Here is a 66,899-nt window from a genome sequence, read left to right as displayed (position 1 = left end):
GTGTGGCCTATTGAGCTGCGTGGCGTCCCGCTTCTCTGACGGAGATGAGGGCCAGTCGGGGGCGGGGCTTCCAGCAGGGGGCGTGGCCAGCTGTGACGGGTTCGAGTGCAGCCAGCAGGGGGCGGTGTGTGACGTGTGGGAGGGCCAGCCAGTGTGCAAGTGCCAGGACCGCTGCGAGAGCGAACCCGGCTTCACCTGCGCCTCGGACGGCCTCACGTACTTCAACCGCTGCTACATGGACGCGGAGGCCTGCGCTCAGGGCGTCGCTCTCGCCGAGGTCACCTGCCGTTTCCACCTGAACGCTAACCCTCTCACCACGGCTCAACCCACACCCACCGCCCTCGACTCCGAGCCGCTCCCGCCCACTCTCTACTCCAGCCCGCAGCAGCAGGTCGTTTACCAGGGCGGCACGGCTAGCTTCCACTGCGACGTGATCGGCCACCCGAAGCCACACGTCACCTGGGAGAAGCAGACCGAAGCGCACGAGCGGATCGTGATGCGCCCGGACCAGATGTACGGGAACGTCGTTATAACCAACATCGCTCAGCTAGTGGTGTACAACGCACAGATGTGGGACACGGGGATCTACACCTGTATCGCGCGGAGCTCCTCAGGAGCGCTACGAGCCGATTACCCGCTCTCCGTCGTTAGGCGTGACACTGAGGAGTTCTTTGACGATGCTGAGGCGGGTTTGCCGTTGGGACGCCCATTCTCGCCGGCTGACTGCGTGGCGGATGTGGAGCGGGGCGAGTGCGGAGAGAAGCGGGTCGACTGGTTCTACGACGCGGCCCGCGGAGAGTGTCATGCGTTTGCGCACGGAGGCTGCGAGGGCGGCCGGAACCGCTTCGAGACGTTCGAGGAGTGCCGCACGTCGTGCCAGCGCTCAGGGCTAGCCATGTGCTCGCTCCCTGCTGTCCAGGGCCCCTGTAAACACTGGGAGGCTCGCTGGGCCTACAACCGCCTCGTGAAGCAGTGCACGCCGTTCGTCTACGGTGGCTGCCGCGGAAACAAGAACAACTTCCGCACGCGTGACGAATGCGACGCCGAGTGTCCGCAGCCGAAGCGGCGTCCGTGTAAATCCTGCCGCCTGAGAGGAAAGATATTTGCGAGTCTTTGCCGCAGTGACTTCGCCATCGTGGGACGGCTCACCGAGCTAATCGAGGAGCTGGACTCGGGGATTGCGCGGTTCCATCTGCAGCAGGTCCTGCGTGACGAGAAGATGGGCCTGGAGATCTTCAGAACGCAACACCTGGAGGTTCTGCTCACCCGCATGGACTGGAGCTGCCCCTGCCCCAACATCACACAGCACCACCAGCGCCCCCTGCTGGTCATGGGAGAGGTGCGGGATGGCACAGCACTGGTTCTGCCGCACAGCTACGTCAGACCCGTGTCCCATCGACGCCTGAAGAAGATCCGCGAGCTTCTGGCCAGTAAGACTTGTGAGATGCTGCTGAGATCACAGGACTAGTCTTACAAGTCAGTCATCCAGACTGTTCATATCTTTTTCAGGTCAGTTACATAAAAAACGTAGATTGATCTAATTTGATTCCGAAAGTCAAGTCAAGTCACATTTGTATAGCGCTTTTTACAACACAGAATGTATAAAAGCAGCTTTACAGAGATAACAGGAAAATAATGCAACAAAGTTTGTTTCCAGAAGAAACTAGCGTCACAGTCCAGCTTAAGTAAGTTCAATGATGGTTCATTTTGTTGTAAAAAAGTTATTCATTTAGTTCATTTAAGTAAGGGATAATGTAGAGCGAAGCGGTTGTTATAGCGAATACACCCCCGACCGGCTGATCGGGACCCTGACGCGAAGCGGAGCTTAAATCCTGAAGGGGGTGTATTCGCTATAACAACCACCTCGCTCTACATTACCCTGCTTATTACATGGCTACCAACCAAATAATTTGACACAAAATATTGATTTAAAAAGGAGTTTATTGATTTCAAAACGATTGTATTGCTTCCGCTAAAGAAAATAGTCCGTTCCGTCTCTACGGCTAGAATCCTGCGTCCATAGCAACGCTCTGTTTCTCATGGCAACGGTGTGTTATACTTAGTAGCGGTTATCAAGAAATAACACACCGCATTCTACATTAGAGTTCAACCAAGCCATGTAATATATATATATAGCCGCTCTGGAGAAAACCGTGATGTCATCGTCCAGCTCAGTTCAGTTCTCATATAATGGTGTCAATGTAGGAGATCAATAATATTGTTGAATATTAAACGAAATGTCCCCAAAGAAAAGTAAGACCCCTAACTAACTGCTAGCTGTTCGTCAGCTAGTTCTTCACACACAGTCTTACCATAATGGCTATGTTTATGCAACCGGGCCCTGGAGGTGTAGCATGGTCTAGATTCAGCTGGAAGACATACACACATACACACACTATACATGCATTTATGTGCTACACTGTGATCTTTAAGTTCTGGACTGCACTAGTTCTCACATAATGTTCCTCAAATCTTCCACAAACTAAGTGTGCAAGAGTTCCCTTTCAGTCGCTCACGTTCGACGTAACGTCGACGTGACGACGTAATTGGGATCACTTCAGGGAGCCCTATCAACTTCGAGTGTCTACAGAACGAGCCAATGAAAGTTGGCGTGCGTGAATCGCGTCACGCGCCCCCGCCCCGCCGCGCGGGTATAAACAGGAAGCGGGCGCACGCACACATTGTCTTTCACTTCGGAGCCGAGTTTCTGTGAGACTTTTTTGTCTATGAGAATCAGCCTTGAAGACTTCAAAGAGGATCGTCTCTCTCTGTTCCTGTGTTGGTGTGACGGCGCGATCAGCGGTGGCCGCGAGCATTGCAGCTCTCAACTGCTGTTTTCACAGCACTGTGTTTGTGTCTGTGTGTGTGTGTGTCGGTTCGGTGGGCGTTTCCCCTGTGTGTGCATTCACACTGCGGCTACCCCTGGGTGCCTCAACACAAAAAGAGAGTTCTAAATCCTTTTTTATTTTTTACTAAAAGAGCAACACAAGCGTGACCCTGCGTCTTTTTCAAGATGTCATTCCGCTTGTGTGTTTCTGGATGCCGTCGTTCCCTGGCGCCAGCAGATGGCCACAGCAGTTGCCTCTCGTGTTTGGGCATTCAACACGCTGAGGCAGCTTTTGTGGATAGTTCATGTTCCCATTGCGGGAATATGACTATCGCAGCGCTGAGATCGAGACTCGCTTACCTCAAGGGAGGTGCAGTCCCCTCGCCTATGCCCCGATCTAGTGTCTATTCTGCCCCGCAGAATAGACCTACTTTGGCGCATGACCAGGGTGATCTGAGGATTACCGTGAGGGCTTCCCCGTCGAGTCATCCTCCGCGGGCCCCTCACGCCTCACAAGCGCTGTCGCCACTGGGGCCCCTTAGTGGACGCCTTGGTCCTTCTCCGGAACGACCAACCGTTTCCTTTGGGGCTCCGGCTGATGACCAGATGTCGATCGCAGCATCGGAGGGGGAGCTGTCCTCTGGAAATGACGACTCGGCTGCGTTGCCCCCCTCGGGGTGTGTAGCGTCGTCCGAGCCAGATCCAGAATGGACCGCTATGCTTTCCCGGGCCGCCGAGAAGGTCGGGCTTGCGTGGAATCCTCCACCACGTCCCGAACCTTCTCGGTTGGACGATTGGTTTCTTGGGGCGGGCCGTGCTGGTTCTCAGTGCGCCGCCCCGGTACCTTTCTTTCCGGAAGTGCATGAGGAGCTCTCTAGGACGTGGAAGGCACCGTATAGTGCCCGAAGCCGTTCTAGTGGCTCCTCACCCCTCGCCACCCTCGACGGCGGGGCAGCTAAGGGGTATGTGGATATCCCCCCAGTGGAGCGGGCCGTCGCGATGCAGCTGTGTCCGGCGTCCGCTTCCTCTTGGCGGGGTAATCCACGCCTCCCGTCCAAGGCCTGTAAGTTTTTGTCCGGCTTAACGGCGAAGGCTTATAAGGCCTGTGGACAGGCTGCTTCTGCCCTCCATGCCATGGCGCTCTTGCAGGTCCACCAGGCCCAGGCGCTCATGGACATGAACGAGGGTGGTTCTGACCCAGAGCTCCTCCGGGAGCTCCGTGTGGCAACCGACCTCGCCCTCCGGGCGACGAAGGAAACCGCACGTTCGGTTGGTCAGGCGATGTCCACTCTGGTGGTCCAGGAACGCCACCTTTGGCTCAACCTGGCGGATATGAGGGACACCGATAAATATCGGTTCCTGGATGCCCCTCTTTCCCAGGTTGGGTTGTTCGGCGACGCGGTCGAGAGCTTTGCCCAACAGTTCTCGGCCGCACAGAAGCAGACGGAGGCCATCCGGCACATCCTGCCCCGGCGGACCCCTGCTGCTCCCACCCGTCCGCCGGCCGCAGACCCTCCGTCTACTCGTCGCCGTGGTCGGCCTTCTGCGGCGTCCTCCGCTCCCGCTAAGCCCCAGCAGCAGCAGCCATCATCCAGGCCTCAGCGTGGAGCAAGCCGCAGGAAGCCGACCCCGCCCGTCCAGGCCGCTGCCAAACCAGGAGGCAAGCGACGGTGCAAACGACCCTGAGACGGGCAGCCCAGAGGTGGATCAAGTTGCTCTTCAGGAGATGGCGAAGGCGCCACTCCTTCCCCCGGTGGAGGGCCGGGCGGAGAATCTTTTGTTTCCTTTTCTTTTTGTTCCGCCACTGACCCACGCTCCAACACTGGCTCCACGATCGAGTCCCGAGATGGGCGTGGCACAGCGGCTCGTGCCGGGTCCAAGTGACTCCGCACTGTCGCCAAACTCTCAGCTTGTGGTCGGACCCTTCGTTCCTGCGGGCAGGTGTTCCCCTGGAACAAGTGTCCAGGCACTCTGTGGTCTCCACGGATGCCTCTGCCACCGGCTGGGGGGCCACGTACAACGGGCATGCAGCTTCAGGTCCGTGGACGGGGCCTCAACTGCATTGGCACATCAACTGCCTCGAGTTGTTAGCAGTACGTCTTGCACTGAGCCGCTTCAAAACGCTGCTACTAGGCAAGCACGTATTGGTCCGTACGGACAGCACAGCGACCGTTGCGTACATCAACCGCCAAGGTGGTCTACGCTCCCGCCGCATGTCACAACTCGCCCGCCATCTCCTCCTCTGGAGTCAGAAGCATCTGAGGTCGCTTCGTGCCGTTTTCATTCCGGGCCTGCTCAACCGTGCAGCCGACGAGCTCTCACGGCAGCAGGTGCTACCGGGAGAATGGCGTCTCCATCCCCAGGTGGTCCAGCTGATTTTCAGGCGCTTCGGGACCGCTCAGGTAGATCTGTTTGCCGCCCCGGACACGTCTCACTGCCAGTTGTTCTATTCCCTGACCGAGGGGACCCTCGGCACGGATGCTCTGGCACACAGCTGGCCCCGGGGCCTTCGCAAGTATGCATTTCCCCCAGTGAGCCTTCTTGCACAGACCTTGTGCAAAGTCAGGGAGGACGAGGAGCAGGTCTTGTTAGTTGCGCCGTATTGGCCCAACCGGACCTGGTTCCCGGAACTAGTGCTCCTCGCGACAGCCCCTCCCTGGCCCATCCCTCTGAGAGAGGACCTGCTCTCTCAGAGACGGGGCACCCTATGGCACCCGCGTCCAGACCTCTGGAAACTCCATGTCTGGTCCCTGGACAGGACGCGGAGGTTCTAAGTGACCTACCCCCTGCGGTAGTTGACACCATCACTTCCGCTAGAGCCCCCTCTACGAGGCACCTCTATGCATTGAAGTGGAACCTGTTCGTTGACTGGTGCTCCTCTCATGAGGAGAACCCCCGATCTTGCTCGATCAGAGCCGTGCTTTCCTTCCTGCAAGAAGGGCTGGAGCGAAGGCTGTCTCCCTCCACCCTTAAAGTGTATGTTGCCGCTATTGCCGCACATCACGATGCTGTTGATGGTAAGTCTTTGGGAAAGCATGACCTGATCGTCAGGTTCCTGAGGGGAGCGAGGAGACTGAATCCTCCTCGCCCACTCTCTATACCCTCTTGGGACTTGTCTCTGGTCCTTTCGGCACTTCAGAGACCACCCTTTGAGCCTCTGCAATCAGCTGAGTTAAAAATTCTGTCCTGTAAGACAGTACTCCTGGTTGCATTGGCCTCTATCAAGAGGGTAGGGGACCTGCATGCATTTTCGGTCGACGAATCGTGCCTAGAATTCGGCCCGGATAACTCTCACGTCATCCTGAGACCCCGGCCCGGATACGTGCCCAGGGTTCCTACCACTCCCTTCCGGGACCAGGTAGTGAACCTGCAAGCGCTGCCTTCGGAGGAGCAGACCCAGCCCTGGCTTTTCTCTGTCCCGTTCGCGCTTTGCGTCTGTACGTGGACAGAACGCAAAGCCTCAGGACCTCAGATCAGCTCTTCGTCTGTTACGGAGGCCAGCAGAAAGGGAAGGCTGTCTCCAAGCAGAGGATGGCCCACTGGATAGTGGATGCCATCGCCTTGGCTTACGAAGCCCAAGGCGTGCCCTGCCCGCCTGGGTTGAAAGCCCACTCCACTAGGAGTGTCGCTTCTTCCTGGGCGCTGGCTCACGGCGCCTCGCTGACAGACATCTGTAGAGCTGCGGGCTGGGCGACACCTAACACGTTCGCTAGGTTTTATAGCTTACGTGTTGAGCCGGTTTCTTCCTGTGTGCTCGCTTCTACTAGCCGGTAACACCGAAGTTCCCGCTCTAGTGTCGGCTTGCTGCGCCACTCCCTTCCTAGGAACGGATACGTGCGCTTTTTACTCCAGTCAAGTTCCCCATTGGCGAACCCTGTGAGTTCCTCCGCACCCCTTCGGCAGTCGGACGTTGCGGAGCGTCCGACGCCAGGCCTAGTGCTCGTATGCTTGTGTAACTTGTGCTAGGCTGGGTTCCATATGTGGTGATCCCTGCGGCGATCCCATATGTGTATTCTTCCACGACCAGCTCCCTGCGGTGAGCCCGTGTCTTCCCTTGGCAGAGTCTGCTCTGCCGTCACTGTCCGGTGTGTCTCCCCCTTTTGGTGGAGCCACCCCAGTGACATTCCATATGTCGCACTGCCCCTTCGGCCAGTCCATATGTGTATTCTCCACATGTTACCTCCCTTCGGGCAGGATGTGGCTCCGCAGCGTTCTTTCCCCTGGAGAGGTACGCTTTCCCAGTGTTATCCAAGAGTTCCGCTGTGTGGGGTATAATGGAACAGCAGTTGAACTCCCTCTACGCAGGTCTTCCGCTCCAGCAGTTGGGGGTCTGAGAGTCTTGCGTAGGGCGCTGGATGTGGCAGCAACCGTGGCGTTTTCCATGGGATCCCAATTACGTCGTCACGTCGACGTTACGTCGAACGTGAGCGACTGAAAGGGAACGTCTCGGTTACTGATGTAACCCTCGTTCCCTGAAGGAGGGAACGGGAGACGTAACGTCCCGTCGCCACCGTTGCTGACCATCGCTGCATGGCCGTCACAAATCTCGGCTCCTCAGCGAAAAACAATGTGTGCGTGCGCCCGCTTCCTGTTTATACCCGCGCGGCGGGGCGGGGGCGCGTGACGCGATTCACGCACGCCAACTTTCATTGGCTCGTTCTGTAGACACTCGAAGTTGATAGGGCTCCCTGAAGTGATCCCAATTACGTCGTCACGTCGACGTTACGTCTCCCGTTCCCTCCTTCAGGGAACGAGGGTTACATCAGTAACCGAGACGTTTTCTCTCTTTATCTGTTGCTCTGGAAGTGTAGCATGGTCTGGATTTAGTTGGAGGACACACACACACACACACACTATACATTAAAAGTTTCTGTTTTCTGTTAGAGCGGTGTGTGTTAGCGGCCGCTAAGTTAATAATAATGATCTTTGCGATGGAAGTGAATCAATCAAAACTAACTTTATCTGGACAATAACTTTATTCTAGATCTGCTGTAAAGCCTGAACACTCTCTGTTACTGTAATCTCCTATTATCACTGTAAAGCTGCTTTGAACAACGATTTTCAGTGTGAATAGCTGTCTGTTCCTTACACAAAGCATCATACGAAGACTGCAGACTTTAAAACAGCACTCGAGTCATAAGGGCCGCTGTTATGACAGTATTAATGTGCTTATAAAGGCTTATAGGAGATGATGCTCACAGAGATCATTCTCATCAGTCTTACATGTGAGGAAGAAAGTCTTACGGGTGAGTCAATGATGACTGAACTTTCATCTTTTGAGTCACAGTTCCTTAAATATTGCTTTTTTATTTATAGTTTTTTTCCCCTGTTGCATATTTCTTATAATTAGTTTACTCGATTCTATAATTAATAATTGTTTAAAGCAATGAAAATGTTATTCTACAGGAAAAGTGACAGCCGAAAGAAAGAAAAGTTAATTTTTTTCACTACACTTTTTTCAATAAAAATGTTTAATGTAACTTCACGGTTGATATAGTGGCTCGTTTGTTACAATGTTTGTGTGTTTCTTCATTTTTGTGTGGCTTTATACAAAAGTATCTGCTAGTTACTGTACATGATGTACATGGTTTTATTTTGGGAAATTCGGTGGCAACAGCAGCATCATAAAACTGACCGGATAGTAATGTTCAGAGTACTGGAGACACACACGTTATTGGCTAAAGCGTCTGCTAAATGATTACATGTAAGTTGGATGTTCGCAAACGTTTTTTAAATGTTCCAGAACATTCAGAGAACATTCAAAAGTAACATTCCCATAATGATTGAAGAAAGTGTTCCCTTAATGTTTGCTTAACCAAGCAAAGAAGTTTTCAGGGAACATTCAGAAAAAAATGTTCATTAGCAAAATGTTCTTAAAACATGTTTTTGTAGTTGTTACCTTTACTTGACCCCCACCCCCCCACCCCCCCCCCCCCCCCCCACACACACACACACACACACATTTCTGTGTATGTGTGTATTAAGGTTTGTGTGGATCTTAGTTGCACAACATACATGTTTGAGAACTTGCTAAATAACATCCGAGTGTGTGTGTGTGTGTGTGTGTGTGTGTGTGTGTGTGTGTGTGAGAAAGAGAGAGAGAGGGAGTGTGTGTGTGTTAACTACACCCTTCCTGTGATATGCACTTGTTCTACATGATCTTCAGTTCAGATGTGTGTTTCTCAGTGATGAGTACGATTGCAAACATCAAGACTTCATCTAAAGTGTTGCTGTTCGACCTGTGAGAATCACACACACACACACACACACACACACACACACACACACACACACACGCCCTGCGAGGGTGAGAAACACTGAGTTAATGAGGAAATGAGTTTGTCATGAAGAAATGAACAGGAAGATGTGTGTCAGACGAGCAGCGATGAAGACGCTCAGCTGGATTCTGCTCATGTGGGGTAAGAGTCTTTGACATTCAGAGACTGCATTATCATTTAGTAAATACTGAGAAAAAGGGACATATATTACCCATATATTAAATATATAATTTGTTCAGTTTACAAGTTTTTGCATTTGCATTAGTCTGTAATCCTTATAATGAACTTTATAAACAACACAAGGCTGATGTGTTCATTTAGATCAGAGAGTATGAGTGTGTGTGAGAGACGTGTGTTTGTGGAATGCCTTCTTTAAATTTACATTCACTTTTACATTAAGTAGAGGTGATGTGTGTGTGTGTGTGTGTGTGTGTGTGTGTGTGTGTGTGTTGGGAACAGGGTGTGGTGGTTTTGTGGTGTGGCTATATATATGTTGCCAGGAACTCACACACACACACACACACACACACACACACACACACACACACACACACACACACACACACACACACACACACACAAAAACACACACACTGCTCTTTTCTCCTGATGTTGCTGCACATTGATGGTAGTGATTGTGTCTTTAATTAATGTCAGCCTCAGATGAATGATGCTTATATGTCTGTCTGTCTGTGTGTGTGCGTGTGTGTGTGTGTGTGTGTGTACACACGCTTCTGTCCGTTAGACAGACAGTCTGATCGTTCAGAGCTACAGTGAGTTTCTATGGCTCTGGTTAGTGCTGGTGAAGCTGGTCATTCAGTTGTTGGTTCTAGTTTTGGCTGTTTCAGCGTCTTATGAAACACCATCAAACAGGAAGAGAAACTCAGTGAATCTTTTAGAAACAGTCTCACAAGCGTCTCCTGATGTCTCAACAGTCTCTCTCGCTTCTCCAGCGTCTCTTTCAGAGGCCTTCAATATCGACACTGAACATCCCCTGAGATTTAACGGCACGGCAGAAGATTTCTTTGGTTACAGCGTTTATCAGTCAGAGTTTGAAAACAGGAAACAGTGAGTGAAACAAACACACACACACACACACACACACACACACACACACACACACACACACACACACACACACACACACACACACACACACACACACACACACACACACACACACACACTAACCACACACACACAAACCACACACAAACCACACACACACACACACACACACACACACACACACACACACACACACACACTAACCACACACACACTAACCACACACAAACCACACACACACACACACTGGTTGCTAGGATGTTCTACATGTGTTTTCTGAGGGTCTGATTGATTGTGAGGGTGTTTTTGGCAGGATCATCGTTGGAGCCCCATTAAAAGGAAACTCAACGGGTGAAATGTACAGTTGCACAGTAGATCTGCAGTCCTGCACACCACTGCTCTGGACAGGTATCACTGTCACACACACTATCTGTCATGATCACCGTCACACACACTATCTGTCATGATCACCACCGTCACACACACTATCTGTCGTGATCACCATCTCTCTCTCCCCCCCATGACTGACAGGCCCAGAGAGAGTTCAGTTCTTCGGCATGTCTTCTGCTGTGTCATCTGATGCTGTCGGACGCTTGACTGTAAGTTCAACTGCTTCCTTCATTAGTCACTTCAGTGTTTGACTTCTCATCACAGTCTCTTCTGTACTTGTGTCCATTGAACGGCAGGAATCTTCTCTGCTTTTACTGACTGTCATACTGATTGTAGGAGAGAAATTGACAACTCTCTAAAACTTCTTAAACAGTCCCTGAAATTCTTTCTGTCATCACTTACTCTCCCTCGTGTCCTTCCAAATCCACATTACTTTCTTTCTTTAATGAAACACACAAAGGGTGAATGTGAAAATGTGGTATTCTAGGCATTTCCAATGAACTGAGACTGAAGCTAATATACTGAATAAACACTTCAACTTCAGTCTGCTCCTCACACAAACACCACATGACTTAAAATTGTACTTTTATGGTGCTTTTTCTTTTGTTTTTGATGTTTGAAATTCATCCAATTTCAAACAATTTGAAGGTGTCATGGTCATGTTTAGTTTCTCTGTCTTGTTTGGTTTCTGTTCATAGGTTTCGTTCTCGAATTTTTCGAGCTATTCATTAGTTGTCATGGTTTGTAATTAGTTCTACCAGAAAGACTCGGGAGGCAAAATAACGTAACAAGTATACAATTATTAACAGCCCAGCAAGCATTATGATATAAAGTTCTTTGGCGTAGGCCCCGTCCGTAACTCGAAATCCGAGGGTACGGAATCTGCATTTCCTGCCCGAAGACGAAGGCAGGGGCGCGGCCGACCCCCGGGAGGTATGGACAGGGACCATACTGGTGGTGGTAGTGAAGATGGAGGGGAAGGGACCATCCTGGTGGTGGTAGAGAAGATGGAGGGGAAGGGACCATCCTGGTGGTGGTATTGAAGATGGAGGGGAAGGGACCATTCTGGTGGTGGTAGTGAAGATGGAGGGGAAGGGACCATCCTGGTGGTGGTAGTGAAGATGGAGGGGAAGGGACCATCCTGGTGGTGGTAGTGAAGATGGAGGGGAAGGGACCATCCTGGTGGTGGTATTGAAGATGGAGGGGAAGGGACCATTCTGGTGGTGGTATTGAAGATGGAGAGGAAGGGACCATACTGGTGGTGGTGGGGAGGATGGAGGGGAAGGGACCATACTGGTAATGGTGGGGAGGATGGAGGGAAAGGGACCATACTGGTGGTTGTAGTGAAGATGGAGGGGAAGGGACCATCCTGGTGGTGGTATTGAAGATGGAGGGGAAGGGACCATTCTGGTGGTGGTAGTGAAGATGGAGGGGAAGGGACCATCCTGGTGGTGGTAGTGAAGATGGAGGGGAAGGGACCATCCTGGTGGTGGTAGTGAAGATGGAGGGGAAGGGACCATCCTGGTGGTGGTAGTGAAGATGGAGGGGAAGGGACCATCCTGGTGGTGGTATTGAAGATGGAGGGGAAGGGACCATTCTGGTGGTGGTATTGAAGATGGAGAGGAAGGGACCATACTGGTGGTGGTGGGGAGGATGGAGGGGAAGGGACCATACTGGTAATGGTGGGGAGGATGGAGGGAAAGGGACCATACTGGTGGTTGTAGTGAAGATGGAGGGGAAGGGACCATACTAGTGGTGGTGGGGAGGATGGAGGGGAAGGGACCATACTGGTGGTTGTAGTGAAGATGGAGGGGAAGGGACCATACTGGTGGTGGTGGGGAGGATGGAGGGGAAGGGACCATACTGGTGGTGGTGGTGGGGAGGATGGAGGGGAAGGGACCATACTGGTGGTGGTAGTGAAGATGGAGGGGAAGGGACCATTCTGGTGGTGGTGGTGAGGATGGAGGGGAAGGGACCATACTGGTGGTGGTAGTGAAGATGGAGGGGAAGTGACCATACTGGTGGTGGTAGTGAAGATGGAGGGGAAGGGACCATACTGGTGGTGGTGGGGAGGATGGAGGGGAAGGGACCATACTGGTGGTTGTAGTGAAGATGGAGGGGAAGGGACCATACTGGTGGTGGTGGGGAGGATGGAGGGGAAGGGACCATACTGGTGGTGGTGGTGGGGAGGATGGAGGGGAAGGGACCATACTGGTGATGGTAGTGAAGATGGAGGGGAAGGGACCATTCTGGTGGTGGTGGTGAGGATGGAGGGGAAGGGACCATACTGGTGGTGGTAGTGAAGATGGAGGGGAAGTGACCATACTGGTGGTGGTAGTGAAGATGGAGGGGAAGGGACCATACTGGTGGTGGTGGGGAGGATGGAGGGGAAGGGACCATACTGGTAATGGTGGGGAGGATGGAGGGGAAGGGACCATACTGGTGGTGGTAGTGAAGATGGAGGGGAAGGGACCATACTGGTGGTGGTAGTGAAGATGGAGGGGAAGGGACCATACTGGTGGTGGTGGGGAGGATGGAGGGGAAGGGACCATATTGGTGGTGGTAGTGAAGAAGGAGGGGAAGGGACCATACTGGTGGTGGTGGGGAGGATGGAGGGGAAGGGACCATACTGGTGGTGGAGGGGAAGAGACCATACTGGTGGTGGTAGTGAAGATGGAGGGGAAGAGACCATACTGGTGGTGGTAGAGAAGATGGAGGGGAATGAAAGCGTCAGAATCTGCGAACTCAGACGTGTGTAAGTACCGATCTTTTGTACTGCAAGTATTAGAACATGATTGGATAGATGAGAAGGTAATAAGTGACGTAACAATTGAGTCTTCCAGGCAGAACTTACGCTAAAACTTTTTTTTTCTCACCTGTTCCCTTTTCTTTGATTATTAGCCTTCATTTATACATGCCAGTGGCCAGCGGGGTTAGTAAATTACCATGGAGAAAATAAAATACTATGGAAAGGGTTAGGGTTAGGTTAGGGATTCATCGCTAGTTAAGCCCAGCTCCAAGTAGTCTCAGGGTGTATTCACACCATGGAAAGTCCACTAGTTCACTTGCTTTGGTCCGGACCAAATACAGCGTTGATTTTTTTTTGTTTGGTGTGGTTCGCTTTCACACTGCCCTTTTTGCAATTGAACCAAAATTTGAAAACCAAACCACACGTGTGCTAAGGTCATCCATTCATTGGACAGAAATTCTCAAGCAGGGAAAAGCAGGAAGTGCAAAAACAGGAAATTTATGGAGATCTTTTGTAGTGCAATTTTTATTCGTTTACTGATTTGCTGTTATCAGCTACTAATGCAATATGAAGAAACTAATGAGCATCAAATGATACAATGTTATCTATACGATGTTGTAATTAGGATTTTGCGAAGACGAAGATGTGCTGCAAGATGGTTCTGGCGGAGAGAGAGCATGCTGATAAAGTTCAAACATTATTAAAAATAAATGAACAGTCAGTAATAAAATAAGAACAAATACACAAATTACAAGCAGAGATTAATGTAACCCGTCTTGTCTGTCTGCGTTGGGTTCTGCATTGTTTTCAAGTAGACACAGGGGCACGGGCTGTCACAATGCAGTTTATTCTCTGCGGTCATAAACAATATGGCAGTGAGTGTTACGTGGCATCAGGTTAGCATCTCAGTCAAATCCTGCATTGCTCTGACTATACTCATATTAATCATATTTAACCTCTTTCCATAAGGAAAAACTACAAACAATTGTAATCAAAACAAATACCAAAAAAATATCACAGATATTCCCAATAGGAAAACACATTGTAAATTTCCCCTCAGTTATGCATTAATTCCAACATGCATATAAAAACACAGAATTAACTTCCCCTCAGTTATGCATGTAAAACCATTGTGTAAACTACACATATATTCATTCATCTCGAACAAATATGCACATAAAAAAAACATACCTGCGGTCATAAACAATATGGCAGCATCAGGTTAGCATCTAAAAAAAAGATAGCATCTCGTCAATGCAATGTTAATGGCCTGCCAGACAGCTAGCTTAACACGTGCTGCAGCAGCTACCGGACTGCAATTAACATATAAAAAACACAATATCGCGGCTCGTAGTTCATTAAAACTACTACAAGACTCACTCGTCATCATAGGCACTCTTACACGGTGATAAGTCAACAAATAAATGATAACAGCAACTTATATATCCGTTTTATTATCGGAGAGACCTGACGTGAACTCACCTCAGTCAAATCCTGCATTGCTCTGACTGAGGTCAGCCCTGCGCTGCACAAATCCCCGTCCGCTGACGTCACACGCACACACACACTGCTCTAACCCGACACGCAGGCAGGATGAATCCAAGACAAAACTCCCAGTAATACAAAAAGGAATATTCTTGGTGGAATTCATAAGTATACAGATAAACCTGCTACATTAATACTAAATAACAAAGTCACAAAGTCTGACAGTAGTATTCAGGTAGGCTACAGAAATTATTAAGCCTGAAGAAATTAAATATAGTTTCATCTTTCTTAAAGTTTTGTTATTTTAGTAATATTAATAATGACACAGACATCAGTAAGAATATTGGGTGTCTGCTGTCACTTTAAGACCGAATGCATGGACCGAAAAAAATTACAAACATCAACTATGACATATTACCGAGAAAATACTTGCCGAGACGGGTATTTAGACGAGTTTTTAACATAATTTTGTGTGCATGTGTGTCCATTCAAGGGCAAGGAAACAATTCAATTTGGTGTTCGAGCACTGTCTGAAAAGTAACTATTCATTCATTCTGCATCACGCATCTCATTCGTTGGATTATCACACAGCAACCCCGGACATAGTGAGAGTAAATGATGACAGAATTATCATTTTTGGACAATTCTTTTAATTGTTAATGTTAATATTAAAATTTGGCATTAAGTAAATAAAAGATGGGAACTGGATTTTTAAAACAGTTTATAGAAACGTCTAGATCATCTTTTGTGTGATTTGATCCTCCTGTTGTCTCAGATATTGTGTCTCTTTCTCAGAGCTGCAGTCCGTATCTTCCTCATGAGTGTGACGGAAACTCGTATCTGAACGGCGTCTGCATCCAGTTCAACAGCCGTTTACAGGCCGTCTCAAACTTTACCGCCGCTTACCAAGGTCTGACGAGTCTGACACAGAAACCAGCGGATAACGACACTTTTAGCACTGAATGCAGTTTAACTATTTCAGTCTTTAATACTGTAAACCATGTGTTGGGTTGGTAACATTCCAGTTGGTGTTTATTGACAACTGAATTAAAGACCAAAGACATGATTAAAGACATTATGTTAAATACTTGATAAAAATATGGATTTATTGGCCATCTTGTCAATAATTTATGGTTTGATTGCTAAAAGAAGTTGGCGTAACAGATGTGTTTCCATATCTTGTGGTATTTCTGCAGAATGCACGAAGAGAGAAGTCAATCTGGTGTTTCTCTTTGACGGATCTAAAAGTTTGAAATCAGAAGAGTTTGAAATGAACAAAAAATTCATTTTAGATGTTATGAGAAAACTTTCAAACTCATCCATAAAGGTAAATCAACCCAGCACTATTAATGTGGAAATATGGACATGTAATGGTCTATGGTTTGCTAATGATGTTAACGGCACGTGTGCTTGTTGTTTGTCCTTCTGTGTGTCAGTTTGCTGCTGTCCAGTTTGCAACTACATTCAGGACTGTGTTTGACTTCAACGCGTATAAGGACGGCTCCGCTAAAGACAAACTCATGAAAGAGACACACATGAACCGTCTCACAAACACACACGGAGCAATCGACTATGTCTTGTGAGTGAAACCTTCATTTGCTTATGAATGTTCACTGAATTTACACTTCAAGAGAAACAGTCTTGAAATGCACATAAATGACAATTAAAGATGGCTCTTTCTGTAGATTTGCTCTTTTGTTCAGGTCTGTTAAACACACTGGAGTTGGACATTTGTCGTTCTATAAATTAGAAGTTAAAAATACATTGGTGTAGAAACAAATGTTTGTGTCATTATTTATGATTTATCACATCACCAGAAAGAATCTCCTGAATAGCGTGTCGTCTGGAGCCGATCTCAGCGCTCAGAAAGCCCTGGTGATCATCACAGATGGAGAACCCACTGATTTTGATGATGAAAAGGCCCTCAGCAGAAGCAATGAGCAAAATATCCTCCGCTACGTCATTGGGGTGAGTTTCCTTAAAGCTCAAGCTTGTCATTTATAGTTTGTGGTGTGTCAGTTTCATGTTCAGAGTCACTGTAATCAGTCACTGGTACATTCCTAAGGGTTGAAACACTGTGACTCTGTGGTTTGTTTGAGCTGCCTGACATGTGAACTTGTCAAACAAACACGTGAGGTTTGGGTGGGAATATCTGATTGACTGACCAATTGCAAACTAGGAGAGTGTTCAAGAAACCATTCCGTTCATTATTTGTGTAATTTGGTGTCTCTAGTTGTGCAGAAATGACACACTTCAGCTTTAAATGACAGGTGCTACAAGCACTAATTTATATCACATTTATCAGTTTGTTTCCATTTTTCAAGAACAAACATAAATAAATTATGTTTTACATATTGGTCTGTTTCAATTCATATGTTATCAAAAGTGTTTTTGCACAGACAGACTTAATGACAGTTGTGTTTGTCAGGTGGGAAAAGTTAGCTTAGCCAACCTCTATGAACTGGCTTCAGAACCAAAAATAAACAACACCTTCTACATTCAAGACTACAATGGACTCCAAGGACTTCTGGACGACCTGCAAAAAAAGATCTACAACATTGAAGGTAAAATGCAAGCGTAAAGTAAATAGACATACTGTATAACGTTTAATAAAAGCAGCTAATGAAGAATCCACTGATGATTTAAGAGTTCTTCTTCTGTGGTTTCAGGGTCAAAGGACACACACAGCAGAGACAGACAGAAAGAGTTATCGCAGAGTGGATTCAGTGTCCTCTACCACAAGGTCAGAAATATCATATATAAGTTAAAAAAAGACAATTTCTTATAAGGAATAGTTCATGTTATTGTATAAAAGTAGTTTATAGAATCTTATAAAATGCTGCTGATTGGTGCAGTGTGGGAATGTGTAGGTCATGAATGCATCAAGTGCCCTGGAACAATTCTCTGTGACGGCCGTAGAAATGGGTGATACACTATAGCAAGCTGATTGAGAAATGTACAATACAATAATCAATACTGGGTTGCCACTTGATGTAAAACCTGGGTCCTAAAGTACAACCAGAGCACCACTGATCTGCTCTGGACATCTGGACTGATCAAACTCTGGACATCTTTCAAAGACTCAATGCCACTAACCACGTCACAAATATAAACCTGCGCACACAAACTCCTGGAAAATGCGAGACTCCTAAGCACAATACAAACTTTTTAAATGAGTTTGCAGACTTCTTGGGGGAATTTATACCCAAATATGATAAACTGTTCATTCTTGGTGACTTTAACATTCATGTGTGTTGCACAACAGACTCATTAACTAAAGAATTTACTACTTTGTTAAATGCATTTGATATTGAACAACATGTGAATGTCCCGACTCATCAGCTGGGACATACACTTGACCTTGTGCTATCATATGGCTTTTCTATTTATGATCTTGAGGTAGCTGATAATGGGTTTTCTGACCATAAATCTGTTATGTTTTCTGTTCCCTGGGTACCAAATTACTCTAAAGCCACTAAATATGTCCATAAATCTCGATTAATTACCTCATCTACTAGCAAATCCTTTTCATTAGCTTTTTGTGATGCTATTCAATCAATGGATGTCAGTCAGTATGATCTGAGTGCAGAGGAGCTCCTATTTAGACTCAACTCCACATTTGTCTTGTCTTGGATTCAGTGGCTCCTGTAAAAACCTCAAAACTCAAATCTAGATCTGAGCCCAGATTTCTTTTGAACTATAAAGAGATTCATTATCCAAATTCCAGAAGGCAGTGAAAGTAGTAAAATCCAGGTATTTCGCGGATCTTATTAATAATAATTATCATAGACCCAAAACTCCTTTTACCGTTTTTAACACCGTTGTTAATCCAACTGTCTCCGAGTACCCTGTTGTGTCAAAAACAATGTGTGAGGATTTTCTTAGATTTTTTGTTAATAAGATGAATGATTGTCAGATTGGGGATATCTCCCCCTGCTTCTGATCCGTCCATCCCCTCTGTTTGTTTTGCAGAGTTCAGTCAGTTTGAACCTATTTCTTTTATACAACTTCAAGAAATAGTGTGTCAGTTAAAGCCGTCAGGCTCTTCCATTGATGTCATGCCTCCATATTCCCTGAAACAAGTTTTTGATGCAGTGGGTCCATACTTTGTGACTATGATAAACCGATGTTTTGAAACTAGTACTGAACCAGATGCTAAAGTTTATCCTTAGCTTAAGAGACCAAATCTAGACCCTACTGTTTTAGATAAATTATAGGCCAATTTCTAAATTGTCTTTTATTACAAAGATCCTAGAGAAAATAGTTCTTCTTGCTCGCTTGGAGAACTGTGTTGGCATAAAAGGAAGTGCTCTTGAATGGTTTAAATCTTATCTTTCTAATAGAAGTTTTAAAGTTAACATGGGTGAACATTCATCTGAGGCAGCTCCTCTATCATGTGGTGTTCCTCAGGGCTCCATCTTAGCTCCTATTCTTTTTTATTTATATATGCTCCCATTGGGTTCTATTTTTAGGAAGCATGGTCTGTCCTTCCATTGCTATGCAGATGATACTCAAATATATCTGCCATTAAAACAGAGTTTGGATGGTCTGGAGGCACTTATGACCTGTTTGTCTGATGTGAAGGCCTGGCTGTTTTAAAATGTTCTTAATTTTAATGAGAGTAAAACTGAAATAATAGTGTTTGGTCCTTCAGATTCTGTTAGTACACCAAAAATACATTTTGGTCAGTTATCCTCATCTGTGAAGCCTTGGGTTAAAAATCTAGGGGTTGTCTTTGATAATGGGCTGAAATTTGACAAAACACATAAATTCAGTGGTCAAATCATGCTTCTTTCATCTTGGACTACTAGCAGAAGTAAAACCCATTCTGTTGAGAAACAATTTAGAAAAATTAATTCATGCTTTTATTACTTATAGATTGGATTACTGTAACTCACTTTATTTTGGGATTAGCCAATCAGCTTTATCCCCGTTTTTTAAAAAGACTTTTAACCAGTACTAAAAACGGGACCACATTACACTGGTTTTACGTTCTCTGCACTGGTTGCCCGTGCGTTATCGAGTGAATTTTAAAATTCTTCTTTTGGTTTTTAAATCATTAAAAGGTCTGGCCCCTCCTTACCTCTCAAATTTTATTAACTGAATATTGTCCAGTTCTGTATCTCCGGTCGTCCTATCAGAGATTGTTATGCAGTCCGAAGTCAAAGCTGAGATACAGGGGTGACCATGCCTTTTCACTCAGTGACCACCCATCACTGGCTGTTTTTAAATCTAAGCTAAAAACTCATTTCTTTGCGAATTGGCATATTTTCAATGAGGAAGTTGTATTGTATTGTTTTTCATTTTTTATTAATTATATTGTATTTTCTTGTTATGTTTTCATTGTGCAGCACATTGGACAACCTAGGTTGTGGTTAATGGTGCTATATAAATAAAATTGATATTGACATTGACTGCTGCGTTTGTTTCAGGACTCTGTGATTGTGGGTTCGGTTGGATCTAATGACTGGAGTGGATCTCTGTATGAAGTGACAGGATCAGGATCTGGATTTAACGATACCGAGATTAAGGATCCATCTGTCAGTAAAGACTCGTACATGGGTGTGTTGAAGCTGTTGGTCCTTCCTTGTCTGATGTGAAGTGTCTGTGCATGTTTTAATGATGCTGATGATGTTCAGGTTACTCTGCTGTTCTGGGAATGAGAGGCGGCGTCTCTCTTCTGTTCTCTGGGGCGCCGCGGGCCGAACACAAGGGTCTGGTGACCCTCTTCAGCAAGAATGAAAGCACATGGACAGTGACGAAGAACATCACCGGAGAACAAGTTAGTGAAGAAGAACCCTCTGACACGATATTAACACTCTCCATCAGCAAGAGCAGGGCTTCCCAAACCCTACGGAAGAAGCAACCACTTAGAAACACTCTTGCAAAACCATTGAAACCATCTCGAAAACCTCACTGGCCACCTACCAACCACTCAGTACCTGCCTTGCAACACCCTAGTAACTGCCAAAAAACCACTTAGAAACATCCTTACAAAGCTCTAGGAACTCCCTAGAAACCACTTATAAACACCCTACAAGTTACCCAGAACATCAATCACCTAGCAACACTCTAGCAGCTAGTTAGCAACCACTTAGCAATGCCCAAGCTACCACTTACCACTTGTAGCAGCTGTAATGTTTTAATAATAGTACAGTCAACAGAATTAAAGTATTACATCTAGGCTATTTAAAAAAATTAACAAATAACTTATTCTGAATATAATAAATTCAACTGACCTCACATGATTTTTAGCATTTCTTAAGTTTTAATTATCAGTAATAAAAAGGTGATAAAAAGCAGTTCACTTAGGCTACATTAATGGCTCTACATTGGCATGTAAAACAAGGAAAAGAGTCAAATCATTTCTGCATAGACCGCTTCAGTTTCTGGTGTTCAACATGAAGGCAGTAAGTGTTGTGGGACTGTGTTTGTGAAGTGTTAGTGGAACATGTTGTTTTCATATTTCTTCTGTGAACATCATGCTATAAAGATCATATGCTAGAATGCAATTACATTAATTTTGATTAATTTTTGGCATCAGATTGGCTCGTCTTTTGGTGCGTCTCTGAGTCTGTTGGATGTGGACTCGGATGGAGAGTCAGATTTCCTTCTGGTCGGAGCTCCGTTATTTCACCAGTCTTGGCCGAGGGCAGAAGGGAGGCTGTACGTCTACGCTTTATCAGAGGAGGTATGGACAGATTCACAACATTCTCCATTAGTAAGTACAGTGTGGTTAATGTTCAGCACCTGTGACTGGAAGGTTGCTAGTCATCACCATTAAGTTTCTCCAGTGCAGCGATGGACAACTTCAGTCCTGGAGGGAAACTGTCCTGCAGAGTTCAGCTCCAACCCTGATAAAACACTCTCCTGCCTGGAGCTGTCTAGTTATCCTGAAGACACTGATTAGCTGGTTCAGGTGTGTTTGATTAGGGTTGGAGTTGTGGATAATGGCCCTCCAGGAATGAAGTTGTCCAACCCTGCTCCGAGAGGATTGCCATTGTAATAGGTTCCTGGTGATGGACTATCGCATTAAAGTCATGGAAATACATTGCACTGGCTCTGGTCCTCTGCAGACGAATAAAGACTCTGTTCTCTTTCTCTCTCTGTAGTATTTTCAGAAGACACTGAACGAGTCAAACACCGGCAGATTTGCTGCATCTCTGGCTTCTCTAAAGGACCTGAATGGGGACGGCCTGTCAGATGTGGCAGTCGGGGCGCCGCTTGAGAACGAAGGGGAGGGAGTCGTCTACATCTACCTGGGCGACAGGACACATGGAATAAACACCGAACACGCTCCTCAGGTGAGAGTCTGCTTTAGTTCCCTCAATCCCAAACACTGTGTTTGTGCCCAGTTTAACCCAGAATCCCAGATGAGCCCAATGTTCTCAGATAAACAGACAGACATGGCAGGATAAATGTGTACAATGATGAACCGCTTTAGCACAGTAGATCTGTGTGTGTGTGTGTGTGTGTGTGTGTGTGTGTTTAGCGGATCCCAGCACGCTCGGTTCTGCCCGGTCTGCAGCAGTTTGGAGTGTCTCTGTCCGGTCAGATGGACATGAGCGATGATAATCTGACAGATGTCGTGATCGGAGCTAAAGGGGGGATCGTGCTGCTCAAGTAGGACATTTCACAACACATTCACAAAATAATGGACAGATTCTCTGACAGTCTAAACACAAGGTCTCAGTTATGAACTCTGGCTCTGTTTGAGTACAGTCACTTCAGTGGCCAGTTTGTAAGTGAACCTTTAGTTTGGAGAATTAATGCAATGATTTGAAGAAACTAACTATCAGTTTGAGTTGGTCAAGTTGTTCTAGGCCCAGTTAGTCTCACTGTATCATTAGCTATTTACTCTTTTCTCTCTCTTCTCAGGGCTCGGCCTGTGATGTCTGTATCTGCGCAGCTCAGTTTCAGTCCCAATGAAATGAGTCTGAACGACTTTGAATGCCCGAGTGACAAAACGTTTCATGCGTTTAATCTCACTTCGTGTTTCACCGTGAACGAGCAGACCAGTAGCATTGGTAACGTCAAAGACATCTCAGAGTCTCTGTCACATGAAGAGCATGGCCTCCGTATGTCTTACCCTCTCATCTCTCTCAGGATCTCTCGAGAAGAACCTGAATGTTTCTCTGAACCTGAATGTGGATGTGATGAGAACAATCAATCGAGGATTCTTCGATCAGAGTGATACGTCGTCCAGGACTCTGCAGAAGTTCGTCCTGCTGGATTCTGGGAGCTCCTGTTTCGGATTCCCCATCTTCATGCCGGTACGCTTCATCTATCACAGCTTCAGCCAATCCCAGCAGCTTCGGTTTAACAGCAAATGTTGTGTTTGTTTTAGAGCTGCATTAGAGACACCGTGTCTCCGCTAAAGATACGAATGAATTTCTCACAAACCGAGATGCTTTCTGAAAACTCCACGGCTATCCTTGACATCCACAGCAGGACAGAGGAGTATGTCGAGGTGAGCTGAACTTCTGACATCACAATTTATACACTCTAGGCTTGTTAAATTCATGTCTTTCTCTGTCTAGAAATATCAGGTCCTTCAGCTTTTCTGTATGAAGTTTCTGCAACATTCAAAAGCTCTATGAAAGTTTCTGTTTTGTATGTGACTAGGTGCCGTTTCAAAGGAACTGTGATTCAAACAACAGCTGTGTGGCCAATCTGAAGCTGAACTTCAGTTTTACGTGAGTAACAACCGATAAATAAATCAGACATGATACTAATGTTAAACATCTGTAAATGCTTCTTATATTTCCATTCTTCTTGATTTGAAATAAACATGAGAATGTGATGAAGGTTCTGCGTTTGGTTTGTTCTTCAGGAACGACACGTTAGTGGTGGTGAATCAAGCTCATCTCACTGTCCTCGTATCGCTGGACAACCCAGGCGACGACTCCTTCAACACCAGCATAGTGCTGCACTACCCAGAAGGCCTCTCGCTCTCAAAATTTGACACCGTTAAGGTACCGCTCTCAACAGACAACACAACTGGGGATATTCTGGGGATATCTAATTTGATTTTATCAATAAATTCCACTAGAAACAAACCTTGTTGTATTATTTTAATTTAATACTGTGAAGCTGCTTTGATACAATCTGTATTGTGAAAAGCGCTATACAAATATACTTAAATATACTTGACAACTGATCAGATTTCATTCTGCTACTCAAATAAGTCTTGTCACTTTTAAGTATGATGTGCATATAGCTTACTGCAATTTTTAAAAAATATATTTCTGTCATGACAACTCTCGGGAGATTGGTATGGTAATAGAGATTGCAATGGTAACGGTAATGGATATGGCAATGTTGATGCAATTGGTCTTGGTGGAATAGATCTGCTATACTGCTGTAGAGCAAGTACCGAGCTACTGCGAATACATTCACAGACATTGTCTTACATGCTCAATGGGTTAGGGTTAGTAAACTAAACTGAAAACTCCCCCCCCCCAGTTAAAGGAGTAGTTCACTTTCAAATAAAAAATTCCTGATAATTCACTCACCCTCATGTCATCCAAGATGTCCATGTCTTTCTTTCTTCAGTCGAAAAGAAATTAAAGTTTTTGAGGAAGACATTTCAGGATTTTTCTCCATATAATGGACTTCAATGGCAACCAACGGTTTGAAGGTTCAAATGTCCGTCTCAATGCAGCTTCAAAGTCTCGGCACAATCCCAGCCGAGGAATAGGGTCTTATCTAGCAATTTTTTATTTTTTTTAATAAATAAAAAATATATACTTTATCTTTAACACACTTTAATGTTAACACACACACACGCTCACACTCACACATACACATATTACTCTCTCTTTTGTGTTTCGCCTTCCTCCGCTAACAAGTTCGTATGCTACGAATGATGTCAGAGAAACGTCAGAACTATAATCGATTATGGTTTATTACTGCATCGACGCAGAATCATCCACACATGCAGTCTGCGCATAGTTGTCTGCAACATTGAAAGCTCCGTCTCGGTGTTTAGCGCGAAAGCTCACGTGATTGCCGCCGGCTCGGGCTAAAATTTGTGCAGGACAGTTGTGCCGTGTAGCAGCTGCTTTGACGCGATTATCAGTTTAACTGACTCGTAACGTGTGCAATATCTCACAACCTCCCAAGTGTCCGAACTCGCACTGTGTACGCCCGCCTTTAGACAGCATATCCTCATAGCAATGACAACAGTCCGCTCGCTGCGGCATAAACACAGCTGAGTAAATGCTGCAGCTTATATGCTTAGTAAATCACTCCACAAGATTGTTAACGAAACGCTGAGATTACACTCTTATGATGCTCATTTGGGAATTAATAAGCAAACCACACAATATGTACAGAGATGAGGAGTAAAAGAGTGTGCACTTATCTCAGATGTTGATTTCAGATGCGTTCAGAAAGCGCGCTGCAGACTGCTAACTGCTAAGTGCTAACAGCTAACAGCAACACTACAGTTGTTTGTTTGCTGAGCCTCATTGGCCACCATGGCAACAGCAACCAATCAGCTGCACTATACAGATGATGATGCGATCGCTACTAAATAAGTTAAAGACCTGTTAGTCTGCTCCATCTAGAGTTTAGTGACAGATCAAATTTAAATTCCAATTTTGAAACTGAAACGGTGCCAATTCTACAATCTGAAGTATTCAGTTTAAATTTACAATAAAGATATCGGTCAAAGAATCAAAGATATAAAATAAGTTTCTAAATATCTAAATAATTGATGTTGTGCTGTTTTAAGTCTAATGCAGACTGCATCGACAAACATCGACCAACAGCTACAGACACTGTCGAGTTCTGTTGAATCAGTGTGTTATATGTTGCCAGATGTTTTTTGGGTCGTGGAATGTCTGAAAAGTGTCGTACTGTAATCTGGTGGTGATTGTCTGTGCTGTGTCTGTCGGTGCAGTGTGAATTGGCCTTTAAGGATTATGTCAATTGTGTGTGTGTGTTCAGCCCAGCCGGACTCGAAGCAGCTGTGGTGATCGTGACAGCGGTGCTATGAACAGAACCACCTGCAGTATCAATCTACCAGTGTACCGCAGCGGCACCACGGTAAAACACTCACACACACTGACAGACTGTAGTATCTTTCCTCATGTAAGGACAGATGAACGTGCAGAGGCACTTAGTTTCACATCTCTGTCAGCATGAGGAGATGAATGAACACATACAGTCACAAGACAGTGGCAGAACTGAAAAATATATCCTTATTTTACTTCAAAGGGCAGTTATTAACATTTATAAGGGGAGAGTTGTTTAACTTTATTAAAGCTATGTTTCATATTTTATGTATGATTCTTAAATGTAATCAATTACTTAAATTAAAATGCTGTTATAAAATGAAATTGGTATCAACATAATCCATGTTTGCGCTGTACAAGTGGCTCAGAAGTGGCATTTATATGTATTTACCCAGACTGTTTAATTCTGTTACGAAGTGGAGGACGCAGTAAGATCCATTTGCAGCTTTTATTAGAGTGGTCAGACAGGCAGGGTTAAACAACAGCAGACAGAACAACAGAGAGAGAACACAGAGCAGATCGGGGTCACAGGCAGAAGTCAGGGCAGGCAGCAAAAGGCAAAGTCCAATTAACAATCCGGGTAAAGGCAGGCAGAGAACAATCAGGAGTCGAGATACACAGTCCAAGGTCAGTAAATGAGAACAGCAAACACAGGAATAAACGCTCGGAATTGAAAGCCAGGGCAATGCAATACTTCGCAGAGAAGTGGAGTGTGGAAGTGGCTTTTATGTGTGTGAATGAGGTGCAGGTGTGTGTAATCAGTGCAGTGCAGGTGTATGAAGTAATCAGTCCAGGTAGATGCAGGATGGGAATTGTAGTCTGTGAGTAAATATGATAGTCCGGTGTGGAGTGCCCTCTGGTGGCTCTCAAGGGCACTCCAGCTGGTGACCGTTACATAGCCCCTCCCCAAAGAGCGGCTTCCAGACGCTCAAAAACTGTCCAGGTGGGAGGTGGCCCGGAGGCGGATCCGGGGGCGGGATGGAGGGCCAGGTCCGTGGAGCGGAAGAGGACCTTGAGACTGCGGTAATACAGAAGGCCAGAGCGGAGCAGGCTGTGCAGGCGACCAGGGCGGAGCAGGCTGTGCCGGCGACCAGGGCGGAGCAGGCTGTGCAGGCGACCAGGGCGGAGCAGGCTGTGCAGGCGACCAGGGCGGAGCAGGCTGTGCAGGCGACCAGGGCGGAGCAGGCTGTGCAGGCGACCAGGGCGAAGACCCTTCGGGCAGCCACGGCGGTGAAGACCCCTCGGGCGGCCAGGGTGGAGACGACCACTTGGGAGGCGACGACCCTTCAGGAGGCCAGGGAGGTGACCATGGCACAGGAACAGACCTTGGTTCAGGAACAGGAACAGACACCGGCTCAGGGACAGACACCGGCTCAGCGGCGGCCATCTTGTCCGAAGACACTGGCTCGTTGGAGACCATCTTGTCCTGAGACACTGGCTCGGTGGAGACCATCTTGTCCTGAGACACTGGCTCGGTGGAGACCATCTTGTCCTGAGACACTGGCTCGGTGGAGACCATCTTGTCCTGAGACACTGGCTCGGTGGAGACCATTTTGTCCTGAGACACAGGCGTGGAGTCGGCCATCTTGTCCGAAGACACAGGCGTGGAGTCGGCCATCTTGTCCGAAGACACAGGCGTGGAGTCGGCCATCTTGTCCGAAGACACAGGCGTGGAGTCGGCCATCTTGTCCGAAGACACAGGCGTGGAGTCGGCCATCTTGTCCGAAGACACAGGCGTGGAGTCGGCCATCTTGTCCGAAGACACAGGCGTGGAAAGAGGAAGAGGAACAGATTCAGGCTCAGGAACAGATTCAGTCTCGGCGGGACGAGACTCTGGACGGGCGGACGTGACGTGAAGCTCTGGCTCTGGCTCGGCAGGACTGACGAGAAGCTCGGGTTCGGCAGGACTGACGTGAAGCTCTGGCTCTGGCTCGGCAGGACTGACGTGAAGCTCTGGCTCGGCAGGACTGACGTGAAGCTCTGGCTGTGGATCAGGATCAGTGCGCTCTGAGCTTGACGGGACCAGCGGCAGCGAGGGCTTTGAACTGGGTAGGACCAGCGGCGAAGAGGACTTTGAACTGGACAGGACCAGCGGCGAAGAGGGCTCTGAGCTGGGCAGGACCAGCGGCGAAGAGGGCTCTGAGCTGGGCAGGACCAGCGGTGAAGGCTTTGTGCTGGGCAGGACCAGCGGTGAAGGCTTTGTGCTGGGCAGGACCAGCGGTGAAGGCTTTGTGCTGGGCAGGACCTGCGGTGAACACAGCTCTGGACTGGCGTGAAGTGCAGGCTCGACTGGACTGGCGTGAAGTGCAGGCTCGACTGGACTGGCGTGAAGTGCAGGCTCGACTGGACTGGCGTGAAGTGCAGGCTCGACTGGACTGGCGTGAAGTGCAGGCTCCACTGGACTGGCGTGAAGTGCAGGCTCCACTGGACTGGCGTGAAGTGCAGGCTCCACTGGACTGGCGTGAAGTGCAGGCTCCACTGGACTGGCGTGAAGTGCAGGCTCCACTGGACTGGCGTGAAGTGCAGGCTCCACTGGACTGGCGTGAAGTGCAGGCTCCACTGGACTGGCGTGAAGTGCAGGCTCCACTGGACTGGCGTGAAGTGCAGGCTCCACTGGACTGGCGTGAAGTGCAGGCTCGGCAGGAAGATACTCAGGCAGGAAGGTCTCGGTGAAACATGATTTATGCAGGATAGTCTCAGCGGGACGAGACTCCTGCACGATGGCCCTTATGGCAACACGTACTGACCTCAGCGGGGAATCGGCTACACTGGATACCAGTCCTGGACGATAATAGACCGATCCGGTGACTAGCTTGATGGCTGGCGTGACGGGAACAGTCTCTGGAAACGCCCCCTCAACAGTAGAGGGCTCGGGGAACTCTGCTAAGATGTAACGAGGCTCTGGGCGGTCTGCTGAGACGTGACGGGGCTCTGGACGATCTGCTGAGACGTAACGGGGCTCTGGAAAATCTGCTGAGAAGTGACGGGGCTCTGGAAGATCTGCTGAGAAGTGACGGGGCTCTGGAAGATCTGCTGAGAAGTGACGGGGCTCTGGAAGATCTGCTGAGAAGCGACAGGGCTCTGGAAGATCTGCTGAGAAGCGACAGGGCTCTAGAAGATCTGCTGAGAAGTGACAGGGCTCTGGAAGATCTGCTGAGAAGCGACAGGGCTCTGGAACTTCTGCTAAGACATAACGAGAGTACGGGGAGGTATAGCAGAATTCTGGTTCAACGGGTGTGGTAAGTTCATGGGAACCCTCATCCACAGGGCCCACAGAAGAGGATGAGCCGCTTATCCTCAGGGCGAATTCAATATATTGACCTAAAGTCCATTGAGGGGTGTTGTCAGGCATGAGATAATTTAACATGTCCTCAAGCCCATATCGGAAACTATCCTTTAAGACTGCATCGTCCAAGTCTACCCCATGGCAGAGCTCACAAAATTCGTCAACATATTCCTCAATGGATCGGTTACCTTGGCTGAGGCGGAAGAGGCTGATTAGTGGGTCCATGGTGGGTCTCGGTTCTTTCTCGGCTGCTGGATCTGAGGTGGCGAAGTATTCTGTTACGAAGTGGAGGACGCAGTAAGATCCATTTGCAGCTTTTATTAGAGTGGTCAGACAGGCAGGGTTAAACAACAGCAGACAGAACAACAGAGAGAACACAGAGCAGATCGGGGTCACAGGCAGAAGTCAGGGCAGGCAGCAAAAGGCAAAGTCCAATTAACAATCCGGGTAAAGGCAGGCAGAGAACAATCAGGAGTCGAGATACACAGTCCAAGGTCAGTAAATGAGAACAGCAAACACAGGAATAAACGCTCGGAATTGAAAGCCAGGGCAATGCAATACTTCGCAGAGAAGTGGAGTGTGGAAGTGGCTTTTATGTGTGTGTGAATGAGGTGCAGGTGTGTGTAATCAGTGCAGTGCAGGTGTATGAAGTAATCAGTCCAGGTAGATGCAGGATGGGAATTGTAGTCTGTGAGTAAATATGATAGTCCGGTGTGGAGTGCCCTCTGGTGGCTCTCAAGGGCACTCCAGCTGGTGACCGTTACAAATGCAGCTCAAAGGTGGCATATGCAGTTACAATGGCATAATTAAAATGATGAATTTATGTTTGAAAAATAACATTTTCAATATAGTACTTTGAAATGGAACAAAAACTTACATTATACTCTTTCGATCTAAAACTAAATCCGCCATTAGGTGGCGTCAAGTCGCTGTCTTAATGAGTGATTCATTTAATCTTTGATTCGTTCAAAACCGCGATTCATTCGAACCCAGCTGTGTTGCTAGGAGACCTGCAACGGTTCTGTGACTTTGTTTTGAACGACATTCGTTTGTGAAATAGATCAACATTAAATAATATTGTCAATATTGTGTTTAAAATATAATACATCTTTTTTGGAACTCTCATGTTATATTGCTTAAATAGATGTGTGTGCGTGTGTGTGTGTGTGTGTGTGTGTGTGTGTGTGTGAAGAGAACTAATACAGGGGCATTTTTCACCTAATATTTTGAATTTTGGAGCATTTGTGTTGATTTTGGTGGTATTTGTGAACGTTAATTTCCGCTCCTGTCACAGAGTCAGTGCTACTGGGTCTCGGTCACATTTAATGCCATATATTATGTCTTTCTCAGGTATTTTAGTCTGTAAAAAAATAAACATATATATATGTAAATCAAAGGAATATATGTGTAAATTACCTGTGAAACTAGTAACGATCCTGCGGAGATTCTCAGGGGAATAACGGCTGTTTTTGTTTCACGTGAACGCGCTTGCTCTCTGGTCCGCTCGCTTCTCTTAAAGGGACAGTTCACCCCGAAAAGGACCATTCTCTCTTTACCTGCTAGAGGTCAAAAATATGTGAGAGATGATAACGATGTTAATGTTTTTCAACCGTTGTCTTGGCAATGCTACCAACACCTGTGATTTCTACTGTCTTCTAGACTCAGTTTCTGGCAACCTTTCGTATGGTGAAATGGGATTACGACTGGTCCGACAGGATGGAGATGATGATCACCGCTAACAGGTGAATGAGGCTGAATTTGACAGATTTGTTTGTTTTCAGGGCTGTTTCATATCAGTAATGTTCAGCAGAGATGTGCGCTCACGATACAGGTTATGAAGAATGACTTAATGTTCAATCATGAGTAAATTCTGTATGTTTGTTCACAGTGATAATAATGGAAACACCAGCGGTGCGGAGGTGAGGAGGAGCGTCCCGGTTCAGTTCGCTGTTGATCTGGCGATCAGTCTGTGAGTGGCATTTATTTAACATTTCTCTTCTTCTGTTTCAGTTTGATCTGCTCTTCATCTCTGAATGATTGAAAACTTCTGTTCGGATCATTTTCTGTTCTGTTTTATTATTAGCAGTTAATACACTGAGACAGTAACATTATATTAAAATGACAGAAAACCATATGATTGACTGAGAAGTTATTGAGTTATTGTGTGTTTGTCAGAGTGGCTGAAGACTCTGTGACGTATCTGAACTTCTCTCTGGAGGACAGAGGTCCAAAACCTCTCAACATCGTCTACAAGGTCAGAGAGTCAAACACACATCTACAGCTTCATCGTGTTGTTTCTGGGCTTCTCGTGATCAGATTGCTGTGTGTGTGTGTGTTTGTGTCCACAGGTGGAGAATCTGGGTCTTAAAGGTCTGCCGGTGTCGCTCAAGCTCACCCTGCCCTGTCAAACTACACATGTGATTTTAACTCCTCAGATCTTCAGAATGCAGGAGGTGCGTCACTCGTTCATCAGCTCATACCATCAGACCAGCATGTGTTCTGCTGAATAAACATCTTCTGTTCTTCTCTACAGAACTCAGTGCCGTGTGGATTCATCAAACCGCAGGTAAGAGATCATAGACCCTTTTACAGCTGCTGTTGAAGTGATCGTTCACCCAAAACATGACCATTCTGTCATTTACTCACTCTCATGTCAAGTCAAGATACCTTTATTTATATATAAGAGCTCGCTTAAGTACAGCGGATCTAAAACATTTAGTGCTTTGTAATTAGCAAGATTTTACAATGTATGCAATGTTTAATAGTAGAGATGCATCGATTGATCGGCTGGTGACCGGAATTGGCCGATTTTCACGTGATCGGTCATGACCGGCGACTGGCCGGTCAGTCTGACATATGCCGATTTTATCCCGGTCAAATGCACTTGGGCGCCGCATGATTTAAATAGAGCAACATCAGCATCACACGTGCACACGAATTACAGCCATTTCACACTGCAAGCGTGAACGGTGCATATTTTTTTCGCCGTGCATGTAAATCAATGAGTGCATGCACACCAGGAGCAGGAGCAACGCGTGAGCGTCAGGCAGGAGCGGGGGTTTCGGCGGCGAGACTATTTCAGGCCTGATAGCACTCTGGCGCCACGCCGGATTTCCACCGTGTACAGACGTGTCTGCGAAAAAGCCAGGGGAAGATACCAAACTTGGGATAGAGGAGGTGAGTAGAGACAAAAAGCCCTTTGGAAGCTGGTGTCAAAAACTCCGGCAACCAGGAGCATGTTTCTGCACTTTGTGCGCAAGGAAAATATTATATGGAACTAGCAGGAAAAAAGTGCTGCCACGACACGAGTTATTAGACCCTAGTCATCAAGCAGCTGTAGCTCGTTGCCTGATTTGAGGTAGCTCGCCAACAGGCCGTTCACATATCACGTCTTTTGCGCGCTCAAGTTCATTCAAATGTAGGCGCGCTTAGGTAAGCGCACTCATAATTGAAGTGACGCGCTCGTTTTTTTCCTGGCGTTTTTCGGTGGTGGAAATCCATTAGCCACTAAAACTTTTTTGTCATTGTGGAGAGCGCAGTGCGAACCTAATTTTAACTATTAATATTAAAAGATAAGCTAAAGTGCATTGTAAATGTCAGTAATTTATCTTTTTTTGACTCATTCTTTTTATAAAAATTATTTAAAGTCTAAAATATGTGAGGTTTGTCTTTTTATTAAAAAAGTTTTTTGTCAAAACTTTATTTGAACTTGTACATGTTAGTATATAACATGTTGCAAGACACTTTTAAAATCTGGCTATCATTTTTAATGGTATTATTTTAATGTTTATGTAAACAAAAAGTGCATATTGATGCTTTATTTGTTATTTGCTGGTTTTCGACATAAAACTTGGTGAATTGATTTCATTGTGTAGTATTAGTACTTTTTGAACAGGATTCTGTGATAACCGTGATCATTTTTGTTACTATAATCATGAAATGAAATGTTCATGCCATTTCATCTCTAGTTATGATCAACTAAAATCAACTAATTATGTGTTTTTTTTTACAGTATTTTGTGCAAAGTACAATTTTCTATAATAAAATGATATCTGATTCTGTTCTTTTCTCTGACACGCGTTGTTGGGTCTGGAAGGTTACTAATGTGATTGCTTTATCTGTAAATTAAATTAATGCTTTTTCAATGACTGAATTCATTGAAATAAAATGAATTCTTTGATTTGAATATTTTTTGGCAATACGTGGTGTAGGTCTTAAATTTTAATCTTTATGGTCTTAAAATGTCTTAGGGCGCTTTCACACCTGAAAGTCCGCACCAAGGTCCGAACCAAAGTTCACGTTTTGATACATTTTATACATTCAGAAAGTTTTGGTTTGGTTTCACACTGCAATTATGCGAGCGCACTAAAGAACTTTACGTGACATACTTGCGTCCTGTCGTCATCATCTATGTAGGCTGCATCTTGACATTGATTGGTTTGTAAATGGACGTGCCGTTGACGTCAGCGTGTTGTCAAGTCGGCGGGTAACTTTGGCAAGAATGAATGAACAGACGCATAGGGGAGAGTGGGGTGATTTGTGCCAGGGGGGGAAGTAGTTCCACCCTTGTTTCTGGAAAACCATAGAAGAAATTGGTCATGTGACCACATATTTTGAAAAGCAATCACTTTTACTCGTCCTCCAAAGAAGAGAGACACATGGCATGAGAGTTGAGCACATTTTAGTGCAAAAAACTGTTTTTTCCCTTTCAAAGTAAAATTTCTATGATTAAGGTTTTTTGATTGTAGTGTCTGAACAATTATAGACAAGTTTGAAAACATTTCACACATGTTTTAGTGCTTTAGTAGTCTACACAATGAGTCTATACAGTTAGCATGATGTTAGCTCTTAACTGCTGGATCATGCTAGTTTTTCAAACTTGTGGGTCTGGGGTGATTTGTGCCAAAGGGCCTGGGTTGATTTGTGCCAAAGGGCCTGGGTTAAGTTGTGCCAGATCCAGACCACCTAGACCTACATTCTCACAGGGGATAATCTTGAGAAGTGAGGAGATGGGCATGCCTCATCATTGTTTGACTTAGGCCTGCCTGTTATTTGTTTAATTTAGCTAACACTGATTTCAGTTTTGAGTTTGCACTATGTTATTAAAGAGAAGTTTTATTCCATTTTTAAGTGGCCTATGTCACAATAGGATGTTTAGAAATTAGCCTAGTCACTTTATTCTTATATGTTACATAATTGACAGACAGCGCTATGTCAACAGGCATCCATTGCCAAAGCCTTTTTGTCTGAAATGATTCACAAATATCATATATTGTGTTGCTATGGTGCTCTAAATGGTTGCTAGGGCGTAGCTTGATAGCTTCACAATGATCCTGAGAGACTGATTGGTCGTCTGAGTAAAATGAGCCCACCCCCTTGTCTCTATGACACTGTGATCCAGAGTTATGTTCAATACAAAATCCCTATACAATTGACCATAGTAGGAAAACGCATGCTATGGTATTCCAGGGTGACAATATCTAAATAAACCTTAAATGAGTAATTTTGTATTGAATTTGTCTTGCTTTCATATAGCATTACAGTTCATAACATTAAAATGTTCTGTTTTACTTCAGAAATCACTGGCACAATTTAGCCCAATGTATTCCCCCAAAGGCACAACTTCCCCCGCACCAGGGGCAAGTTGTGCCATGAGACCACTTTTTTCCCAAGAGCTGTATTTCTGAAACAATTTATTTCAGATCCAAAGTTATTGTTCTCAGGGATGCACCACATCCTGAAATATATTTACATCCTTAAGTTGAAGCATAGGCGTCGATTTCGGGGGGGACGCGTACCCACCAGATTTCGTCATGAGTCATTTTGTACCCACCACTTTTAACTTCCGTCCATATTAATTTGACTTTTGGTTCGATTTTTTTTTTACCGTTTTCAGTGGTTGTGAGGAGCAATATGAGAGAGAAATTTGGTAATCATTGTCTGACCCAACAAAAAAACATTATAATATTCATTTTATTTAATTTTCCATGTTCGCATTTATGAGGGAAAAAACAACGTGTCAGTTCTCGGTTACGGACGTGAGCGCTCTGACAGCGGCACTAAAAGACTGCTTTAAAACTTTCACAGAGACCTCAAACAGAACAGCTGCCTTTCTTTAAAGTGAATTTCGTTTTGTATTAATTATATCTTAATTTTAATCAATGTTTCATGAACTAATGGATTTAATAAATAAGAAGTAAATATAGCAGATAATCACGACATGGAGGCGCCGGCGAGTGAACTGGAGTTCGTCTCATAAATGAACCGAAACTCAGCGTATAATGCACATTCACATTCACAGCGTATTTAGACACATTTAGACGCATTCATAATCATTACTTTTACCGGTTCTTTGTGGCAAGCTTTATGCATGCGGTCATGCGCTTGAGTGCGGCTATATTACGTAAACGCTCATTATCCTGTAGGCTATATAAGTAATTAAATTAATATAAAGGGGCGATTTGTCCACGAATGACTTAAATGAACAACTAGCCTACTAGTCGACTAGGAAAAAAAAACTTTTAGTCGGAAGCAGCCCTTATTCCACATATTTTCGAACCAGGCAACAGGACATCTGTGTTGAGCGAGCGAGCGGAGCGGAATATTCAGAAATGCGCTCTCCACTCACGAGCTCTGATCGGAACAAACCCGAACCTCACTGTTTGCTGAACTTGCGCAGAAACATCAAAATATAACCAGCTTTTTAAAATGGTTTTTAAAACTAAACACTATTTTAGCACAAATTATTAGCTTATTGGCGATTTTTTTTTATAATTATTGACAAAATTAGAATATAGTAAAAGGTTGTTTTTTTTTTGGGTGGGCCTGTTGAAAAGTGGGGCCGTGCCTGAGCTACAGGACATCGTCTTTCAAAACATAATCTGCGCGAAAGAGAGAAAAAAAATGAATGCGTCATTGTACCCAGCACTTCTGAAAATGCACTTCCGAATGCGTCTCTGTCCCCAGCACATTTCAAACCAAACTGACGCCCATGAGTTGAAGGCATTACTGCCATGGCCTCACTTTAAAGTCACTTTGAGTAAAAACTGGCACAACTCACCCCACTCTCCCCTATCGTTGCCACTACACTTTTATTATTATGGCATTACTCCCTGCAGCACCAACTAGTTGGTCGAGGCTAGTTCAAATTCGCCAAATGAATGTCCTCGTTGTGCGAACATTTTATCATCGCCGGCAGGATAAACCGCCGCCGGCAGTGTGTGTGTGTGTGTGTGTGCGCGCGGGTTTGAATAAGCTGGAAGAAACACTGTGGGCAGGACTGACAGATCTGCACATAAATATTATTCTTCAGTTGTTTAGGCAATGCGGGAACCACCGGAACTTCCTGTAAATGGTCTGAAAGTCCGAACCATACAGAAATGCTTTCACACTAGACACGAACCAAACCTTTGGTCAGTTTGATCCGGACCGAGACCACCTCTTTTCTTCTGACCAAATTTCGTCTGTTTGGTTCGGACCGTGGTCCGGGGGAGGTTTCACATCTGCAATTTTGATTCGGACCAAACTGAAAAGTCCGAAAGTCCGGACCAAACAAGGTAGGTGTGAAAGGGCCCTTAAAAAGGTCGTAAATTTGACTTACTGAAACCTGCTACTGTAATATAGGCTTGTATTGGGTTTGTTCATCTCATGTCTGAATGATGTCCATTTATATCCACAAAAGTCACCAGAATCTATCATTTAAGGGACTATTTATCAAAATGTTCTCCTAGGGGAGCACACCCCTGGACAATTATGTTGATCAGGGCATATATCTTGGCTTAGGGGATTTTCACCCCTATCACCCCTGCTATTTTTGCTGCGATGCTCACGCACAATTAAAGTGAAAGCACACTTTTGATGGACAAAATAAATATGATTTCATATTTGTGTCTAGTGTGTTTTAACAAGATCTGGAGTAGGCTATGTCAGAAAAGTAAAAAAAGAAAAAAAAAAAAATATATTTATAGAAAATTTACCCATTTAAACTTGTTTTTACTATTCAGTTTCCCAATCATTTCCCTGCACTTGCTCCACTTGCCCGAGCTCACCTCTCTGCACCATGTACAAGCGACAGTGAGTGCTTGTTTAGCCTGGCTGGACATGTGGCAGATGAGAGAAGAAATTGATATTGAATGTGAAAAGAAGGAAATGGTTCTTCCATAACATTGCACTGCGAATTTCCCACACCAGGAGTAATTTATATAGTTCTATATTAGTTATTAACAATATCTGTTAAAAAAAATTGTTCTATGCAAAATGTTCTATTAAAGAAAAGATAGAAAATAAACATTTGTCGGTGCTGTAAAGCGGTTAGAAAAAATTTAATCGGAATCGGCTAAAATCGGTATCGGCAGGTCAAACTCAATGAAAAATCGGAAATCGGAATCGGCCTAGAAAATTGTAATCGGTGCATCTCTATTTAATAGGGAGCCAGTGCAGCAGAACCGGGCTAATATGGTCATACTTCCTGGTTCTGGTAAGAACTCGAGCTGCTGCGTTTTGGACCAGCTGTAGTTTGTTTATTAAGCGTGCAGGGCAACCACCCAGTAGAGCATTACAATAATCTAGCCTTGAGCTCATGAACGCATGGACTAACTGTTCCGCATTTGTCAATGAGAGCATATGACGTAATTTATATATATTTTAAAGATGGAAGAATGCGGTTTTACAGATGCTAGAAAGTAGCTTAGTCAGTAGCTGAGGAAATGAAACTGATCAGGAAGATTATTTAAAAAGCAATATTCATTAAACATGTTTCGAACAACATGAGGCTGAATAAACGATGACAGAATGATCATTTCTGGGTGAACGATCCCTTTAAGATCCGATCTCAAGCAGTCACAGTAAACGCATCTTCTGTCTGCTGGATTTCATCTCTGTTTAGTTCAGTTGATTCTCTGGTTTATTGGTGTCAGTGTTTCAGTTCTCAGTGTTGTGTCGATGTTTCAGGACGGTCACTGCGGGAAGTTCGAGTGTGGTCAGTTTGATCTGCAGGAAGCTTCAGTAGTTCACTTCATTCTGACAGCAGACGCAGCTCTCCAGAACGTGAAGGAATACGAGAGCGTGAGTGACGAACACAGACAAACACCAGTTTAAGATGGAATAACTCTGAAATCAGACTCTGTTTCTTCTGCTGTAGAAATACTCCTTCCACGAGTTCAGAGAGGATTCTGTCTTGGACATCAGCGCCGAGCTCCACTACAACAGAAGCCGCTACAACCAGACGTCGACCGGCCTGAAGGTGATGAGTGAAAGAAATCTGTACCTTTGCCATAACTGATGTTGTGCTTGTGCTGATCAGCGCGTGATCGTCAGTGTTGGTCTGAACTCACACCACAGACCTGCAGGAGTCCATGACTGACGTCACTCTTACAGTATTACAGATACAGACACTGTTCCGTCATATTTCTAACTATCTCTTCTTCACTCTGCAGGACGACCCTCACACATCACAGGTATCTCACTCCTTCATCCATCATTTAAAGATGATCAACGTTTGTACAGTTGATCATCTCTCAGTCTCTCAGTGATATGTGTCGGGTCCCCGCTCTGATAACAGTAACTTTCTCAAATGTTTACAAAACAAGCGGGAACCCAGTGTGCCTGTATCTTTCTCTATTGCTGTTCTAATACAAGATAGAATGTCTAAGGCCTTCAATAGCCGTACAGCAAACCCATCTAATCTGGTGCCTATTACACGTGAAAGTGAGATTGATGTGGGGAAAAAAAGTACGACTGTTAAGTTAGCACTTTTAAACATTCGTTCACTTAAAAATAAATCACTTCTAGTTAACGACTTAATAACCACAAACAACCTGGATTTTATGCTTCTAAATGAAACCTGGCTAGAAGACAGCTGCAGTGCAACAATCCTCAATGAAACAGCCCCTCCTAACTTTACTTTTATGAGTGTCTGCAGAGCTGTTAAGAGAGGTGGGGGTCTAGCTGCTCTTTTTAAAGATATCTATCAATGTAAGCAAATATCATTTGGGAATTACCCGTCTTTCGAATATCTGGGTATTGTGTTAAAAGGTGCTCCACGCATTTTACTTATCATTATTTACAGGCCGACAAAATACTCTCCAGCCTTCACTGAGGACTTTACAGAACTGTTATCAACAATTACCTCAGAGTTTGACTGTTTTGCCATTGCTGGAGATTTTAACATTCACATAGATAATGCAGAAAACAATATGGCAAAAGAAATCAAAACTGTTTTAAAAACGTTTGATCTGACTCAGCATGTACATGGACCCACACACAATCATGGACACACTCTAGATTTACTTATCAGTAAGGGTCTAAACATTTCATTGATTGTTATTAAGGATGTAGCACTGTCTGATCATTTCTGTATTTTCTTTGATATATTGATCTCTCCTGCCACTGAAGCTAGATCTGTGTCTGTCAAGAAGAGATGCTTAAATGAGAACACTAGTGTACTATTTATGAAGGCTATATCTTTAACACCAAGCATATCTGCTGACTCTGTTGATTTTCTCCTTGATTCTTTTAACTCAAAAGTTAAAAGTGCAATTGATGATATTGCTCCTGTGAAAGTCAGGAAGAAGAGTGGCAGACAAAAAGCACCTTGGAGAAACTCAACAGCAGTGCAAAATATGAAAAGACAATGCAGAAAAGCAGAGTGCATGTGGCGGAAGACAAAACTTGTAGTCCATTATAACATCTACAAAGACAGCCTTCATGCTTTCAATATGGAACTAGGCAAAGCTAGACAGACTTTCTTCTCAAATATTATAAACAGTAATTTAAACGCACTCTTTTTGCTACTGTAGAGAGACTGACAAACCCCCCAAGCCAGATTCCCAGTGAAATGCTCTCAGACAACAAGTGCAGTGAGTTTGCTTCTTTCTTCTCTGAGAAAATCAATAATATCAGAAAGGTGATCAGCACATCCTTGAGTTGCACTGAGGTCAGACAGATCAAACCACCTGAGAAAGTAGTTACTATGTCTGACTTCAAAGAAATTGATGGTAAAATTTTGGAAGAAACCGTACAGCACCTTAAAACATCAACATGCGCTCTTGACACACTTCCCACATCTTTTTTCAAAAGTGTGTTAAACAGTCTAGAAGCAGATCTTCTAGAAGTGGTAAATGCCTCACTTCTCTCTGGGAGTTTTCCAAACTCCCTGAAAACTGCAGTTGTCAAGCCCCTCCTGAAAAAGAGCAATCTGGATAAGACCATATTAAGCAACTATAGACCGATCTCAAATCTTCCTTTCATAGGCAAAATCATTGAAAAGTTGTCTTCAATCAGCTGAACAAATTCTTGAGCTTGAATGAATCCTTTGACCATTTTCAATCTGGTTTCCGACCGCACCACAGCACAGAGACAGCGCTCATAAAGATAATAAACGATATTCGCCTAAATACTGATTCAGGCAAATTATCAGTGCTGGTACTACTCGACCTCAGTGCTGCATTTGACACTGTCGATCATAACATACTTCTGGACAGGCTGGAAAACTGTGTGGGGCTTTCTGGGATAGTCCTAAAATGGTTCAGGTCATACTTAGATGGGAGAGGTTATTATGTGAGTATAGGAGACCATAAGTCTGAGTGGACATCCATGACATGCGGAGTCCCTCAAGGCTCAATTCTTGCGCCACTCCTGTTCAACCTGTATATGCTCCCAATGAGCCAAATAATGAGAAAGAACCAAATTGCTTACCACAGCTATGCAGACGACACACAGCTCTACTTAGCCCTATCGCCTAACGATTACAGCCCCATTGACTCCCTGTGCCAATGCATTGATGAAGTCAACAGTTGGATGTGTCAAAACTTTCTTCAATTAAACAAAGACAAAACTGAAGTCATTGCGTTTGGAAACAAAGATGAAGTTCTTAAGGTGAACGCATACCTTCACTCTAGGGGTCAAACAACCAAAAATCAAGTCAGGAATCTTGGTGTGACACTAGAGTCAGACCTTAGTTTCAGTAGTCATGTCAAAGCAATAACTAAATCAGCATACTATCATCTGAGAAATATTGCAAGAATTAGATGTTTTGTTTCCAGACAAGACTTAGAGAAACTTGTTCATGCTTTCATCACCAGCAGGGTGGATTACTGTAATGGACTCCTCACTGGCCTTCCCAAAAAGACCATAAGACAGTTGCAGCTCATACAGAACGCTGCCGCCAGGATTCTGAGCAGAACCAGAAAATATGAACATATCACACCAGTCCTCAGGTCTTTACACTGGCTCCCAGTTAAATTTAGGATTGATTTTAAAGTATTATTACTGATATATAAATCATTCAATGGCCTAGGACCTCAATATATTGCAGATATGCTCACTGAATATAAACCCAACAGATCACTCAGATCATTAGGATCATATCAGCTAGAAATACCAAGGGTTCACTCTAAGCATGGCGAGTCCGCTTTTAGCTATTATGCCAGCCGCAGCTGGAACCAGCTTCCAGAAGAGATCAGATGTGCTCCTACTGTAGTCACATTCAAATCCAGACTCAAAACACATCTGTTTAGCTATGCATTTACTGAATGAGCACTGTGCCACTGTTCGTCCGACTGTTTGTACTGTACTGTATTTTATTTTTCTAAACTGTTTTAATTATTTCTTTTTATTATTTTAATTTCTTCTATGTAAAGCACTTTGAATTGCCATTGTGTATGAAATGTGCTATATAAATAAACTTGCCTTGCCTTACAGTTAGTTGTGATGAGTTTCTCTCTGTTCCTCTAAGATCGCAGTGAAGGCGGAGTTTGTCGTTCCACCCAGTCTAATGCTGATCGTGTGCACTGGTGCAGGGGGCGGGGTCATCCTGCTCATTATCATATTGATCCTGCTGCTGAAGGTAAGAACCAATCAGATCACCTCACACCTGATGTCATCATTCACCTCTCAAAGTCTCAAGCCAATCTGTTTATCTGTGTTTGTGTGTAGTGCGGGTTTTTTAAACGAAAGCGTCCTGTGGATGAAGATCTAACAGCGTTTGAAGCTCCTCTTTTCATTAACACGAATGCTGAAGAAAACACAGGAGACAGTGAGAACGACAGCACAGATCTAACTGGGTTTAGAGCCCTTCCTCCTCACATTTTCATAAATCGTAACGATAACACAGTGAGCACGACAGCAGAGAAAGAGAACGGAGTGACAGACAACACAGAGAAAGATGAAGATCTAACTGGGTTTGGAGCCCCTTCTTGCATTTTCATAAATCTTAACGATAACACAGTGAGCACGACAGCAGAGAAAGAGAACGGAGTGACAGACAACACAGAGAAAGATGAAGATCTAACTGGGTTTGGAGCCCCTTCTTGCATTTTCATAAATCGTAACGATAACACAGTGAGCACGACAGCAGAGAAAGAGAACGGAGTGACAGACAACACAGAGAAAGATGAAGATCTAACTGGGTTTGGAGCCCCTTCTTGCATTTTCATAAATTGTAACGATAACACAGTGAGCACGACAGCAGAGAAAGAGAACGGAGTGACAGACAACACAGAGAAAGATGAAGATCTAACTGGGTTTGGAGCCCCTTCTTGCATTTTCATAAATCTTAACGATAACACAGTGAGAACGACAGCAGAGGAAGAGAACGGAGTGACAGACAACACAGAGGAAGATGAAGATCTAACTGGGTTTAGAGCCCCTCCTCACATTTTCATAAATCGTAACGATAACACAGTGAGAACGACAGCAGAGGAAGAGAACGGAGTGACAGACAACACAGAGGAAGATGAAGATCTAACTGGGTTTAGAGCCCCTTCTCACATTTTCATAAATCTTAACGATAACACAGTGAGCACGACAGCAGAGAAAAAGAGCGGAGTGACAGACAACACAGAGAAAGAGAGCGGAGTGAAAGAGACGAATCCCAGTCCTGAACCGCCAAACACTGACAAATAAACCCACAGTTTATTTTCAGCAAGTAAATGAAGGTGAAGATGTTTGTTTGGAAGGATATGAATATTGTTAACGATCTTTAATGCTCTGTATGATTTTGTTTCTTGAGGATTATTGTGTGTTCAGTAAATTTAATCTAATGATCCTAAACTTGTGATGTAATAGCTAGTCTTGTTATTCTGTACATTCAAATTTTTAAAAGAAGTGAAATTAAAGGTAAATCATAATTCAAATAAAATTAGTTTATTATGTGTGATTTTGGTGGGTCTGTTTATTGTTAGACTGATGTTTTTGGCACTATCACAAGACGTACATGAAAAATAATGAACAAAATGCTTTAAAGGGGTCATATAATGGTACTTGCACTTTTACAAGTTGATTGTACTGAAATGTGTGTTGGCAATGCCTGTACACAACCATCATAAAATGATAAAAATCCATCCAGTGTTTTTTTTTTAATCTCCTTATATGTTTTACACTCTCTGAAATCAAGCCGTTCGATTTTGTGACGTCACAAAATCGACGCCCCTCCCACTATTGTGATTGACAGCAGCGTTTCAACACAGACCCGCCCTCGCTCGTGAGCGAGCTGTCTGTCATCATAGTGCATTGATATGCTGGAGAAGAATGGCGTCTAAGCGATTGTGGTGTTCTGTTCTTGGGTGTAATAAGGAACACAGCAGTCATTTAGATGGAATATTCCCAAATAGTCGAGTCCCAAAATAGATAAATAGCCCTGGATAAGATGCAGTAGGCATTTTTGAGGAAAAGTACTTCAAGTGTTGTTTCTATATGATTTTTAGGTGCTGAATCCATTTCTGCCGTATAACAAGTTGTAAACATCACTGTTTTGGCATAAACAATAAAAACAAAATGGCTGCCAAAAAAAAAAAAAACGTTTTAATGCATTTATTGCAGTTTAAACATTAAACATTATAACTAAACTATGCATTATCAGAATATTTAAACATGTAAACAATGAAAAAACAACATTAACATGAAAGGGACAGTTTTTAATGGCTGCTGGAATTATGCCAAGGTACCAATGTACACTGGGAAGCATATATCAGTGGAAATATGCAATTATGCCCAGCCCGAAGGGGGGAACTTGGAATACACATGACCCCAGGGGGCTGCATATTGAGAATCACTGGGGTGTCCAGCCGCAGGTGGAATATTTCAAACCCAGGGGTGGCAAGGTGGCTTGCCGAGGGAAAGACACATGCTCAGAGAGGCTTACAGTGGACTACACATGTGGGGGTCACCCAGAGGCCGTGTTAGGTGTCGCCCAGCCTGCAGCTCTACAGATGTCTGTTAGCGAGGCGCCATGCGCTAGAGCCCAAGAGGATGCCACACTCCGGGTGGAGTGGGCCGTCACACCAAGGGGGCATGGTTGACCTTGCTGCTGGTAAGCCAAAGCAATGGCGTCCACTATCCAGTGAGACAACCTTTGCTTGGAGAGAGCCTTTCCCTTCAGCTTCCCACCATGACAGACAAAGAGCTGGTCTGAGGTCCTGAAACACTGCGTTCTGTCTACGTAAGCATGGAGGGTGCGTACTGGACAGAGCAGTGCCAAGGCTGGGTCTGCCTCCTCCGAGGGCAGTGCTTGCAGGTTCACCACCTGGTCTCGAAAGGGTGTGTTGGGAACCTTGGGCACATATCCAGGCCGGGGTCTCAGGATCATGTAAGAGTTAGCCGGTCCAAATTCCAGGCACGCTTCGTCAACCGAAAATGCCTGCAGGTCCCCTACCCTCTTGATGGAGGCCAATGCAACCAGGAGCACTGTCTTGACAGGAACTTAAGCTCCACTGATTGCAGAGGCTCAAAGGGAGCACTCTGCAGAGCAGTTAAAACCACTGAGAGGTCCCAAGAGGGAACGAGAGGAGGGCGAGGAGGATTCAGTCTCCTCGCTCCTCTCAGGAAACTGATGATCAGGTTGTGCTTTCCAATGGACTTACCATCAACTGCATCATGATGTGTGGCAATGGCGGCACCATACACTTTCAGGGTGGAGGGAGACAGCCTTCGCTCCAACCCTTCTTGCAGGAAGGAAAGCACGACACTGATCGGGCCTTTCGTGGGTTCTTGAAGTTTAGAAGAACACCAGTTGACGAAGAGGTTGCACTTCAACGCATAGGCATGTCTCGTGGACGATGCTCTAGCGCAGGGGTCACCAAACTTTTTTCTCTGGGGGCCACATTATCGTTCCTGACTGTGATGGGGGGCCGGGGCCGGGTCAGCTATATAACAGAATTGTATGACCCAGACCAAAATGACCACCAGCAGGCCTCATTGTGTAGTAGAGATTACTAGCCTGGCACAGCCATCCCCACTATATCCACACTACTATCAACACTTGATTCCTGGCAAATATTTGTTTATCTTTACTAGTGGTTTGCAAAAGTTGTAATCGAGTCTTCACACTTTGTTTTAATTAAAGTTATTCTTCACAAATAATCGTTGGTCCACTGTTCTTTGAAAACTCTGCACTCTCTTTTAGGAGTGGAACGGTACACAGAAGTCACAGTTCGGTTCATACCTCGGTTCAGACATCACAGTTCAGTACGAGTTCGGTACAATGGAGGGAAAAGCAGAAACAAAAATGCAGAAGGCTTATGCATGTCTCAGGCTGGACCACCAAAGGAAAATAAATATCTTAAGTCTTGTATTTTTTTAAATAAGTTTTATTAATAAAATAAAGGTATAGAACCAGTTTATTTGTGCACTGACAATAGTTTTATATAAGTAGTTCATTAATTCAATTAATAAAAATACCTTGATATGTTTGGTAATTGTACCTGAATGAATTGAAAATTAATCTGCTACATTTCAGATTAATATATTTGTTTTCCTTAAAAAATTCATTAACAGTAACTTAAACACTTTGCAGTTTGAATGATGTCCTGCATAAACTAAATGACGGAGTATGTTTTTATGTTTCCACTGTTCGATCGCGCCCGCGCCTCACACACTCACTCACTCACACACACACACGCACACGCACACAAATATAAGTAAACACTTTACGACTTTTCGATCGCGCCCACACCTCTCTCTCAACATATTCCAGCATAGCAATCTTTACATCGCAGCCTGCTTCAGAGCTAAAGTGGAGCAACAGATTAGGTGTCCCTAAAGAACCCGCGTATCTAACAGTAGTTCCGCATTACATTAATTAAATTGCACGCGAGTTTTATTTATTTTTATACTGTGTATTCTCCGTGTAAATGTATGCACCAAACCGTGACGCCCGTACCATGACGTACCGTCCATGACGACTTTTGGGGATTGCCTCATAGGGCCGGTTCAAGTAGTGGGGGGCAGAGGGGCTGGGGGGCCAGTCAAAGGGGGGTGGCGGGCCTGAGTCGGCCCGCGGGCCTTAGTTTGGTGACCCCTGCTCTAGCGGAAGTGATGGTAGCCACCACTGCTGGTGGTAGGGTACTCAAACCTGCCTCGTCCCGTCCAGGAACCACACATGGAGATTTCAAAGATCGGGACGAGGGTGCCATAGGGTGCCCCGTCCCTGAGAAAGCAGGTTCTTTCTCAGAGGAATTGGCCAGCAAACAGATCTACCTGTGCGTCCCCGAACTGATCCCAAATCAGCTGAACCGACTGGGGATGGAGTCTCCATTCTCCAGCGAGAGGCCGAAACCGAGACAGAACGGCTGCACGGTTCAGGTCTCCCGGGATATAAATGGCTCGAAGCGACCTCAGATGCTTCTGACTCCATATGAGGAGGTGGCGGGCGAGTTGCGACATACGACGGGAGCGCAGACCACCTTGTCGATTGATGTACGCTACTGTGGCGGTAATGTCTGATCGGACTAATACGTGCTGACCCCTGAGCAACGCACAGAAGCGGTGCAGGGCGAGACGTACAGCCTGCAACTCGAGGCAATTGACATGCCAAAGGCACTGGGGTCTTGTCCAGGAGCCCGCGGCAGCATGTCCATTGCACATGGCGCCCCAGCCCATTGTGGAGGCATCTGTTGATATAACAACATGCCAGGAAACTCGTTCTATGGGCACTCCAGCCCATAGAAAACTGAGGTTCGTCCACGGGGTGAAGGTCTGACGGCAGGTCGAAGTCACTGGGACTCGGAGCGTGCCGTGTTGCCATGCCCACCTCGGGACTTGATCGCGAAGCGGTCTCATATGAAGCAAACCGAGCGACGTTACTGCGGCTGCGGATGCCATATGCCCCAGGAGCCTCTGAAATAGTTTCAGTGGAACCGCACTCTTGCCCTCGAACTGACGAAGGCAAGTTAGCAGTGACTGCGCGTGCTCGCTCGTAAGCTGCGCGCACATGGCGACCGAGTCGATTTCCATACCGATAAAAGAGATCCTCTGCACGGAGCAGAGTTTGCTCTTCTCCCAGTTGACCCGAAGGCCCAGACAAGCTAGGTGCCGGAGCACTAGGTCCCTGTGTTCACAAACCTTGTCTCGAGAGTGAGCTAGGATCAGCCAGTCGTCGAGAGGAACAAGGGCTGCCTCGACAACCTTGGTGAAGACGCGAGGAGACAGGGCCCGAAAGGGAGAACCGTGTACTGGTATGCCTGCCCCTCGAATTATATATATATATACTGGTATGCCTCATTTGCATATGTAAACATGACATTTCAGAAAACTTGTAATACAAAAAATGTCTGTCTCTATGTAAGTGAAAAACTGGAAAGGTTTTATGGTGATATCTATAACTTAAAAATTTTACCCTATCCACCTGTAGTGTTTCGGCTGTGAATAATGCACCTATTGTTTCAATAACAATTACAAGAAAATGGGACCCTTATTTCAATGTTATACAGTGGATCCTTATTCAGGAGACATTGAACTTTCTAAAAATGTGGTATAACAACTTTTCCTCAAAAATGCCTACAGGGTTACACAATCTTGAAGATTCGGACCTGACTAAAAGCATTGACGCGGAGAATCCCTTTCGGGGATTCCCCATGATCAAAGTCCATGCTGTAATGTTTGCCAGTACTGTTGTATATTGAACTGCATTACTCAAGAGTGGTAGGTTGCACACACCATGTTCAAATGAGGCAATAAACAGAAGCACATAAAAAATACCATCAGAGCCGAACGAGACAGCATGAGATCCACAACATGCGGACGATGCGCGCAGGTGCATAGAGACAAGGAAAAATGCCCAGCCATGAGTAGACAGTGCAAGAAGTGCGGGAAATCAAATCATTTCGCAAAGGCTTGCAAATCGCAACAAACGTGGAAACAGAAAAACGTACATGCCGTGAATAATGACACCGAACAAGCTTACGAATCACCTCAGGAATTCTTCATTGACACGATTACAAAAGAGCACAGTAACGTGATAAACGAACAGGCTTTTGCCGAAACTGAAATAGGTTCAGAGCTTCATAAGTTGAAATTTAAATTGGACACTGGGGCGCAAGTAAATATAATCCCAGAAAATAAAATAAGAGATGTTATCGGTGTCAGCACACTAAACCCAGCAACACGTAGATTGTCAGGATATGGCGGAGAACCCTTATCCGTGAAAGGAACATGCAAATTGCAATGCAAGCACAAAGGGACCAAAGCCATGCAAGAATTCTATGTCGTTGACACTCAAGCACCGCCTATCCTAGGACTCAGAGCTTGTCTGGAAATGGATCTAATAAAACTGGTCCTCTCCGTACAAATTGATACCAGGCAAAGTGACGATCTGCTGAGCGAGTTTGCTGACGTTTTTGAAGGAATCGGAGAATTCCCAGGCGAGTGTAAAATACACATAGACCCCGCTGCAGTCCCAGTAGTATATCCCCCACGGAAAATTCCATTTACACTACGCGGACGTCTAAAGGAGGAATTAGACAGAATGGAGAGCCAAGGAATCATTGCAAAGATAACCGAGCCAACCGTGTGGGTCAACGTCTTAGTTGTGGTGGAAAAACCCTGCACTGGGGCGCTTCGCATATGTCTCGACCCACGCGATCTAAACAAAGCTATCAAAAGGCCACATTATCCATTGCCAACCCTGGATGACGTGATCTCCAGACTCTCAGGTGCAAGATACTTTACTGTATTATGGCGCTTTTCCATTACCAGTACTAGCTCAACTCGACTCGACTCGCCATGCATCGGCTCGGCTCGGCTCACTTTTAGCTCCGTTTTCCATTGCAGATAGTACCTCCACAATAGTACCTGGTCGTCATAGCGACGCCCGCAGAAAACTGCCGTGACTTAATCTTTTACGCGAGAAGCGCGAGACACACCCGCTACACACACACACAGGACAATGGACGAAATCGAGTGTATGCTGTTTTTGTTTTTGTTTTTGCTGTTTTTTATTCAGGATACTCCGTCTGGCGCGTGCAATGATGACGCAGTGAATAGTGACGATTTTCTCTGGCCAATCAGCAGTCTGCCGTGTTTTCACGTCACATTTTAGTATCGCCTCAGCTCGCTTAGAACCTCGCCGGAGGTGGTACGAAAAAAAGTACCTGGAAGCAGGTACAGGTACAACTTTTACACAGTGGAAAACCAAACAGAGCCGAGCCGAGTCGAGGCGAGCCGAGGCGAGCTGGTACTGTGTAGTGGAAAAGCGCAATTAGACGCCAGATCAGGATACTGGGCCATTAAACTGACGGAAGAGTCATCGAAGCTCACCACATTCAACACAGTGGTCGGACGTTACCGTTTCCTCCGTCTGCCCTTCGGAATAATCTCTGCACAGGATGAGTTCCTGTACGAAGGACTGCCCGGAGTAGCGGCGATTGTGGACGATATCCTAGTGTATGGTCGCACAAAATATGAACATGACAAAAACCTGCGTGCAATGCTGTAAAGAACGAGGGCGAAAGGTGTGTGTTTGAATCCTGAAAAAACGTCTCGGTTACGTATGGTAACCCTCGTTCCCTGAGTCCAGGGAACGGAGACGCCTCGTCGGGGGAGTTCCCCTGACGAATTGGGATCACGCTAGGGAGACCAATTGCCTTCGAGTGAATTAAAACGAGCCAATGAACATTGGCATGCAAGACTTGCATTCCGCGGCCCGCCTACCAGTGCGGGTATAAGGCGGAAGCAAGCGCATACACAAACGCTTTTCGCTGAGGAGCCGAACGGTGTCCAGTCCTCCGCGAAGGTACAGCAGCATGGCGACGGGACGAGGCGTCTCCGTTCCCTGGACTCAGGGAACGAGGGTTACCATACGTAACCGAGACGTTCCCTTTCGTCAGCAGGGAACTCCGACGCCTCGTCGGGGGAGTTCCCCTGATGAATTGGGATCCCTACCAAAACGCCATGGTGCTGGCCCCTTCCAGCGCCCAGCTAAGCTACAGCCCTGCAGCAGTTTCCAGAAATTTTGTGGGAGCTAGCTAGGGAATCACACTGCTGTTCCGCAAGACCCAATCAGTGGATATTGGATAACACTGGGAAAGCGAGCCCGACCCCAAGGAAATAATAGGGGGGGGGGGGGACGCTGCGGAAGCTGAGGCAGCCTAGAGGAAGGCCCTCAAATACACACATGTACTAACCACGTAGGGTAGTGAAACATATGGCAGTCCATGAAGGTAGTCCCAGTCCGGAGGAGTGAGGAGCGTACTCAACAGGGACGACAGAATGAGTCTGTCAAGGGGAAGACACGGCTGAACTGCACGTGGCAATCACGGGTCGCCGCAGGGACCACTGGAAAAAGCACCCAGTCTACTAGCAACTCCTTACTGAAGGTAGCAGACCTGGTGCCGGGCGGTCCGCAACGCCTGGCACTGGAGGGGGTGATGGAGGAACTCAGGAGGTTAGCCGTTTGTTGGGTAACCAACGGAGCAAGAAAACGCACGTATCCGTTCACGGAATGGCGTCGCAAGCCGACACACCTATTCCCTCTAATTATTGGCCGTAGCAAGTACTCGGGAGGAAAAGGTTCCACACGTAGGCTATAACCTAGCGAACGTGTTCGGTGTCGCCCAGCCCGCAGCTCTAAAAATGTCTGTTAGCGAGGCGCCTTATGCCAGAGCCCAGGAAGCGGCAACACTCCTAGTGGAGTGAGCCCGCAACCTGGGTGGGCTGGGCTCACCCTGGGACTCATAAGCCCTGGTGATAGCATCCACTAGCCAGTGGGCTAACCTCTGCTTGGAGACAGCCTTCCCCTTCTGCTGGCCTCCGTAACAAACAAAGAGCTGATCTGAGGTCCTGAAGCATGCGTTCTGTCTATATAAACCCGGAGGGCCCGGACGGGACAGAGAAAAGCTAGGGCTGGGTCTGCCTCCTCCTGGGGCAGCGCTTGCAGGTTCACTACCTGGTCCGCGAAGGGAGTGGTAGGAACCTTGGGCACATATCCGAGCCGGGGTCTCAATATAGCATGAGAAAGGCCAGGCCCGAACTCTAGGCACGATTCGTCGACCGAAAAAGCCTGCAGATCCCCTACCCTCTTGAAGGATGCCAATGCTAACAGGAGCGCTGTCTTAATGGACAGGAAATTAAGCTCAACTGTCGGCAAAGGCTCAAAGGAAGGACTTTGGAGTGCTTTAAGCACTAAAGTTAAGTCCCAAGAGGGTACAGGGTGCAATCGTGAGGTGGATTTAGCCTCCTAGCACCCTTAAGGAATCTGATGACCAGGTCGTGCTTCCCCACAGACTTACCTTCAACTACATCGTGATGTGCAGCTATTGCGGCAACATACACCTTGACGGTGGAGGGAGACAGCCTTCGCTCCAACCCCTCTTGTAGGAAGGAGAGATTCTGAGATTCTGGCTCCTGCTGATCGATTGCTCCTGTCTGCCTCTCTGCCTGCTGTGAGTTGCTTCGGTGCTGTAAGCTCCGTCTTAGCCTCGTATTTCTTTGTTTTGAACCATCATTTACTACAATTTGTAGTTGTTTATACTAAATACAGCTTACCCAACATCTCAGATTGACATCGCTAGCTTCCGTTAGCTGCTACTACTAGCACAACACTCTAATTCGCTACTGCTAGCCTGTTAACGCGCCACCCGTGCGCTCAGCTGTTTTATTTATTTATTTTTCTCTCACGCGCTCGCGCCTTTGAGTTAATAAAAGCTCAGGTAAGTAATAATCAGTCAACAAACACGGTGAGTAATGTCTTGTCCTGTTATTGTCACCTGCACTTCATGTCACATGTTTAGTATAGGCTTCTCTGTTGGCAATGTAGGATTTATATGTGATAAATGCAAGGAGTCAGTTAGGCTGACAGAGAAGATTTCAGAATTAGAGACACGCATCCAAACCTTAATTGAGGATAGTAAGAGTGCTAGAGCTTTAGATACTGTTTTGGATGCGCCTAGCATAGTGAACTCTTTACATGATTCGGTTCCAGCTGAAGTAGTGCCTGTGCAGCCGGGCAAATGGGTGACAGTGAGGGATCGCTCTAGTCGCGGATCAAAAAACCACTCTTCCGTTCCGATTACCACAATAAATCGATTTGCCCCGCTCAGTGAAACACCCACTGAGAATTCTGTTGATTGTGCCCTAGTAATTGGTGATTCGATCACACGGAACGTGAAAATAGAGACACCAGCGAACATAGTCACATGTTTGCCAGGAGCCAGAGCGCCTGACATCAAAGCAAATTTAAAAGTGCTGGCTAATGCTAATCGTAAATTCTCTAAGATCATTATTCATGTCGGCACTAATGATGTTCGACTCCGCCAGTCGGAGATCACCAAAATGAATATTAAAGAGGTGTGTGAACTTGCAAGTACGATGTCAGGCACTGTAATCTGCTCTGGCCCCCTTCCTGTTCGCAGGAGTGATGAGATAGTTAGTAGATTGTGTTCACTGAATCGCTGGCTGTCTGAGTGGTGTCCGCTTAATAATATAGAATTCATAGACAATTGGAAAAGTTTTTGGGGCAAACCTGACCTGTTGAAAAGAGATGGTATTCATCCCTCCTGGGATGGTGCTGCTCTTCTATCTAGTAATATGGCTCATAGTCTAAGAGCTCAAACATGACAATCTGGGGCTTAGGTCAGGAAGCAGACAGACTGGCTAAACCAAACGTCTGCTAGCGGCCTCGCGTCACCCAGGTCAGATAAATCCCATCACATAGAGCCTCTTTCACCTAGCTATCATCTTATAGAGACTGTGTCTGTTCCCCGAATTTGGAAATCCAAAAAATGTTTTAACCTATCTAAGGTTAAAAATTTATTTGATGTTCAACAAATAAAAAACAGCTATAATACAGATGAGCAAATGCTAAAGCTTGAGTTGCTGAATATTCGATCGCTTACTTCAAAAGCACTCATTGTTAATGATATGATGTAACAATAACGACTCGGGGTAAATGTGAATTAGCTCAAGAATATAGGGAATATTAATATTTATGACTCATGGTCATAATTCATAAGTCGCATGTACATTTATTTTATCAATTTTCGAGATTACCTTGTTCTGTACTGTCTGATCATTACAGTTAAGAAGGGGTATCCCTTTTAAACTCCACGAAAGTTTTATCTTCTGGCCGCGAATATCAAACTTTCTGAGTTTATGAATTAAAACTACTCAAGGTAGTCAATATCGAGCTTGTAGCTTAGATCTTGAAGTTTCATTGACTTTTATAAGGTGGGTTTTCAAACACAGAGACAATTAAAAGTATAAATGGGTTTATTAATAAAATGGCACACACTAGAGATTATATAAACTACAAACATAAACGTACGTAAAAATGCAAACAAACCAATAAACATTTAACCGAACAAAAACATGAAATGAAAGAAAGAAAGATATAGAGGGAAGATAGAGGGTAACTTAGTCCACAGACCTAAGTCCTAGACACCTGGAACAGCTTTTATAGGAATCAATATACTTGCGAGTGCTCTTTTTGGTCAGGCTGAAGCTGATGCAAGAAGCGAGGATGGTGTCCTGTTTCTGCTGCGTCTTCCGGTGTCGCGGGAAGCTTGAAAGGCTCACTGAATGTGATGTTACCGAGAAAGTTCAGATTCGTCTCCCGGGATGGGAGAGGCTGGAAATCTTAGTTGCAGAGACCGGCAGCTACGACTCGAACATGGGTTCGTTCGATGGAGAAGGCCAGGGCCTCCTTCAGATGTTCCTTGGAGAAACGCTGCGCCGGGGAGAGGATCAAGAGAAGTTGGATGAGTTGGAAGCGGAAGGATGAGAGAGAGATGAGAGAAGGTTTTGGACTTTTATCAGTGTCCCAGGTGCCGTCCCCTCCTTCGTGTAGGACGAATCAGCTGTCGAGATTTTTCGAGCGGGAAGATTCCTTTGTCCGGTTAGACACGCCCACTCGAATGAGTCATGATTGACTTTAACTGGAGAGGATTTTCTCCAGACATATGAACTTATAAAACAATGCGCATCACTGAATTCTGTTATTGGAATTCAACTCCGTTAGCTGGAGAGGATTACAGAGATATCAAAAATAGAATCTAGGCGTTGTAGCCATGCAACGATACATTATTATGCATTTGTATAGGCAATAGCAGTTCTATTAAGGTCACAAATAGGACATATGCTTTCCTATGGTTTACACACACCTCTTAACACACAAATATATATATTTAGTACCTTTAAGAGTGACTTTATGGGTAAAAGTCCTTTTCTGTAGGGGGTTTCTGTTTCACAGTCCAGAGTGTGTTTGTATGTGTGTGTGTTGGAATGTTGCGACCCTGTTATCTCATGCATAGGGCTGGATAGCTCTGTGGTCAAATTTTATGACCTGCCAATGAGCTCGGGTTACGGAATGCGATTCTACTGGGAGAACATCCTTCAAAAATACATTTCAGATCCAAACACTCGAAGATCAGAACTATATGATCAAAACAACATTAATCACACATACATTCAGGAAGTTCAGATACCAGTCTGAGTTACACACATTTTAAGTTTAAACACAGAAGGATGTTGGTGTGTGTGTGTGTGTGTGTGTGTACGTGCGTGTGTGTTCTGGAATGTCACGAGTCTGTGAGGTTGTAAAAGTCACAGGGAGTCCAGAGCTGAAATGGGGGTTTTAGAGGGGATTCTAAGAAAACAGGGTTTCCTTATGTGACTCAAATGTCCCTCGGGGGAGCCACAAAGATGCAATTTTGACCGTTCAAGCAGACTTGGAGATCAGGATTTACTAATTTGAACAGCATGTGACCGCATGTCATAGTCATTGTCGTTACAATGATTTCAGATAATAACCTAGATGTGCTGTGTTTGACAGAAACCTGGCTAAAACCAAACGATTACATTACTTTAAATGAGTCCACCCCGCAAGATTACTGTTATAAACATGAACCTCGTCTTAAACGCAAAGGGGGTGGTGTTGCTGTAATTTATAGTAATATTTTCAAAACCACTAAGAAATCAAGTTTCAAATATAATTCTTTTGAAGTGTTAGTGCTTAATGTAAAAATATATAGTATAAATGATAAATCACGTTTGAGATTTGTGCTGGCTACTGTATACAGGCCACCAGGGCACCATACAGACTTTATCAAAGAATTTGCAGACTTTCTATCAGAGTTAGTATTGGCTGCAGATAAAGTACTAATTGTTGGTGATTTTAATATACATATCGATAATGAAAAAGATGCATTGGGTTTGGCATTTAAAGACATTGTAAACTCAATTGGAGTTAGACAACACGTGTCAGGACCTACTCATCGTCGTAATCATACTCTAGATCTAATATTATCACATGGAATAAATGTTGATGCCGTTGAAATTCTGCAGCAGAGCGATGACATCTCAGATCATTATCTAGTCTCGTGTAAATTACATTTAGCCAAGGCTGCAAAGCCGACTCCGTGTTACAAATATGTTAGACCTATCACTTCTGCTACTAAAGATTGCTTTATTAATAATCTTCCTGATCAGTTTCATCATTTTAGCATCCCGGATAGCTTAGAAAAACTTGATATTGCAACAGAAACTTTTAACTCTCTCTTTTCCAGCACTTTAGACACAGTTGCTCCTTTGCGCTTAAAGAAGATTAAAGAAAATAATCCAACGCCGTGGTACAACGAGCACACTCAGGCCCTTAAGAGAGCAGCCAGAAAAATGGAGCGCAACTGGAAGAAAACAAAACTAGAGGTATTTCGCATTTCATGGAAAGAGAGCTTGATTGCTTACAGAGAGGCTTTAAAAGCTGCTAGATCTGCTTATTTTTCAAACCTATTAGAAGAAAATAAACATAATCCTAGGTATTTATTTGAAACAGTGGCTAAACTAACGAAAAAGAAAGCTTCAAACACAGAAGGTTCCAAGCAGCACAGCAGTAATGACTTTATGAACTTCTTCACTTATAAGATTGATAATATCAGGGATAAAATTATAACTATGCAACCGTCTACTACAGTATCGCATCAGGCAGTGCATTGTAGTCTTCCTGAGGAAAAATTTTATTCATTCGTTGCTATAGGAGAGGAAGAATTTACTAAACTCGTTAAATCATCTAAATCTACAACATGTATGTTAGACCCTATACCGACTAAGCTACTGAAAGAGATGCTTCCAGAGGTCATAGATCCTCTTCTTAATATCATGAATTCGTCTTTGTCTCTAGGATACGTACCAAAAAACTTTAAGCTGGCTATGATTAAACCGCTTGTTAAAAAAATGCAACTTGATCCTTCAGAATTAGTCAATTACAGGCCGATCTCGAATCTACCTTTTCTGTCAAAGATATTAGAAAAGGCAGTATCTTCACAACTATGTTCCTTTCTAGAAAGAAATGATATCTGCGAGGATTTTCAGTCCGGATTTAGACCATACCATAGTACTGAGACTGCTCTCGTTAGAGTAACAAATGATTTGCTCTTATCATCCGATCGTGGTTGTGTCTCTCTATTAGTGTTACTCGATCTTAGTGCTGCATTTGACACCATTGACCACAACATTCTTTTAAATAGACTAGAAAACTATGTTTGCATTAGTGGAATTGCACTAGCATGGTTTAAATCATACTTATCTGACCGTTATCAGTTTGTAGCAGTAAATGAAGAGATGTCTTATCAATCACAAGTTCAGTATGGCGTACCACAAGGCTCAGTACTAGGACCGCTGCTGTTCACTCTGTACATGCTACCATTAGGAGATATCATTAGGAAACATGGAATTAGCTTCCACTGTTATGCCGACGATACTCAGCTCTATATTTCTTCAAAACCTAACGAAACTTACCAATTCACTAAATTAACAGAATGCATAGCTGATATAAAAAATTGGATGACTCGTAATTTCCTACTTCTAAATTCAGAAAAAACAGAGATTCTAATTATTGGACAAAAAACTTCCTCACGTAATAACCTAGAATACTGTCTAACACTTGATGGCTGCTCTGTTAAGTCTTCGTCGTCGGTTAGGAACCTGGGTGTGCTCTTTGATACCAATCTTTCATTTGAAAGTCACGTGTCTAGTATCTGTAAAACCGCATTTTTCCATCTTAAAAATATATCTAAATTACGTCATATGCTCTCATTGACAAATGCGGAACAATTAGTTCATGCGTTCATGACATCAAGGCTAGATTATTGTAATGCTCTACTGGGTGGTTGCCCTGCACGCTTAATAAACAAACTACAGCTAGTTCAAAACGCAGCAGCTCGAGTTCTTACCAGAACCAGGAAGTATGACCATATTAGCCCGGTTCTGTCAAAACTGCACTGGCTCCCTATTAAACATAGCATCAATTTTAAAATATTGCTGATTACTTACAAAGCACTAAATGGTTTAGCTCCGCAGTACTTGAGCGAGCTCTTAACGCATTATACTCCTTCACGTCTATTGCGATCTCAAAATTCCGGCCAGTTGATAATACCTAGAATATGAAAATCAACTGCTGGCGGTAGATCCTTTTCCTATTTAGCACCGAAACTTTGGAACAGCCTTCCTACCATTGTCCGGGAAGCAGACACACTCTGTCAGTTCAAATCTAGATTAAAGACACATCTCTTTGACATAGCGTTCAGATAATACATTATAGACTTCTATAATTCAATATTAGGCTGCATAGATTAGGTCAGCTGGAACCGGGAACACTTCCCATAAATCCTGATGTACTTGTTACATCATGAGAAGAATGGCATCTACGCTAATTTTAGTGTCTTTGTTTATCCCAAGGTTTTCCCGCAGCCTGCCGGTTCCAGGCCGTATCCAGATCTGACGAAGGCCCTTCGCCTGGACCCGATGACAACGCAGTGCTGAAGTGCCAACTAGTCTCTCCCTATGGAGGATCCCTTTCCCACTCTACAGATAAAGCGTCGTCGGGAAAACTCAATTTGCGTATCTACCCCGAATTGATAAAATAAAATAAAATTCTGAATCAAAACTATAAGGAAACACCAGTAATTTGTTTAGGCTTGGTTTGTAGGGAATTCCAAACCTGCACACATATATTCAAACGCACATAACTATGGAACCCGTTCTTAATGCGCATCTGAACGCCATCAGCGTTTCTCACAGGTTCGCGTTTAAAGTCTGTGTAGAGAGAATGGTGTCGTCTTGGCGGCCCTAATTTAAAAACAAATGATCGTTGCGACGGAAGCGAATCAATCAAAACTAACTTTAGCTGGAAAATAACTTTATTAAAGAACCGCTATAAAGCCAAACAATCTTACGTTAAACTATACATTTATCTCTGTAAAGCTGCTTTGAGACAATCTACATTGTTAAAAGCGCTATATAAATGAAGATGACTTGACTTGACTTGACTTGAGAGCACGACTCTGATCGGGCAAGTTCGTGGGTTCTCCCGGTGGGAAGAACACCAGCCGACGAACAGGTTCCACTTCAGAGCGTAGAGGCGCCTCGTAGAGGGGGCTCTAGCTCAGCGGTTCCCAAACTTTTTTTCCTGCGCACCCCCTTAAATGTCCCAACCGGGTTGCCGCACCCCCAATCCCCACTTCAAAAAAATAATGCAACAAAGCTTTGTTTTATCGCCATGTAAAGACTCATGCGCCAATAACCAGAACACGCATGACAATAACAACATCAACAAAGTTTCAATATAATGCAACAAAGCGTGCACAAGCTTCCACTTTTAAGAGGACGATCAGACACAGGCTCAGTAACAGAAAGCACAGTTATTTTCAGCCGCGTAATTTAGTTTTATTTAAAAACGAAATATTTTGTAACATTACACGACATGTTTTAAGGTCACTTTTGACCACTTTAATGCATCCTTACTGAAAAAAAAAAATCAGACTAACCAACACATTTTTGAACGGCAGTGTACATTTAGTTGGTCATTATTGCAATATAAACACTGTCAGAGTGATCAACAAGGTATATCTTCATTTACCAGTCGAAGACGGAGCATCTTTCTGCTCTTATGTTTACTCGGTGCACTGTCAAGGTCTTCATCATATCTGTCGTGGTACCGGTCTTCGCAGCAATTATTTTACCGCAAATACTGTATCGCGCGCTGTTGGCATCGAGCCTGGAGAAATGTAGCCACACTTTTGATCGACTTTTCCACATCTTTAGGGTATTGTGTGTGTGTGCTCGGGTCACATTGAGTATGTGTATGTGCGCGACTCGAGTTTGTGTGTGTGCTCGCGTTTCATATTTGTATGTGCGTGGAGAGTTTGTGTGTGCGCGCCAGAGGTGGATAGAGTATCCAAAAACTGTACTCAAGTAAAAGTACAAGTACTTATAGAAATATTTACTCAAAGTAAAAGTAAAAGTAATAATCTTAATAGTTACTTGAGTAAGAGTAAAAAAGTATCCAATGAAAAAACTACTCAAGTAGCGAGTAACTAGTTACTTCGGATCATATAGATCATATATATATATATATATATATATATATATATATGAAGACTTAATGATGCAAAAGCCTCTGAGTGCCATCTGAAATTTTCTTCTAAAACAATCATTTGTATCAAGCTCGTATATTTAAATTCCGTAATTTCACTTTAATGACAGGTAGGCTACTTTGCATTGCCATTTAAAGGGATAGTTCACTTTGAAATAAAATGTTGGTATGTTTTAGCTTACCTCAAGTGCATCCAAGATGTAGGTGTCTTTTTTTCCGCAGTAGTTTCAATTTTTATATTTTTAGGTCAAACCGTTCTTGTCTGTCAGTCATATAATGCAGGTCTATGGTCACTGTCTCAAAGAGCATGCACAGAGTCCAAATTAAAACAATTCCCCGTCGTCCAAATTAAACAATTCCCCATCGTAAGTACACGTTGATGGCCTAAGACACGAAACGAGCGGTTTGTGTGAGAAAACGAACAGTATTTATTAGGGGTGGGCAAAAAAATCGATTCACATATGAATCGCGTTTCAAACGTTACCGATTCAAAATCGATTCATAGAATTCCAAAAATCGATTCTTGGTTTTTTTTTTTGTTTTTTTTTTTTAAATATATATTTTTTGGTATTGTCCTGAAATGAGTTTAGCTTGCCATTCCCATAGATGGCGCTGCATCGAATTCACACTTACGCCTGCACACTCTTGTCATAGCCAAAAGAAGTGCAGCAGAAGCTTCTTATACTGTCTATGTGCAGAAGCGGAGCAGAAGGAAGGCTGGCTGGCTGGCTGGCTGTGTGGCGTGTCTGTTTTTATTTCGGCTCCCATGTTAACAGGTTAGAGCTTGCACACAGCCTGCGTGACACGCGCATCTCAGGTGTGGCCCGAGTCGTGCGGAAAACGCGTGCATGCTAGAAATAGAACCGACGCCAATTTTTCTCGCGACACGCAAGCGTGTTGGAAGCGTTTCCAGGCAAAATAGAATGTTTATATGTCATTTTGACACGAATAATCATATTAATAAATTACATTTTGATGTTTGAAAGTCTAGGTTTTGACATAAATGCAGATATAATGTAGGCTTATTGTATTTTTTTTTATCGATTTTCAAAAATTGCACCTGTCAATACAGAACGAAATATTCTGTAGCCTATTTTGCTGTCAATAGCCTACTCCTTAAACTACATTTAGCAGTATTGTTTGTTTGATCTGACTACAGCACTTTAAAGCTAAATGTAAAAAAAAAAAAAAAATGTATTTAAGTTTTAATTTAAACTTGAATTAAATGTATTCGAAAGCTGGCCAAAGCTTGGCACTTTGCACTGTTTAGTTGCAAAAGTTTTTATGAAGACAAAGTAATATCAAACTTCATTTAATTTGTTATTTATTTTCTTTTAAATTTTGTCTACTGCAATCACACAGGAAAAAGTCAACTACATTTACATACTGCGAATCGTTTTTTGAATCGAGAATCGTTTTTGAATCGAAAATCGATTTTTAATCGAATCTTGAGACTAAAAATCGGTATCGAATCGAATCGTGAAATTTTCTGAATCGTGCACCCCTAGTATTTATATCGTTTTTACCACTTATACACAGCCATGTCGAAGTGATCTGATCTGACGTGTACGCAGACTGGTGCATAGATATATACACACTAGATGTCGCCTTGTCTACGGCAGTTCATTGGAACGAATGTCTTTAAGGCGACATCTAGTGTATATATCTAACCGCTCGTTTCGTGTCTTAGGCCATCAATGTGTACTTACGATGGGGAATTGTTTAATTTGGACGACGGGGAATTTCTCTATGCATGCTCTTTGAGACAGTGACCATAGACCTGCATTATATGACTGACAGACAAGAACGGTTTGACCTAAAAATATCAAAATTGAAACTACTGCGGAAAAAAAGACACCTACATCTTGGATGCCCTTGAGGTAAGCTAAAACATACCAAAAATTAATTTCAAAGTGAACTATCCCTTTAAGTGTGAACATAAACATACAAGCTTGATAAAAATGCTCTTTTAGAAGAAAATTTCATATGGTACTTAGAGGCTTTTGCCTCTGAAGTCGTCATAGGCTATATATAAAATGATATTATTTAGATTTTGTTTATTTAAATGACTATTATTATCAGATATCTTTGCAACAAAAACAGAAGAGAGAGGTAAGCATTATTTCTGCCATCTGTATAGCTCGAAAATCATTGCCTGTCCGGTTTGTATAATAGTAACTTATACAACTACATTTGGATTATTAGACAATGTCGAAATAAAGTGAATCTGCAGACTTCGAGTGTTGCATTCAAAGGCGTATTGACAGAGAAGAGTTAAAAACTCTTCACATGTGCTCGCGCTCATGAGTCATGACTGCTACTGAACACCTGAACACACACACACACACACACACACACACAAAAAAAAGTACATCGACGGATCTTCTTAAACTGGTTAACTGTGTCTACGGCAGGCAAAGGCATTCGTTTTCAAGTCGAGTTCGGACGCCACTGCGCAACAATACACACAATACCGCGGGATTGCGGGTGTTCAACTGTGAACAATGGTAGCTTTATTTAATGTAACGTTAAATTAATGTATATGTCCAAAAAAACGGGTATTGTCATACTTTACAATATCGTGGCGTAATAATCTGTTTGGTTGTAAAATGTATTACCTGAGTGAAATGAAATCGAATATATCGTCCTGACTCCTGTGGAATCATTCATTCACAGACAGCTTACGAAGATGTTCAAGTTCAACTAATAAAGATCTTCATCGCTGGCAAAAATATGATGCATTTGAAGATTTGCTCTCACTTGACTGTACTGTAGGTCCACTGCCACTTCATCTAACGCTCTTGATGTGCTTAAATCTTCCTGTTACGACTCCGAGTCCAGTGTGAATTGAAATCGCTTCAGATGATTCAGTGCGTGCAGGGAACTGAACAGAATCAGGAACTGAATCATTCAAACTGATTCGCGAACCGACTTCGACAGATCTGCCAACTTGTTTGATGAAGTGTTTGAACAGAATCGACTCAAAAGAGTGATTCATTTGTGAATTGAGCATCGCTCAAGTCCAGAAAAAAAGATACAGCGCGCTTGGAATAAACTACGCATTTAACAACACATATTGCATTAAAATAAAGTAACGAGAGGAACGTCGCCCAATGTAACGAAGTAAAAGTACAGTTTTTTCATTAGAAATGTACTCGAGTTAAAGTAAAAAGTACCCACATTCAAATCTACTCTTAAAAGTACAATTTTTCTAAAAAAGTACTCAAGTAAATCAAATGTAACGAAGTAAATGTACTTCGTTACTACCCACCTCTGGTGCGCGCGTCTCATATGAGTGCGTGAGCGACTTTAGGTGTGTCGTTGTGCATTTCATATGTATTTGTTTTATCAAAAACTACTAAATTATAGTTTTTTTTATTTAAAATAAAAGGAAAAGGAATTTACAAAGGAAATTTACTGTTCATTTTTTTTTTATTATTGTGTGGAAAAATCCCACTTAAAAAAACAGACCGCCATTACATTTTTCCTCTCGCGCACCCCCTGGTGGTAGCTCGCGTACCCCTGGGGGTGCGCGCACCACACTTTGGGAATCCCTGCTCTAGCTGAAGAGATGGTGTCCACCACTGACTGTGGCAGGCCATCTAGAACCTCCGCGTCCCGTCCAGGGACCAGACATGGAGTTTCCAGAGGTCTGGACGCAGGTGCCACAGAGTGCCCCGTCTCTGAGAAGTAGGTCCTTCCTCAGAGGAATCGGCCAAGGGGGGGCTGTCGCGAGGAGCATGAGTTCTGGGAACCAAGTCCGGGTTGGCCAATACGGGGCCACCAAAAGGACCTGCTCCTTGTCCTCCCTGACCTTGCACAGGGTCTGTGCAAGAAGGCTCACTGGGGGAAACGCATATTTGCGTAAGTCCCGGGGCCAGCTGTGTGCCAGGGCATCCGTGCCGAGAGTTCCTTCGGTCAGGGAGTAATACCACTGGCAATGGGTCGTGTCCGGAGAGGCAAACAGGTCTACCTGTGCGGCTCCGAAGATTCGCCAAATCAGCTGGACCACCTGGGGATGGAGTCGCCATACTCCCGGAAGGGGAGGCTGACATGAAAGCTCGTCGGCCACACAATTGAACTCCCCTGGGACATGAACGGCACGAAGCGACCTCAGATGCTTCTGACTCCATAGGAGGAGGTGGGAGGCGAGTCGCGACATACGACGGGAGCGCAGACCACCTTGTCGGTTGATGTACGCAACGGTCGCAGTGTTGTCCATACGGACCAGTACGTGCTTGTGTTTGAGAAGCCCCTTGAAGCGACACAGGGCTAAGCGTACTGCTTGCAACTCTAGGCAGTTGATGTGCCAATGCAGCTGGGGCCCCGTCCACAGACCCGAGACTGCATACCCTTTGTACGTGGCCCCCCAACCCTTGGCAGAAGCATCTGTGAACACCACAGCATGCCTGGAAACCTGGACTAGGGGCACTCCGGCCCGTAGAAACACAGGATCCGACCAAGGGGTGAAGGTTTGGCGACAGTGCGGGGTGACTTTGACCCGGAACGTGCCGCTCGGCCACGCCCACCTCGGGACTCGATCGCGAAGCCAGTGCTGGAGCGGTCTCATATGCAACAGACCGAGCGGCGTTACTGCGGCTGCGGCTGCCATATGCCCCAGGAGCCTCTGAAACTGTTTCAGTGGTACCGCTGACTTGCCTCGAAAAGACTTGAGGCAGTTGAGCACCGACTGGACGCGTTCCTCCGTGAGGCGCGCAGTCTGAGCGACCGAGTCCAGTTCCATACCGAGATAAGAGATCTTCTGCACGGGGCAGAGTTTGCTCTTCTCCCAGTTGACCTGAAGCCCCAACTGGCTGAGGTGCCGGAGCACCATGTCCCTGTGCTCGCACAACACATCTCGCGAGTGTGCCAGAATGAGCCAGTCGTCGAGATAGTTGAGAATGCGAACGCCTTGTTCTCTCATGGGAACAATGGCCGCCTCCGCGACTTTCGTGAAGACACGGGGCGACAGGGCCAGCCCGAAGGGTAGGACCTTGTACTGATATGCTCGACCCTCGAAAGCAAACCGAAGAAATGGTCTGTGTCGGGGAAGAATCGAGACATGAAAGTACGCGTCCTTCAGATCGATCGCTGCAAACCAATCCCGGGGACGGATGCATTCGAAAATGCGTTTCTGCGTGAGCATCTTGAACGGGAGCTTGTGCAGGGCCCGATTCAATACTCGCAGATCCAGGATTGGCCGTAACCCACCGCCTTTCTTGGGTACAATGAAGTAAGGGCTGTGGAACCCTGACCTCATCTCGGCTGGAGGGACCGGCTCGATCGCGTCCTTCGCCAGCAGGGCGTCGATCTCTTTCCGCAAGACAGGAGCATCCACCGGACGCACACGGGTGAAGTGGATGCCCCTGAACTTGGGAGGCCGGCGTGCAAACTGAATTGCATAGCCGAGCCGGATGGTGCGGATGAACCAGCGCGACGGCCTCAAGAGCCCAAACCAGGCTCCGAGAAACCGCCGCAACGAGCCCACCCGCACCACTGGCTTACCCGCGGAGGGGCAGCGAGGTGGAAGGCAGGGACACGGCTCCGGTGGCATTGCAGCGGCTGAGAGCGGGGTCAGGGTGTGTACTTGGACAACACCTACCTGCTTCCACCGGGGGACAGACGGCAGAGAAGACCCGAGAGTGTTCTACTGCGGGCTGTCGCCTGGCGAAGGAAGGGGAGGAGACGAGGAGCGAGGCCCAAGGGCGGCTGCTGGTCTCCGAGCCTTCCCGCCCAGCGGCAGACAGGAGTGACGTGACCGAGGTGGCGCCACTGCTATCTGCAAGCTGGGGAGAGGGGAGCGGAAGTGGCGCCGTTCGGGGGCGGCGCGCACTGCCATTCTGACCCTCTCGAACAGAGGAGACTGGCCTTATTTTACTGCCAGTCTCGACCATAAGGGGAAACGAGGAGCGAGGCCCGGGGGCATCGAGTCCTGGTTTCCTCCTCACCCAGCGAGAGACGAGAGCGACAAGGCCATAGCCCTCACTGTCATCTGAGCGCTGGGGCCCGTGAGTGACAAAGAGGAAGTGGACTGCTCAAACTTTGGGTACCGCTGACTGGATGACCAGCGGCGGAACAGAAACGAAATTCTCCACCCGGCCCTCCTCCGGGGGAAGGAGTGGTGATGACACGCACTCCCGAAGAGCAGACGTCACATACTCTGGGTCGCTTCTCTCAGGGTCATTTCCCTTCCTTTTGCTGGGGGGAAACGAACTCCGAGCGGGCTGGTTCTGGGGGGCTTCTGGACCACCAGTGTGGAGATCGTCTGACCGAAGGCCAGCGCTGTGACTAATCACGGTCAGTCATAAAGCGCAGCTCTACTCCGAGTCAGAACTACCCACGTGCACTGAATGTGCAGGGGTAGTGAGAGAGGAAAAACTTCTGCAGATTTAGGCATGTTTGGCTTGCCATATTGGCACCAAAATGCTTCCATACTGCCAAAATTTTTCACACCCATCCAGGCACTTTAGAACAGCCCAGGAAGTGTGGCTGTCATGTCTGAATCTTCAGCATCAGAACACACCATTATAGTAGGAACTCAGCATCATTTTCAGAGTATAACAGCCCTCTCTCCGATGTAGCGATCGACATCTGCCCTCCCCTGGGGCCCCGAATGAAATGCTTGGTCCCTCATGAGAAAGACCAGAATCCCATCCGAAAGCCTCAACAGCACACGGCACGCTGAGCGGCTCAAACCCTTACGAGAAAGGGGAGACGAACAACGTGCTGACGTGGTCATGCACTCATGAGAGAACATGAACCACCCACGAACGCAGCCTCAACACACTGATTATGCATGTGAAACAGTGATCGTGGCTGTCAACCATGCATGCAAGACAGTGAACGTGGCCATCGTCTCGATGACACGGCACGCTGGGCGCTCAAGCCTTCAGGCAAGGCGAACAACGCGCCGACGTGGTCATGCTCTCATAAGAAAGCATAAACCATCCACGAACACAGTCTCAGCATGTTTGCAATGCGCTAGAGGAGTGGGAAGCTCGTGAGGGTCTTTCACCTGGCGAGACATTCCGCACTGTAACCCCCAGATCACCAATGCTATTAGCCAAAGTAGTTCTCTTTTTTGAAAAGGAACTAGATGGGGAATAAGCAAAGGGACTCAACCTCATAGAGGTACACGAGTCTGGATCGCGCATCTAGAGC

General features: G+C 45.2%; 2 protein-coding genes across 5 annotated transcripts in view; both read left to right on the top strand.

The window, feature by feature from the left end:
• Positions 1-2,381, top strand: part of wfikkn1 (WAP, follistatin/kazal, immunoglobulin, kunitz and netrin domain containing 1) — a 4,173-nt gene extending 1,792 nt beyond the window's left edge. Inside the window, exon 2 of the mRNA XM_082165520.1 lies at positions 1-2,381. This exon is cut by the window's left edge and continues 35 nt beyond it. Coding sequence (XP_082021646.1) covers positions 1-1,468 — 1,468 coding nt within the window. The 3' untranslated portion in view covers positions 1,469-2,381.
• Positions 2,382-8,992: 6,611 nt separating this feature from the next.
• On the top strand, positions 8,993-43,259 carry LOC309495689 (integrin alpha-L-like). 4 transcript variants are annotated; one of them, XM_082165486.1, is made up of 32 exons: positions 8,993-9,246; positions 10,041-10,173; positions 10,487-10,581; positions 10,705-10,772; positions 15,593-15,707; positions 15,994-16,124; positions 16,234-16,376; positions 16,615-16,765; positions 17,226-17,361; positions 17,467-17,540; positions 20,230-20,359; positions 20,437-20,579; positions 21,342-21,488; positions 21,910-22,101; positions 22,290-22,420; positions 22,676-22,824; positions 22,904-23,070; positions 23,145-23,267; positions 23,423-23,493; positions 23,631-23,772; positions 25,751-25,849; positions 30,764-30,846; positions 30,993-31,073; positions 31,280-31,358; positions 31,453-31,557; positions 31,638-31,670; positions 38,054-38,167; positions 38,244-38,345; positions 38,539-38,559; positions 41,838-41,948; positions 42,038-42,156; positions 42,232-43,259. In XM_082165486.1, exons 1-32 carry the CDS (start codon positions 9,180-9,182, stop codon positions 43,004-43,006), a joined length of 4,230 nt encoding a protein of 1,409 aa, XP_082021612.1. In that variant the 5' UTR covers positions 8,993-9,179; the 3' UTR covers positions 43,007-43,259. The 4 variants fall into 4 exon arrangements, with proteins under 4 accessions (XP_082021612.1, XP_082021613.1, XP_082021611.1 ...); XM_082165487.1 differs by having other exon boundaries at positions 8,994-9,246; positions 42,038-42,165; positions 42,925-43,259; XM_082165485.1 differs by having other exon boundaries at positions 8,994-9,246; positions 10,059-10,173; positions 42,038-43,259.
• Positions 43,260-66,899: the final 23,640 nt, after the last annotated feature.

This window comes from Leuciscus leuciscus, assembly GCF_965113295.1.
Source record: "Leuciscus leuciscus genome assembly, chromosome: 3".
Taxonomy (NCBI): domain Eukaryota; kingdom Metazoa; phylum Chordata; class Actinopteri; order Cypriniformes; family Leuciscidae; genus Leuciscus; species Leuciscus leuciscus.
Note: the sequence above shows the minus strand (reverse complement) of the source record. Positions and strands in the feature narration are given on the sequence as shown.

Excerpts from the sequence above, each read along its gene's own strand:
- LOC309495689 (XM_082165484.1), top strand. The coding sequence starts at position 9,180 with ATGAACAGGAAGATGTGTGTCAGACGAGCAGCGATGAAGACGCTCAGC. Across the intron at positions 22,421-22,675 it reads GGGGGGATCGTGCTGCTCAA|GGCTCGGCCTGTGATGTCTG; the intron begins GTAGGACATTTC and ends CTCTCTTCTCAG. Across the intron at positions 38,560-41,837 it reads ACGACCCTCACACATCACAG|ATCGCAGTGAAGGCGGAGTT; the intron begins GTATCTCACTCC and ends TGTTCCTCTAAG.